The sequence below is a fragment of the Anas acuta genome, chromosome 4, assembly GCF_963932015.1.
Source record: "Anas acuta chromosome 4, bAnaAcu1.1, whole genome shotgun sequence".
Classification (NCBI taxonomy): Eukaryota; Metazoa; Chordata; class Aves; order Anseriformes; family Anatidae; genus Anas; species Anas acuta.
The window spans coordinates 7,858,306-7,909,821 of NC_088982.1; the positions used below are offsets into that span (position 1 = coordinate 7,858,306).

The following is a 51,516-nucleotide window of genomic DNA, read 5'->3' on the forward strand; positions in this document are numbered from 1 at the left end:
AAAGGGACTCTCCTCTCAGCTGCTGCAGGACCTGCTGACTGCACACATTCTGTCCTCTCTCCTGCCTGGCTCCTAGTTATCTCCTTCCCTCCTCAAAAGATTACAAGTTTGCTTTTGCGAAATTTCTGAGCCTTGCACTTGGGGACTGAAGGATGTTTCATGAATAGAAGCAGAGTGAGTGACGTTCCCTATAACAGATGATACTGGATATCAACAGGCAAAGAAAAAAAATGTAGGGAGACTGCCATAGACATAATCAAAGTATGGCTGCGATTTTCAAGGGGAAAAAGATAACCAGAGGTTTGTCTGTGCTGAGATTTTCTTTCTTTTTTGTCCAGGAGAATTTTTGATATCAGGAGCTGTAGATAGGACACGCGGTTGGAATGGGGCATCTATTCCAGATGTTAGAGGCTGGTCTTGCTTGTTACTCAGCCCTTACAAGAAAGCACCAAATTCCTTCAAACCCTGTTGACATTAATGGAAACCAAAGGAACTCAGCACCTTGTGGGGCTAGATCTTTAATGGCGGGTTTAGGAAAGGACATCGGTGTTGCAAAGTTACACATCCTGATTTTAAACACTTATGTGCTTTGCTTCAAGAGCGTTTTGTATGGAATAATTTGAGCCTGGGGTTGATCAAAGGCTTGGAGAGTCAAGGGGCAAGGTACATCACAGCTCAATTTATAGTGCTGTTGGGTGTTATAAAAGTGTTTTGTACTGTTGGGCTTGCTCTCCAGAGAAGCTGTGGGCTCCTGGCTCCTGTTGAAGATGACAACCACTGTCTAAAAGTCATGGTCTTTGCATTTTTTAAGAAATCTTTTCCCCCCTACTTTCTTTATTTTCCTGATGTTTCTATTTTAGAGAAAGACCTTGACTCAAAACCAACAAGATTTGACCCTATCTCTGTACAGGATCAATACAGGCTCCCACGATTGATATTGCAAAGAATGGGTCCACTTTTTGCACTGTGTGACGGAAGATGGGCTAAAAACTGTGGCAGGGCCACAAGGTTTCGAGGTAAGACACATCTCATTTCTTCTTTCTAGGGCTGTACTGCAGTTTTAGTGAAGGGAAATGTAAAAATATTGCTTGGAACCTGTTGCACAGGAATTCATAGCAATTTACAATACTAATTTATGGAAGAGATTATTATATGACCTGCTTTATAAAAGTTCACTATTAGTTCAACGTTTAATGCTCACAGACTTGGCAGAGTTTCATGCAAGCTGGATGCTGAACACCCAGTGAACTTCACTTGTGAACACAGTGTATGCAGGTTAGGGGGTCTTGTAGACAGAGGCCACCACCCAGTTGTGTGTCAGCTAATGAGCCCACTTGTCAGGAAGAATGAAAGGATCCTGTGCAAGGGTTTAGAAAGGCTAATAACAGTAAAAAAATGTATCCTCATAGTATCAGTTCTGTGCCTGAAACATAGAGAAAAAAGGAGAATCTGCCAAGCACAGGGAGGACAATGTTGTCACACTCTGAACCTGTGTCATTGCCCACTAAAGAGGACTGAAGTGCTTCCTCAGAGGTGCTTCTGATGGGTTGTGGGTAGAAAATTGTGGATGGTCAATTGATCATAACGCAAAGAAACTACCAGAAAGCTAAGGGGGAGGCTGACTTGGAAGGAAACACTTCCGTTGTTTTGTCTTCCCCTTTTGTTTGGCTGGATTTTATGGCACAATGATTGACTGCAGGCTCTTTTTTGCTAAGATGTTTATTTTGGAATGGCGCTATCACTGTCATGTCCCAGTTATTGTCTATAGCTTGTTTTGATCTTAAAGAAGCCCAGAACAAATTGAATATTTCATAGACCTATAGCTCATGCATGTAGCTGTGGTTGCAAGGGGAGAGCTCCAAACCATTGGCTTATTTTTAAAATAGACTGTTTGCACAAGCATCCCCCAAAATTGTGGACAAATTGTGCCTATTTCATATTTATAAGTATTAGCAAGCACAGAGTCTGCTCTGCATCTCTGCACTGAAGCCCGACCATGTCTCAAGAGGACTATTTTTTAATGAGGGTACGGACAATAGTGTTACACTCTGGGGAATGCACACTACTTCCTTAGGGCATGAAAGAAAGAGGGACACTTTTGCTGGTGGGTATTCAGAGCGCTAACTTAGGTTTTAATTTGAATTATCCTTCTGCTGTTTCCTTTAAATATAAAAGGGGACCAGTTTCTGAATTCAGATGTTCAAATTAGGCATATAAAGTTAAAAGGTGTGGCCACTCCCAACTCATTTCCTTGTCTCTTGCATTCAGTCTAGAGAGGAAAATCTTTGTAATGGATGCTTATGTAATAATAACGTTAATTTACAGGACTCTTTGGGAGGCTATTACTCAAACTTGCTCCGGAGAGTTCGCCACCCATGGGAACTGTCCTTTCTGCTGTAAAACATCACCCCTTGCCAAGTACCTTCCTGCATGTGACCCTGGCAATACCTTGGGCATGCTCTTCAGGTGGTGCACCCAAATGGAACCTGGAAATGCAAATGGAAACCCAAATGGAAGCCTGCATGGAACTTCACAGCTGAGAGCACACACTTTTCTATAGGGATTATTTCCTTTATTTTCTTAGGCCTGTTGATCAATAGGAAAAGAGACATCTCCTGGTAAACAGATACCCAGACAGAGTTGGAAATCACTGCAAAAGCATTGCATTTTTGAATGGATCAAAATGGTCTGTCTTCAGGGGTTCATTTATATGCTTATTTTAGACTCTTGTGGCCTTGAATTATGAAATGGAGGTGGGTTTTACTCTATTTCCTACATTTCTGGTTTGATTTTTTTTTTTTCCTGAGTTGCTGGCAATGATAACGACCTTGTTTATAACAAAACTGGAGTGGGGATAGAAAAGTGAGATTAGGTTGTTTGGCCACTTTGAGCATGGTTTCACTTATTTCAGAAGATAAGCAAACATTAACGATTGTTAACACTTACATGCGCCCAGACCTTATACATACACAGACACAAAAGCTATTAATAAATATATTTCTTAATGTTACTGAATTGTTCTTGTGGTAAAAATTTGGGTGGCTTCCAGCTTTTCATAACTAGGGCAGGCTGAGCTAATTGGGATGAAATGAAAACCATCCTCAAGCTTCCATGAAAAACGTTGAGATAAAAAGAAAGATCTGTTCAATATTTCCCCCCTCCTTATTTTTCATTTTCTCTTGCCTCTGCTCCTCTGGTCACTAGCCAAATCTTAAATATATACGCACATCCAGACTATTCAGTTATAATTAATGATAACAAACATTTTGGGAGGGATATTAAACCTAGAGTTGCAGGATTTATAGTACTCTTTCTAAACATTAGAAGCCAGACCTCTGTCCTTCTGTCTCTGCTGTGGCTTTAGGTCTACCTCTGAATCAGCTCTTTCAAGCACTCAGAGATGATTCAGAGGTAGAATGCTAAACTGCACGAATGCCAACCCAGTAAGTTCTTGTTTCTAAATGAAAATGAGGAAGAATTGAATAGCAATAATATTCCTCTAATTCAGGTCTTGATGCAGACTAAAGTCTGGAAGAGGCAGGTCTGCAGGTCCTGGTTCTGGTGTGTGTATAAAATTGATCATCATTGCTTGCCCAAGCTTGAGGAAGATCAGGCATCAGTGACAGCATATACAAGACAGAGCTGATAAGCAGATGGAGAGTAATGTTTTTTTCCCAACTACCGGTATCTGGGGTATTTGGGTTGCTAGAAGATCTATGGACAAGCTGTGCTCCACTTAAATCCTGTTTAGGCTTGAGCATCAGCTGAGATGTAGTAACTGTCAGGGTGTGTTCCCATGGCTAATGTGAGAGAATGCAACTTATCTTAGACTCCTTCCACTGTGGGCTGAGCTAAACTGCAATAATTCACATTTTCTGGGTGAGCATAGCCTACTTCAGCTACCACAGCTAAGCCGATCTGCTGCTAAATCAGAGGAACGTGCTTCAGTTTCTGTGCCTGCAGTAATACCAGCATCCTTTGGACCTAATCTTGTGATCCAACTGGAAACACTTGGTCCTGTCGAGCTCTGACAAGCACCATCATCTCCTCAGTGCCTGGCAGAATCAGAGCTTTCATAATCTTTGAAGAGCTCTGGTGGTTAGAAATGAAGCAGGTCTGCACATGCGCATGGCTACAAAGACCCAAATGGCTTTTACAGTAAATTATTCAATCTCTTTCCTTCCCCCAGAAGTTCAGCACCCCATGATTTATACCAGCCCAGAGGAATGCATCTATCTGGCTGAACTTCTGCAGATTACCCTATATCCTATCCAGACATTTTGGGCAAATGCAACATACCAACGAGTTGTATCTGCATCAGGCTGAGTAATACTTCCTCACAACACAACTTCCTTTGTTCAACCAAGATAAACAGTGGAAGAGCATCCTGTTGGGCCACTGGGATGAGAGGCTTCAGTTCTTATTTATTTTAAAAATATTTAGATTTAGTAAATACCTACAGCAAGTAGGAAGTGCATAGTTTACCCAAGCAGCCCATCACATGCCTGTGCTTGCCAGCAGTATGTTGTTCAGTCACTAGATGTCTCTGCGGGCCACCAACCTTGGGGTCTCTGGTAAGCAAAGACAAAGCTGGGACTTGGGCAGGACTGAAAGCCTCTCTGGGTGTGGGTCTGCCTGCCAGGCACAGTTGTTTGTGCTTAATAAATCATTTGGGAAGGTCTGTGTTCCTTCAATAGCGTTGGTCCCTGTTGTATAATCCCATCAGCCGTATGATTCAACAGGTAGCACTTACTATATGGGGCTTTATGTTTATAAAGCATGTAAAGAACAAGGAGAAATCCAGTTTCAGGTGTGTCTGAGAATTTGGGTAACAAGTATCGCAGGAGGAAAATCAGGCAGAGAGCACATGTAGAGACTGAGCCAGTTCCTTAGGGAGGCTGGAGAACAAAGAGGGCCACAACCCAGTCCTCTGTATGGGAACACCACCCAGCAATGCAATGAGAAGATGATTGCACCAGAAATCTCACAGCAAAACCCAGGCATTGAGATCTTCAAGTAAGTCCATGACATTTTGCTTCGTCAGCTGGGAAATGTTATACAGAGCAGAAAAACAAAATGCCAGCTCTCATTGCATGTCTGGGGACGTCTCTGAGGAAAGGTGAAGGATGTAAAGCATGAATTCATGCATGTCTTTCATTCTGAGAGAGTGTGAGGAAAGAAACCAGCATTTCACTTCCTCTGGGAAGAAGTAGAAAGAAAAAAATCATATAAGAGAAAAGTACAGTCTAGAAAATTGTAGGTGAAAATTCCTTTGAGCCGCAGCGGGAAGATGCAGGGTAGGCAGAGCTGTGATTCACTACAGTCACAATATTGCAACTTGCTGGTGCCACAGGATGTGTGTATGTGTATACACATGTTAAAATTATATCCCTCTTAACTCTTGTAAGCGAGTGTTTGCATTTCTAGATAGGCAGATAACTAGATGCTTGGTTGTTTGTGTCTATTTTTGGCTTTCCTGGGGTAATCAAGTGTATTGCAACAGCACAAAGGTTTAAAAGGCCTTTGATAGGAAAGTAAGGCGAGCACTCAGTAGCAGAAGAACAGATAGACAGCAAAACAAGATACAAGAATAGAAATTAGATATAATCCAGACTGGTAGCAAAGGGACTGTCCCATTTCCATCAGAGCAGTGTGTGGCCTTTGAAGAATGTAAAGAGAAAAAAAATCAGCTCCCAAGATTACCATGGAGTAATCAATGTCGTATTAATTATACTTGACACTTCAGAGCCAAACGAGGCGACTATTTAATTAAAAGCACAGCATCACCTTAATGAGAACAACCCACACTTGTCACATCACAGGAGGGTTTATAGCCTCCCTCCCCACCCTCTATTCTTTGAATCCAAGTTCAAATTCAAGGGAAAGTTTGCCTATAGATTATGTCCAGATGTGTCTGATGTTTTAACTCTTGTTTTCAGCAGTTCCCTCTGCAGGAAAGATTTGTGCTGTCCCTGAGCAGGCTCTGTTTTTCTGTGACAGAAAGCCTTAGACATTTCCAGGGGCTGTGAAGCAAGCCTTAGGCTGGAAAGCAGTGACAGTGTCACTTCCAAATCCTGCTGAAATGGACCATATCAAAAGGTCTCATCCAGACCATCAATTCATATTAATTGTCCTCTGTCCAATTACGGTTTGAAGCTCTTTGGCTCTACAACTGGAATTGACAAGACACTACTTTGAATAAGGTAAATCTCCCTGGATTTAGGCCATCTGGTCCAAGCTGAAGCCCTGCCAGGAGGGTCTGAATGGTATTCCAAACAGTATTTGGGGCACTGAAGAATCTCCATGGGCGTCCTAGTTATGAGGACGGGTGCCTTAGCTACGGCAACTCAACTTTTATGGGTCTCAGAAGTACTTCCAGAATCCATGGTGGTCCATGAACATGTGTAGGGGGACGTCAACCTCCATGATGCCACTGATATCACGGACATAGGACACAGAACATGGACATAGGACAACTCTGGAGTTATGTCTCTAATTACTCCTTCAGCATGTGTCCCACTAGTGCTAAGGAGGTCTCCTGTGTTCTTTTTTTTTTTTTTTTTTTTGATTTTTTTTTCTACCCATGTTTCCCAAGAAACTCTTCTACAGTCACAGGTTCAGAAACTACTATTTTTGATACCTACCATTCATCCAGGAGAACTTCAAAACCAGCAGAGATCATTTTCCCAATCTATTATGTGTGTTGTGTTGCCAGGAGCAGCGGTAAGAGAGAAATTTTGCAGCACACACCTATGAAGAGCCTGGAGCATGCATGGCTTTGGGTGACATCAATACATCAATGGGGTTTTATCCTCTGGTAAATCTGGTCCATGGGAACATAGTTTTCAGGACTGGAAGAGGTAAACTCCAGCTGACAGAGGCAACAGACATGTATAATCTGGTCATAAATATATCAAATCCATTTAATTATTTTTTCTCCAGTTGCCCCTGTTAGGATGTCTGGTTAGGGACTTCAACTTGTACCTTACATTAGCTCTTACATTAACTTCCAGTCAACAGTTCCTTCTTTGCTACCATTTTTGGGTTAAATATTTGAAGTGTTCACTCTTTCTCTACTAGCACGATGCTCTTTGCTTTGAGTTACAGCAGAGACATGGCTGAAGATGAGGGAAGGGTTTAGGAGCTGTGGCTTACTGGATAATATATGAGTGTTCCTTCTATTGGAAACATTTTCTCTTGATCTTAGTTTTACTTGTTGATTGCAGGTTGATGACCTCCAGCAGCCTTGGCTAATGCAACTGGCTGAGGGATGAATGTTAAGAGAACGAGTTTAAAATTACAAAATTGTCCACTTAGCTTGAATATTGATACTGTCTTTGATATTTTATAGGATTTTCCTTGCAAGATCTACAGAACTCAATGTCAGTGAGTCAGGGTCTTGGTCAAACTTGCGTAAATATAGTGTAGTTTGCTGGGTTCATTATTTTCCCCAGGAGTCTGGAAATGTCTGATTTTCTTCTAGTGGTCTGGACGAAATCTTGTCTGGCAACTCTGGTATTTTATCTTCCTTAAGTTTTTGACCTGAGAGTCATTTCACTGGTAGCACAGATTCTCTTTGGAATTGTTTTCTTTAAAAATTCAATTACAATTCCTCCTTTTGATGAAAGGAAGTGAATCATTAACAGGCAACTCTCCAAAGTTTCCTAGAGTTTGTCCCAAACCAGTAGTGCTGCCCTCTCTTTGGTGGACTGCATCTTAAGCAAATCCTAACATAATTACTAGACATCCTGGGATTTAGCATGTAGGACAATATATGTATATTTCTTATTATTGGCCATTCAAAAAAAATCAAAGGCATTAGTAACCACATGATGTATCCCAAAGACCTCATCAAGAGTAAATTACCAGATGTCTGAGAAGCCTTGCTGAGTGGACATTTTGAATTTGTGGGGAACCTGAAAAGTATCACAATAGGTGGCAAATATATTGGTGTTGCTCCAGTACTGTGAGGATCAAGCCAATACCACATGCATTTCGACAGAAGCCTTAAGCTCCTGTATCTTTGCTGTCATAACATCTCTCTCCTGAGATGGTGTTGTCCCTCTTACAGCTGGATAATTCCACAGCTGATCTCCAGAGGACGTTTTGCATTCCCCAGCAAAATGGAAACCACAGTCCTTGCATTACTGAGGGGGTCTAGGACAGTGACTTTAAGTTATGAGGGCTTATCCTATTGGTTGGGAATAAGCTTGGTAGGACAACCTACAACCATGGGATTCAAATATCTTTTGGAATTAATGTCCTTTAACACCAGCTGTATGTTGGCATTTACACAAACCTCAGCTTACTGCAAATATGGTCTTAGCTGTCATTTAAACACATAAGAAAGAGACATTGGATTTAGGGTACTGGAAAGGCTCATTTTGGGTCTGGGATATACAAGTTCTGGTATGGAACCAGTGGTTTCAATTTTCTCTTTGTAAAAGTAAGACATTCAGTGCAAAAATTCTTAATATAAAATAGTCAGTATAAGATTCGTAGACCAAAAGACTAAGTGCCAAGTTGAAGTTCAAGTGGTTGTTCAGGCCTCTTATCCTGGTGCAGGCTTGTCTCTGGATCCTTGGATGGAAATTGAATAATTTAATATATGACAGTGTAACTACATCCAGTTGTAATCCCTTTAATTTTAAAAGAAAGTATCATAACACCTTCAATGTTCAACTCTGTAGAAGAAAAGCTAAAGGAAAAAGTCATTTATAATCACAGCTGTTAGCTGGCTTTTCTTCTGAAGCACGACAGCTTCTATTTTTCCTGGTGTTAAAGGCAGTTTTCCCAGTAGGTCTTTGGGCTAAAAGACATATGCAAAACTGACAGAAGAAAGATCTCCTGTGTTCTCTAAAGTATTAACAAAACAGACTTAACAGACTTAGATTCTTTTTTTTTTTTTTTTAAGCTTCTAATAATTTTGTTGCATCTTTCCTGTGGCAAGGACACAGGGGAGAATATTTTAAGCAGTAACTGACTGGAAGTGCATGCACCTGTGCAAAGACAGCACATGGTTGCTTGTGCCAACTGGATGATTAAGCACACATCTGCCTCTGCAGTTATCTGTGTTGTACATGCAGATGCTTTTTTGGGAGGAGAAATGGAAGCTCCAGCCATGCAGGTGTGTGGTGCAAGTTTTATGACTGTTTTTGGAGATGTGCTCCTACTCTCAGCAATATGCAGCCCACATGGGAGTAGGACACTGTGAACAAACAAACCTGTAGTCCCCTTTGGAGGTATTTACAAACTGATGGAAGCTCCCCCCAGCCTTTGTTATGGGTCTCAAAGCTATATAACCTCACTCACATCACTATCTTGAGCATAGAAGTGGGTTAACTTCTGCTACGTGCCTCCCAAAGCTGCTTCACATCTGCATGTAAAGACAGGGAGATGTGGTCATAAGAACTGAGGGTCCTTGACAAATGCTGTCCAGCTGTCATCAAGCATGACTTACCTCTCCATCATTAATGCTACAGCTGACATCAATATCTTGCAGCTGGGGAAGGTAGGACAACTTCCTGAGGAGAGGTGAGAACTAGCTGGGAAGTTGTTCTTCCTAACGTCCTGCTTCCCATTGCTCTCCCAGTGAGAAGAGGGAGTGGGGTAAGAAGCAGTGCAGTCAGCTGTCATTTTGCTGAGGTGGCACAGGCAGATGTTATGTTTTTGTTTGAATCAGAAAAGGGGAAAAACTAAAAGATGCAATTCTTTTGTAGGTTTTCACCAATTAGTACAGGGTTCAATGATTTTCTGTGTTTGTTCTTGCTGTTTCATGCAGGCATACATCTCCATCTAAACCACTAAATGCACAGGTGTCTTCAGGAACACAGAGAACATGGTGGTTAGTAACACAGCAATGCTAACCATAGTGAAAAACCCCACCAGGGCAAAAACTGTGCCAAGAATCATATTTTGCAGCTATAATTATTAGAAAATATCTGTTTGCTGTGGTTTTATTTTACACAGTTGACTTTTGTTGTTGTTGTTGCAAGGTTCCCATGCCTAAAAATTTCCTAGATGAAATGTTTCTGCTTTTGGTTTGACAATTAAATTCTGCACATTTTCTTCTAATTTCTAAAAAGCCACACTGCTCAACTGAAGTGCATGTTTATTTGTGTCCACTAGAAGCCTGTAAATGGGTGCTCAGCAAGAGTTTTGGTGCAACCAAGGGAGAAGTAAAGTCATTAAGGCACTATCAAAGTTTTTCTTTCAAGTGAAGACACCATGATTGACATATCCTCACTATTTTATTGTAGGGATGCTTAAAACAGTGAACGAAATGTAAAAAATATTTGTGTTGATATATAAACCCTGATAGGTCAGAAGCAGGTAGCCATGAGCCTCAGAATCCTGCTTTAAAAAATATATATGTCTTAACTTTAATTGCTGTTCTGTGGCAGGACAACAATCTCATCATCATGCTGGAAAAAAACTCTTCCCATGGAGCAGATTTCCCAGGCAGCTTGAGCAGAACTCCTGACAGCATTGTCTTCTCTCCCCGCAAAGCCACTTGTAGTGCTACTCATTGCCTAATGCTTCTCTGTCATTAGAGTACTTTCAATGGAATGAAATTGTTAGCGTTTAATCCTAAAGGCTCCCCACAACTCTAACCTACTGTGTTTATCGTGTTTGGCTCCATTCCTCAGATACAAGGATCTTCTTAGCAGTCTTTTGGAGAGCAGATGGGAAAACTTAGGAAAGAATCTTCTGCTGTCCATGGCAAAGTCCTCCTCAGCACAGCATCTACACAGCAAAGGTAGTGATTTACTAATGTAGTAGCCTGACTGATAATCTACAGATACTTTCTGTTAGTGGTGGAGACTGTAGGAAGGAGAAAAGCCCCACTGCTGCAAATAATTGTTCAAGCAAAGACTCCTGGTGGAGATGTTTCTGATGCACATAAAGCATGGGAAACTGAGAGGAAGACATAGACAGTTTCTTAGCTGAAATGGAAAATTCCTTACACAGAAAATGTGTGAAAATTCTTAGGGATGCAGAGAAGGATTAACTTGGAATGCTACCTTCATCACTGTAAAATATCTGTGGTACTGGATTCCCAAGCTCTTTTCCCCTCTTCTCCCAGTAAAGTCAGCCTCCTGCTTTCTGAAGCGTGTCATTTTCTAGATTCAGAAAATATGTATGTACTGGCATATCCTTTTAATTAACCTAAATTTACATAATTTCATATTACCAACTACTGAGGCATTCAAAAAATCCCACAGTCTTATTTTCTGGAATTTTGGGCCTGTTTCTCATTTGTACTGGGGATGCTTGCTATCATCTGACAGTGTGAGGGCGTTGAAAAGGAGTGGGCAAGTAATTCATGCTTGTCATTCTGTGAAATACTACCTGGAAGGTGGGAAAAATCCCTCTCCTGAGGGGTTTCCTTTTACTATCCATGCTGTACCAGTTTCTAGAAGCCCAGGTCCTTTACGGGGTTTTGACTGTGGTATGAGTTGTGTAAATGAAGCACCATTGGAAATGAAGGGCTCAGAAGGCTTTGCCTTTCTCCCCTTGGTCTTTCTTATGCCAGAGTGGGGGATAAATTACTTTTGGCTTTTAGCAGCTACTCTGAATTTTTTCATTTCCCTCACCACTTACCTAAAGCAACTCACTGAGATAATTTTCCATGTCAGCAGCTAATCTGATCTATCAGAGATTGCATTACTAAACTTTCTATACAAATCTGCTCTCTCTTTTTCTCTCTCTCTCTCTTTTTTTTTTTTTTTTTCACAGTCCTCATAAAAATCTAACTTGCTGTTACCACTGTCTACATCCAAAAGATACAATTAGGTATTAGCCAACAGTATGCACCAGATGTCACTGACCTGTTTCTTTGTGCCTTTTTCTCTCTATCTGGGGACATAAGAAAGCTGTAGTCCTCCTTAACTTCTGGTTGCATAAAGGATTAAATCATTATATTTTGTTGCAAGAGGCTCCTCTCTGGGTCTGAGCACCCCAGGTCTAATCTTGCTTACCATTTGTGTGCTGAAAGAACTTGAATGATTTCAGAACAACTGCTCATGAGTTAAATTGGTCCAGCTGAATGGGGTGTCAGGCCCCTGTTGATTTATTTATTCGCTAAGTCACTAGTCATCTTAGTCCTTGATTCAGCCAAACTAAATACTTCCTGATCTGCATAACCAGAAAATAGCTACACAGTGAAAGGATTTTTGCTTTTAGGTATGTTTCCCGAATAAATTTATGGTCCCTCTTTGTCCCTCTGTATAGTGGACAGAAATGCATTGCTCTCCTCTTTAACCTAGACTTTTCAGATGAATTACCTATAATCTCATCCTATTGCTTTCTGTGCTTCAGTGCAGACATACCTCCAGACCACAAATCCTTCCTGATCTACCAGGGCTTCTCCACTGCTCGGTATTTCACATTCTTCTTTATCCATTGGGGAAATTGAACTTCCAATTAAATTAACATTATTATAAAGAGCAGTTTCTTTCTCTAGAATGTTTGCCTTAAAACTTAAAAAAACAACAACAACAACAACAAAAAAACAACAACACATTTTTAAAAATGTTTGTCTGAAAATTTATACTCTATTTTTATCTGACTGGAAAACATTCATTTCACTTAAATGTTTCCTCATAAATATCTCCTGCCTTCACACTTCAGTGACTTGTCATCTCCATATTTAATGTCAAAATGAAGCAAAACCTTTGTTATGAACATTCTTGAACTCTAATGTTTCAGCCAAAATCCAGATCACAGTTTTATAATTTGAGCTCAACTCCTGCAAACATACATAACACTCACTAGGGATCATTTAACTGTTTGTAGACACTTGTATTTGCTTTGAGCTAGGTTGTCAGTGGGGTTAATCTGGAGTAGTTCCATTGCACTATGTTGCTTCCATTAATGATCTACTTCTACCATTTCAAAAGAATTGTTCCCCCAAATGGAAACAAAAATCACCTGTACTTTACATTTTCCTGGGAAATTTATGATAGTGACCTAGTTCCACCATCCTTCTATTCCATGTTATTATTATTAATAATAACTGTTATATCCTTTCATAGCAGAGCGGTAGCAGAATTCACAGCCTCAAAGACCACCACTCAAAAGCATATTGAGAATGCTTTTTGGCATATTACTCCTACAGTTTAGGCCTGTTTGTTTATTTATTTATTTAATCCTGCTCCAATTTTTCATTTTTGACAGCAGGAAGCTGGAATTTCAAGCTGCTCTTGGCAGCTTCCCTTTAGCATACATTGCCTCCTTACATAGCTAGTGTGTGGTATCAAGGAAGCTCAGAGCTTCTGCTCACAGGTAAAGTACCATTTTTTCACCTATGCAAATCTTTGTGACTTCCACTGTTCTCATTTTAGATGATTCCACTGACACGAAATGTCACTAGTGCACAGGCTAGGCCAGCAGTTGTTTCAGCCCACTTTAGACCTGGCCTTGCTCAGTCCTGATTTGTTTTGGCGTTATGGCTGGCTCTGAGATGTTGAATGGTTAAAAAATAAAAAAGTTGCATTCACTTGTGTTTAATGAAGGAAGAAATTGCTAGAAAAATCTATCTTCTCTCCCCATCATGCTTCACTTCTTAGAAAGCTTATCTTGGATTTTTAACAGAGATTCAGGTGTGTGCTCCAGACCTGCCTCATTCCTGAGCTCTGAGATGTGCCTTGGGACACGAAACAATTGTTTGTTATTTCACTGGGAGGTTGCTTCCAGTTTCTCTAGCTGAAGCCACTCCTTCATCTCTGACTGTCTTTAAATATGCAAAAGGAGACAGACTCAGACAATTCCGCTCCCAAATTTCGGGTGGATGATTTCACTACTGCATTAGCAGTCACCCATTCTCCAGCTGACTAAACAATTACTGTTTCATCATGGTGAATGCTATTCTGTCCCCAAAGCCAGAAGTCCCATGGAGCTGTGATGGGAAGAGCCCGCATTATACTTAAATGAGCAACAAGCTGGAGCAAGGCTGAAGTATCCTTTAGCTTTATGTCTGTCCGTACAGGAGTTTCTAGAATAAGACTCTGAGTCCTGCTTAGCTCCTGATGGGGCTGGAAAGGAGTGACTTTACTGTTTTGGTCAGCAAACATTTCCTGGCTTCCCACTGAAAGCCCCAAGCAGGCATGTCCCCTCCCAGATGCTGGGAGAAGCTCTATCTCAGGAAATAATATGTAGAAAATGCTTGGGGCAGACATCGTTACTGCCCAGACAGAAAGCAGAACTGCTAGGGTGCATCATGCTGTTGGCTGCAGGATGGGAATTGCCTTTCTTGCTTCTCCATTGAGAAGTACCATGAGGTGCTAAATAAGCTCAGGTCATTGCTCCTTCAAAGGTGGTCCTACAGGCTGGGCTCACGCATTGATAGGGAAACTGAGGGGTAATGCAGTGCTGCAGCTGGTTCTGGGTGCCTAAGTCTATGCAGGCAAAGAGATCAAATAAAAAACTTCTTTTTCATTATTGTACAATAAAGAAAAAAAAGCAATATACTAGTATATCCATATCTATACCTGCATCTGTATCCATATCTGTATCTGTCTACACCTAAACCTACACCTGTATCTATATCTACGTCCATATCTACATTTTGCACTGAGACACACCCATACCACCCAAGGACTGGTCTCCTCATTGGGATTTCTGTCCTTCTCCTTGTTGCTCTGTGTGTGACCTTTGCCACTTTCTTTCAGGTCCAGGGAACAACCCACATCTTGTATCTCTTAGATGTGGGGCAGGAAGGGAAAAATTGGCTGCAGCCCCAGATGTTACTCATGGGTAACGATGTCAGGGCCAGGACTGCAGTCCACACCCTGGAGAGCATTTGTTCCACCTCTGCATGGTGACTTAACCAACATAAAAACTGCTCCCAGGCTTAACAAACATAAAAACTGCTGCCATCAAAAGCTTAATATTGACACATATAGGATTTGTGCTTCTTCTGCAAACTTACAGGAAAAAGTGCATTAAGCCATAGCATCTGTGTGTGAAATAGTTTAGCAGTCAGTGATTTAAACAAGTCGACGGTGTAGCGGTGGTGTGCGTATGTGATGTAAAATAATTTGTTCTGTGGGATGTGGGTGCAGAGACCAAAGGTTAGTGTCTGTTTTGGAAGGCAATTTTTTTGAACTGCAGGCAGCAAAACAGACGGGTTGTTGAAGTTTACAAAAGACTGTCATTGCTCTGCTATGTAATTTTTAAATAAACACATTTTAGTCGTTAAATACACACTCTTCAAGCCTCAGTAAGAAGAACATCAGAGTTGTTAGTCAATCTTTAATTCATCTGGTATGGGTTACGGCTGAGCTAAGGCATGTTACAAATAAGAGGAGATATTTTCCAAGGACAATCTATCTGTGATAACCTCTAACACAGCAGGAGGCCAAACTCTAGACTGTATCCCCTTTATTTATGCATTTTGGTTTTGGTCTTCTTGTTGCTATTATTTATTATATAACTCCAGAGAAGACTAGGGGATGAAATTGATCTCTTGAGGTTCCTTTGAGACTTCCATTTCCATGATTAAACGAGTCTATAAATTGTTGCAGAGGTCACCACACAAATGAATGCTTTATTAGGCACCAGTAAATGACTACAATAGCAAACCGAAGTTGTGTTTGTACAATATTTCATAAATTACAGACAACGAGGAGTATCTTTCATATGTGGGCACATTCATTCCTCCCCCATCCCCAGACCCCTGTGGGTTCTTGTTTCGTTTGGTTTGCAGTGTATGTGAATGGGTCCTGTTTCTCTGAAGGAATCTCTTTTTCAAACTGAGGTTGTTAATTTAGAAGTGGTTCGCTGGTAAGCTCATCTGGTGTGCCCAGCTTTAAACCCACCTATGCAGTCCACAAAGAATTGAGGGGGAGTCAAGAAGGAGGATAAGCATTGCCTAGATAGGGCATGTGGTGGAATATATTTCATCTCTCTGAATGTAATGACACTAATTTAATTAAAAATCCAGGCTGGCCGGTACAATTTACAGAACAACATGACTAATATTGTTATGCTTATGTAAGCAGAGAAATTAATTAAAACTTTGAAGCTTACTCGTTGGCATAATGAAAACTCATTTTATGCTGGTGAGAGATTAAGGAAACCTTCTCGGTGGGCTCTTTTGCAGAAAGGGACAGAAACCCTCCCTGCCCCATTCTCACAACCAGGGAGCATTTAATTAAACTCAGCGGAGAATGTAACAGTGGGAAAATGAAAGCAGCAAGAAATATTTTTGTTAATATATTAGTTCTGGAAAAAGAGCTTTGGAATAGCCAGAAGGAGCTTGACACGAACTCTGCTGGTGTGAGAGATAAAGGGGAGAGTCATTTGTTATGGGAGCTGCAGTGATGTGATGCCGAAAGAGGGGTGCAGCCAGGGGAGCACTGGTGTGGGGGGTGAGCTCCCTCATGGCAACGTTACAAGATTCTGCAGACAATGACTTAGATGGGATAACTCCTTGCTTGTTTTCAGGTAAGGGATGCCAAGGTCGGGTCCTCCTCCCTGGGGCTCCCAGCCTTCACTTCTTTCTGTTAGTTCCCATACCTGCTTTTTCTCACCTTTCTGAATAACATGAAGATACCACTGCGAACTACATAGTCATAGGAAATTTCTGTAGTAGTCACAATGATTTTAATTCAGTTAAAAATCTATCTAGCACTGCAAAATGTCCATGTATTTGGCCATATACATATATATATATATGTGTATATATATATGTACATGCAGATAAATGTGCACATAAATGTACACATAAATGTAGAGTGTAGCTGTTGATGTGGGTTCCTTCTTAGCATGTATCCAGATTTCCTCACTAAAGCAACTGGACTCACTGCAGAGTTGTCTGAACTAACACAAAAAAATCTGAGGATGTTCTGACTCATGACAAGGACGGGTGCAGGTCTTCCCAATTGCTTGGGCTAAGAAAGGAGTAAATGGTAAGGGATAACTGCACCACACAAAAGATCTGGAGCCTAAGCTCCTCTGTTGGATGAGAGTCTTCAGTTTTCCTAAGGAATAATGCCTGAGAGGTTTAAAGTCACTTGGGTGGAAGGAGAGGAACAAAATTCCAGATGTTAAATGGCTGAAGTTGCAAAATTTTCTAGTTTTGAATATTGCTCAGGACTTCCTTCCATCAGAAATTTCCCTTCCAACATAATGATACAAAAACTTAGTAAAAAGACAAGAAATAAAATTCTCTTCACTTTTAACCTGATCAGCAAGGTAAACATAAACACGTTGTATATTCAGAGACAATGTGGAATGAGTGCTCTTGGCAGGGAGAGGGAGCTCTTTGTACCTTATGTGGACATATGAATCTTCCCAGTCTGAATGTCTTGCTCGAAACCCACCTGCCAGAGCTTACACCTGAGCATCCCACATCTCACTGGAAGCAGAAAGGTCCATGCTGGCTGGTTCAATCAAGTTTGCTGAGGAAAGATCCAACACAGGTAAGTGGATTTCAGGATTTGCAAAGGGTAAATAAATAAAGTAAGTAAATAAATCCAGCATTTATTAAGAATCAGCTTTTTATTTCTGGGGACCATCATGTGAAGCCAATGCCCAAAGGTCTGATTTTAAGTGGATGTGGTTGGTATTGCCATTCTCTGCCATGGGAGTATGAGAGGTTGTCCCTTGGCTGCTGTGGGTGATGCTGTACATGTCTGGATTGACTTCTGTCTCTCCTTCTGGCCCTACTGCATGCCAGATGTGCTCTTCCCAACATCTGGATGATGGGAGCTACTGCTATTCACAAGAATTAGATATCCTCCATATCCAGGTGTCTTTACCAAGCTCTGTTTCAGCCTCAGGGCTCCCCAGCAGTGTGATTCCCCGCGATGACAGGCAAGATGAGCCTTTTTTATGAGGTTTTAGCACAATATGAACACACTGTAGCAGTTACTGTCAGGTCCATTTTCAAAATGGCAAATGTGGTTAATATTTTAGCTAGGGCTGAGAGTCTGTTTGCCTAGACAGGGCCACTCTTCCCTTGCTTGTATCTTTTGCTCATATATCTTCAGAAATTGCTACTCCAGAAGAGCTCTCATTTACTCTGTGTCTCTGTACAGTCTTGGGATGGCATTTCCCAGGTACAAGCTCTGAGGTTTCATCTATAGCAGCGAGTAAAATGAACAGGGGCTTGTTTCCCTGGCCTTCAGGCAAGTAACGTGGTGGAGATCATGACTTTGCAGCTAAATCAGTTTCCTTCCCAAAACAGCGTGGTTTTTGTCCGCATGTTGGTTGGACGCAGTCCTTGGCCTGTGCTCTCCCATACCAGGAGTGGTGCCAGCAAATGAATGAGGCATATTATCAAGGGACAGTGCACAAGGCTCACTCCGTGAGCTTGCATGGACACAGGTACTAAAATACCAGCCTGGAGATGCTAACAGTGAGTCTCACAGATTGCCTATGGAAGTGTCTGAACACTGCATGTGTATACGTGTGTATCTGTATTGTAGGGTGAAGAGTTCAGCTGGACCTCAGAAATATCCAGGGAGAGGACACTCCTGAAGGTCTTGGAAAGCAGAATTTCCTCAAAATAGAGGGAACTGTCTCTGTTTCAGGAGAGAGTCAATGGATCTGTCAGGGCAGCAGTGGGAAGGTGAGCACAGAGATTAGGGTGGCAGCACTATGTGAAACAAGAAGCTAACATCTCAGTGTGTCTTGGAGGTGTGGAAGGAAGAACTACGTTCTCCACCTACACAAATAGCCAGAGGCACAGTTAGCAGTTCCGCCTTGCACCCAAAAAAGGTTAACCACTAATTGTAAGTTACTGACTGTATGCATAGGGAAATGAGATGAAACTTTTACCTTCCCATAGGAGGTCCCTCCAAACCATCATCTTGTCATGTAATTTTTTCACCTGCTTCATGGGCTCTTCATTTTTTCATCTCCTACCATCAGTACCAAGCATGAAATATGTGGCTTTTAGGAGAGTCTCTGAACTCAAGAGCTCCTGTTATGGAAACAGGTACAGTATTTCTGGGTAACTGATAAACAGATAGGTATGTTATTGGAAGAGTCATTGTTAATATTTGACACGCCTCATGGTTGACAAGGGTTATAACAATTGTTTCCTTTAACTGGTTGCATGAAGTATTGTGTATTTCTACTACCGGGAAATTAAGACAATTAAAGAACGCAACCACCAGGCAAGAAATTTACAGTGACATCTGAATGACTGTTGTTTTCCTGTCCACCCAAAGAACAAAGTCCCCAGGCACAGCAGGTGATCAGCAATACTAATGAAGCAGCTGATGCACAGGGGAGTCCTTCCCTTGTGCACTCCACCAACCTGCCTGAAACGCCTTTAATCAAAATTTCCCTGCTGGACCACGTGGCAGTGCTGTGCTGATATTTTCTGGAGGGAGCACTAGAGAGGGTTGTGAGTGTATATGTTTTTCATTGGGAAACTCTTCTTCAACTAGCATGTTCATATTTTCCAAATTGTGGGATTTTAAGAAAATAAATCAATTTGGGGCTTGCCATTTGCCACAAAATGCTGCTTTATCATTTCAGAAATTCAAAAACAACCTTTTGTTGCATCTAAGGCTTTTTTGTTTGTTTTGCTTTCATGCTCCTCAGCTGAATTCTTGTTTTGGGACTTTTATTTATTTATTTAGTATTTTGATTGCTATTTCCATTCTGTAATAGAATCTAATTTGGATATCTTAACATGTGTAGCAGAATGAAAACATGTTTTCCCAGCCCACATGAGCTGTGAGTGCTTCTCTTACAGATGGGTCTCAACCAGCCCTGGAGCACTGAACTTGCAAACTGTCTCAGTGTAAGCCTAAACTCCCTCCATGGCTCCTAACTTTTGTGATGGACAAAGCCAAAACCTTGAATTTTTGTCCCTGAAACAATGTGAATATTTTTCATTGGAGTAACTGGAATCCTGATCATTGGCATAGAGTAAAAAGATGATCTCTATACAAAGCCAAAGCTTTATGATTTACACACCTTTGGAAGATGTCAATGGATGTGTAGAGATGAGAAAACTTTGGTTAGAATGATGGATAGCAAAATAAGCAAGCTAAACATTGTCTTTTTCTTTGATGTTTGTTTCAGTTTTGTTTTGTTTTTGTTTTGGAGCACCCAGGATAAAAGGAAGTTTTTCAGAGATTTTGGAGCTAGAAACCTAGAATCATATAATTGTTGAATATCTGCAGTTGGAAGAGACCCACAAGGACCATCAAGTCCAACTCCTGGCTCCTCACGGGGCTACATATTTCATAACACAGATCTTTCTAGATTTCATCTTTTGTTTAAGCCAGGTCTTCAGGAAAGCAGAAGTTCAACCTCAGAAACACTATAGGCTAATTCAGAAGTTAATTTACTTCTCAGCTTAATGCCAAGGTAGGGTAAAATGTAGGGCATTTTCTGCTCCTTCCTTTCTTGCTATTTATCAAAGGGTAACAGCTGAGAAGAACAATGCTGAGCAGCTCCTGCCTGTTGTGTAGCTGAGAGCTGTAATCAGGGGACGAGAGGTTACACCAGGTGCAGCCAAATATCTTGTGCCAGGGCAGGCTGGCCCCAGGGCACCCCATACAGCCATGAATAAAGAGCACGTGCTGTGCCACATCTCTATCAGCACCAAAACTTTCCAAGTGAAGATGGACATAAAGAAACCTCCCCAGCATCCAACTTTTGCTGCTCCCAACATTTGTTCTGGTGTGAGTGAGGACTTTGAGGTTAGCTGCATGTTTATTTGTTTTTGGTCCTGGGATGCTGTGTGATCTTTTTTAAGCCTGGAGATGCAAAACACAGCTTTGTCTTCAACGGTTTCTGCCAGTGGCAGTGACTGATGCCTTTTGCAAGGGCACCCTGGGGGCCAGGAGATGTGTGTAGCTGAGTGTTTGTCCGGGTATTGGTTAGCAGCATTTGTACCGAGCCGCCTTCTATTATTCCATATGTCAGGAAGAACATTTGCGCTTCCAGGCCACTAGATGATGATGGTACTGTAATTACAGCTGCATCTTAATTAACATTCCCACATGAATAAAACATTAGCATGATTATTCTTAGGATTTTATTCAGTGGGCTGTGGTCTTATCTTATTATAGCTACTTTCTTAACCAAACCAAACCACACACCCTAACAAACGAAGAAGAGAAGTAAGCACGGAGCACCCATGAAGTACAGTTCACCTTTTTCACATTTACAACTTGGAGTTGAGCAGGGGATTGGTTAAAAAATAATGATCACTGTGTGGACAAAATCAGTCCCATAACATGAAACCTATGAATTTTAACCCTTCACTACATGCCTCTGCTAGGTGTGTGATGGTTAAAACTGCAACTGAGGACTGCCAATTGCAAATATTGGACATGTAATTATAGCTTTTTCAAATGGAAAAACAGTTTTCACACGCGAATATTAGCACATTGCATTTACACAAAAAATTAGGGCCACAGGCATGATGTCTGTGTATGAACTTGGAGTCCCAAACAGTACAAAGCCAGGTTGAGGTCCTATTTGTGATGTGCTTGGGGTGGAGGGGTTGCCTTTCATCTGCGTTGCTGCCCTGCATTCCTTATGCCGTGGGCTGGACCAGCAACAGCCTACGGGAGCCTCAGGCTTGAAAAGATTTTTCAGGTGTGCATAAGCTGGAGCCAAAGGTGTGACTACAGCTCACAGAAATGTACCTGAGGTAGCTTCACGTGGCATGGCCCAAGTACTGATAGCAATGTGGCTACAGCAGCGTGCAGGTGGGCATGAGCTGCAGAAAACCACAGAAATGCACTAGTTCTCTTGCCTAAGTTCAGTGTTGTTGTGGATGTCTGGTTTTCAATCCCAGTTGGCTCTTGCTGTAATTTTATCTTTGCATTGGTGGAGGAAGAAAGGTATTTGTAGGTTTGTGAGTTAGTGGCTCTCATGCTAGGTGAACCTCCCATTGATGTGAAATCAAATTTGGTAAAAACAAGTACAAAACAAAGATGATGATTTCTGTCTTTATGAGAAATCCATTAATGGCATCATAATCTCCTTTGATGGTTTTTGGAATTTTAGATTTTCCAGTTTTTACTGGCCCTCTTTAACTTAATTTTTATCTATAGTAACTTTTGAATCCTCTTGCCAGTTTCATCCAAAACTGACAGAGCCATAAAGGTCTTGAAGACACCAAGTTTTAGAGTTTTCATTTAAAATGGTGTTTCAGTAGACAAGGAAGAGAGAAACCTCATCATCTTGCTGTCAGAGAAAACATCAGTAGCATGAATACAATTCTCCTATTGCACACCAGGGAATCTTCACCTGACAAAATGTGAGAGGAGAGGCTAGAGTTGCTTCAAAGGGCAGAGAAGCATTAATCAGAGCTCCTATCTTCTTAGATACAGAGGTCAGCTAATGACAAGACACCAAGCAACCACGTTCGGCTGCTCATGAACCTACACAGATAATTTAAGAAAGTCAGGTGAACTTCAGACTCAGCACATATATGCAGAGTGTTGGGAATAAGGGGCTTTTCCATTGTTCACAAAGCCTCAGGATGTGAAGGAGAGCACAGACACTGTCAGTATCTTTCACCATTGGTTTGAGAAATAATTGAACCCTATAGAGAGTCCACAGTGTAAAATCTGATCATAATGATAGGTTAGAAGTTAGTACCATAATTGCTGTGAATAGCCTGAACCCAAGTTTGAATCATTATAAGAATAATACATGTAATAGGTAGCTCCATGTTCTCATTTTGGCTAGTGATGGTCTTCCAGGGGACACATGGCTGTGGCCACACTTTGCTGAGTGGTTTGGCTTCTTGAACACTGACCACAGAGTTGATTTGGTGATTATGTGAGCAAAGTAGAGCCATAGCTTCTTTTTATAGCAATATCAAATTAGATCCACATACCAGCCTAGATGACATGAGTGGTAAAGCACAGCATCCCTACCAAATACTACAAAGTGGGTACCAGTGCATCTGTCTTAAAGGATTCAGCTGTTTCCATCATTAACCTTTTAACTTTGGCTTATTATAAGCAACTTCACATCACATACAATGAAAATTAGTCATCTAACATGCCTTTGAGCAACTGAGTCTTAGCCCTGAACCTTTTACTTTGTGCAAGAATTTCCAGTAGATATTCAGGACAAGGGATGACAAGAAAGTAAAGTGAAGTAGTGGCTGCAAGTAGAAGATAAGGTTCTTTGGGTTTTAGTATGGTTTCACAGCTTATATTTATGTCAGGCTCACACTTAAACGGGGGTTGTCAAAGGTCTTGTCTTTGCTGTTCCTTTAACCATATTTAGAATAATGTGACTTAAGAGTGTACCTTTTCTGCTGTGGAGATATAGCCTAACTAGATAAGGAAGAAGGTAAATAGAAGAAAAATGACAGCAAGTAATTTCTCATCTAGGCTTGAAGGAAGGGAACGTCTAGATTCTTTGTGGCACTGTTGGCTTCAGGGGTTTGAGGGTCACCCAACAAAGAAAATGTGTATTGCTTTAAGTTGTTCTTTCCTCTTCTTTCCAATTTTTAACATTTCCCCAAGCTTGAGTGTTGTCAAATCCTGTTTGCATTTATTCTGGGTGCCCAAGAAGGGGAAGTTCCACCTGTGGTTTACATGGGATTGAGTCACCTGAAGTCTGGGAAACTTGAAAGAATATGAGTTATGCTTTGACACAGTGAGGCGCTTACCTTGTAAGTCCCTTCCTCCTATTGTATCCTTCTGTCCATTTTGAGGCATCAAGAATTACAACAATGGAATTACTGACCTATCACAAATACCTGCTTGGGCTCACAGATTTTGCATGTAGCCAAAAGAAGCTGTACATGGTAGAAATGTTTAAGGAATATTCTCCCTCCTATATCTCAGCACAGAAAGCAGAAAACAAATTCCTTGTAGTCTAGAATGGCATACATATGCAACAGGAATGGTGTTCTCCTCCCTCTCAGACATCAGCAACAACCCACAAGGAATTATGGAGCCTCCTGACACAGAAAATTTCAAATGCCAAGTATATGAAGTAAACTAAAAAAGACTAAAATTTGACACATTAATGGTAGGCAACTCCATCAGGACCATTAAACACACTGCTGTGGGTGCAGCCTCAGGCCAGAAACACTTTTCTGCAAATTGCCATTCCCTAAGAAGGTACCAATGGGAAAGGTCTGCGCTGTTCCTATCTGTTTATTTCCAGTTTCTAAGCAGCTGCATCTGGATTCTGACAGCAAGCGAATGGACATTTGGTCAAGGATTGTATAGCTGCTCTCACATCTTTTCTTTCAGGCAGGTCTGAAATAAGCACATGAATTCAGGACTGAAATTTTAAGGCACATTTAAATACACCATAATGAAGGTTCCATAATTCTGTAATTCTTATTCTCTTCTCCTCAGCAATTGATCATTTCTCACCTATGTAATTGGGTGATGGGAAGTTTCATTCCTCATCAAGTCTACTGTTTATTTCAGATGACTTTCTTACACTCCTAGATGTTCAGTCCTACTGCAACCTAAGGTCAATATTTTTCATATCTAACCTGGAAACTGGACCAAGAATGAAACTATAACTGCATCTCCATCCTACTCTGGAACCAGGACCTGAACTCAAACTTCATGGAGGCCTTTATCTTTGTCATATCTTTGCTGCTGTCTGCCATCAACCTTTGGAATGTGATGCTGAACCTCTAAGCAAGGGTAGTTTTTAGCTAAACCACAGAAAAGGCAAATGAGTGTAAATTGAAAGTGCCTTGGCTTGCCTGTTGCCCATTTCCTGGTATCATGGCTTTAGGGCTTTCTCCACTAAGGTATGTGTCCAGCCAACAAGTAGATGAAGAGATGTTTGAGAGCACATGGGACAAGCTGAGCCTGAATCTCATCAGCTCATGGTCACCAGAAAGACTGGGGTCTGGGAAATACTTTCATTACAATGAAATCTGAATTTTCTTGGTTTCCTATTCCACTGGGGGAGAAATCGAACTCTTCAGAGACTAAAAATGCAAGTTATAGAAGTCTTCTGGGGAGGATGATAGCTTTGATCACTGAAACTTTCTTCCATAGTAATTTATCTTGTTTTTGTTTATTTACTTGTTTGATTTTAACAGTCACATTGGCTATAACAGGAGAAAGAACACCTTTGTGTTAGAAAAAAAAAACAAGCTGGATTAACCTCCTGAGAAACTGGCATGAGAATCTGTCTTTGCCCTCCCTTAAATTATATACTTGTTCTCCCCCACTGCTAAGATAAAATACAATGAAAAAGAGTCTTTTCAATTTTTCTTTCACCAGCGTGTTAAGATATTGTCAGGTCAGCCCTGGTGGTAGGGTAGCAGATGACTAATAGCTATGTTTTTTAATTAAACGCTATCAGAAGCGGATGATAGATTAGCATTCCCACCCCCTGCATTTCCCAGAACATTTCAAAATTACTTTTTGAAAAATGGACTTAAAAAAAAAAAAGCATGAAACAATGATGGGAATTCCTTGTCCTTCTTTCTGGACTAGAATAAAAGCTTTCTAGCTGTCAGAGAAGGAAAACTTCATTTGTTTATTTATTTATTACATTTCAACCCTGTGCAGGCCTGACTTGTACCTGGTTGGGATTTCTGCAGCAAAGCTGGATCTCGCCTTCATAGGTCTCTGTCTTACTGCAAGTATTTCTACTGCCACAGGAAAGTTTTTATCCTATAAATCCCTGCAGCAAACTATCCTATAAATTATCCTGTAAAAGATTTTATCATATAAATCCCTGCAGCAAGCTCTGGTGACTCTGCTGGTGTAAACGATTGTGGATCCCCCATCAGGTAAGTGGGAAGAAGCTGGCCCAGAGGTTTTATCCTGCTCTGCTTTGCAGGGCACGTTAATTCAAGATGCCCAATGATATTTAGTTAAGTTGCATGTTTTGTTCTGCTGCAGATGAACACTGAATACATCCTAGAGGAGAAGGCATAACAGGCACGATTCATGTCAATAACTCTTACATCTGCAGTGCTGAATCTTGACTAAAGAGCCCTAATTCTCTCTATGGGCATGGGAAGAAAAAGCTCATTCTGGACAGTCCCAGGGTTCATACCTGAGCCCAAGGACTTTTCCCACACCACAGCTGTAAAGTGGGAGAATTACACCAGAGTTATTTAATTTGGGCATAGTGATGAACATGGTGCTGTGGTCGCATAAGCAGCTGCTTACAGACAACTCTCTGTAAGCACACAGGTGGTGACCATGTATGAAAAGCAAACTCTGTTGCCTATTTTTTCTTTACCTCTCCAGCAGAAGCGCTACAAAAGAGTGCAGCTCCTCTTCCTCTTTCCTCATGACATTATTATGTAAATCACTGTATCACTAAGAATAAGCACTTTGCCTATGCCTGAGAAGAGATGTTATCTGGGTTTCTCACCTTACAATCCAAAAAAAAAAAAAAAAGAGAAAGCATTGTATCCACAAAAGAAGATGCTGGCTTTCATGATATTTAGAGTGTAACCCCTGAAAATAATAAAACATGGGACGCTGAGTGAGCCTCACATTTCTACTGCTGGGATTTACTGTAGTGAATGGGGAGATTTACTGGGAGTGAATGGGGTAAAGTCTGAAACCATGGAATGTAAAAGCTCTCTTTCATATCCAGAAGTAGCTCGTAATTCAGGGCTACAGTTCTGCACCTAGAAGAAATAAGGGTCCAGAGTCTGAGACTATGAAGCAAGAACTGAATCCAAATATCTCAGTGCAAGCTGAGTGGATCACCATTTTCTCTTGAAAGAACTCTGGCCTGTTTTGTTACGGCTATCAGTTAGAGCACTCAAGCCATGAAGACAGACACGAGGTCTAGATTCTCCATCAGTTTGAACAGAAAGCTAAGAATGCTATCACCAGAAAGTCCATTAAAGTGACTAAAGACTAAAGGGTTTAGTTTTAGGTCAAGCCCTAAAGGGTTAGTTTTGGGTTGCTTTTCTAAATATAGAAGCTTAGATTCTTCCTGAGCTAAACTTTAGGTCTCTGAGTGCTATTCTGGATATTATCCGGAATGAACAAGTGGTGGAGAATAGGGATGTAAATAAAATGGGCACATCATTAACTTTTTATCTTTTTTATTTCTATTATTCAAGATTTTAGCCTGCAGAAGTTGGTGTATTTGTAATGAAGGAGATGCAAGCAGTTTGTAAGGCACGCTATAAATCTTGGAAAAGATTGGAAAACTGGGCTGGTGCCTAGATAGATCATTATTTTTAAAAAAATATGTATTTATCTCTCTTTCTTTCAATGAAAAGTTGTGTCAGTGCTTAGAGACAGGAAAATGTTTTTTATCCTTTTCTCTGCTGAATATCTTATTTAAAAAAAAATAAATATTTTATTTTTCTGAGACTTCTCCATCCTCATGCGTGCCATATAACACACAATGTTTCAAAGCATCAGAGTCCTAGCTATCTATATGATGGTGCTAACTTCCTGGATGCCTTGTGCAGTTCAACAAATCCTGAACTGCAGCACACATGCCAATAAACTCCTGCTTACATGCAGTGGTGAGTGAAAATACGATCTAGGCTTTTTCCTCTGCCAGCTGTATAACTTCTGTCCAAGAAAATTCAAGTGAGGTGCAGTTCTCCTGGAGATGCCAATTCATTTCTAGGCCCATCTCAAGTGTATTGTTGCAAGAAAAAACAGAAGAAACTATAGGGTTTGGTATTTCTTTGATGTTTTTATTTATTTTTTTCCACTGGACCTGTTCTGAACTCATTTTGATCACACCAAAATACCACTTCAGGAGTGAAATAAAAGGAAAAGGCTGCTATGTTGCTGGAAAAGCATCTGCGTCAGAGTTTACCTGCTTTGCATGTAATGTGGTGACACAAACAGAGAGGCCTTGTATGCTGGTCACAGTGCCCTGTGGCCAGCAACAGAAACAGGGGTATTTCTAAATTAATAGACCATTTCTGTATTAATTTATCACTCAGGTACACACAGGGCTAACTATTTTCCAGAAGCTGGCTACTGCACCTCATATAGCTGACTGAGCTTAAAACGGTATGAAAGAAATACAGTTGCTTTCTTGATGTGATGTATTTGGCCTCATGAAAGGGCATTTTGTTGAGGTAGTGCATAGAAATCTTAGAAAGTGCCTACGGACACAGATACGATCCCTGGGGGAAGGCAGCAAACCTGAGCAGGGAAAGTGGCGTAAATCACAGGACTTAATGTGCAGCTTGTAAATCCTGTGCTTGTACGGAGCCCTGATGAGGCAGGACGATGTCTGAGGGCTTTTGCTTCGCGTAACGCAATGCATGGCATTTGCATCCGCACAGCAGCGAAACGAGCTGAGATTTGCATCTCATTTTGACTCCTCCACACTTTGGGTGGGTCAGACTCCGATCTTGACTACATCAGTATAAATATGAGAAAAGCCCTTGGTTTCACAAGAGCTACTCCAAAAATAACCCCCCTATTTGAGATGAGGGTCTGACCCCCTTCCAGTTCCAAATTATGCTCGTTTGACGTGAGATAATAATATCAACCTACAAATTTATAAGTCAAACATCTGTGCTTGCTACTCACAATAATTTGTATATATGCATATAAATGCTTATTTTATATTTGCATATTGTGTATTTGCATATTTGGAGGGCAGAATGAGAGATATTTGCACCAATAAGTTTTCATGTGCCTGGAGCCGTCTGAGAGGTCAGGTTGTTACTAGAGGACGGCTGGATGTTGCTTAGACAGCAAGAGTCTGGTGGCCACATAAATAGGCAGTGTATGACTTCCTGGGGATTTGGGCATGGGATCTGGGCCTTTCTAGATAGCAAAATTTGCAATACTTTGGGTTTCTGGTGCTGTCAGTGTTCCCTTCTAAATTTCTTAAATAAACCTTCCTGGATATCTTCTTTTTATCAAAGGTGTGACCAATGTCAAAGGAGCGGTAGGAAGAGCCCTTTGTCACTCTCTGTCCTGCCATCTGAGGAACATTTTCATGAATAACCTCCGTGTCCAAGGTAAGTTACCTGTGTGACCTGTTGTAAGGTGAGGGAGTTGCTATATGCTCCCTCTTCCTCTCCTTACATAGTGAAAAAAAACTTTTTTTTTTTCTCAGCTCCCAGCATTACCTATGGTGACTCGAAGTGAATTATGATTTATATCATATCTGCAGATGCCCCCACCATAGAGGGAGCCCAGCAGCTGTTAGGGCTGTGGGTTTAGGCTCTCCTGTGTGCTTTGTGTTCTCCACTCATGTGCAGTGGAGACGGGATGGGATGCTGCCCACCCCCCTGCGATCCCAGGGGATGTGGCCATAGCTCTGACAGACGAAGTGATCGAGGTCCGCAGGCTGGGTGCTTGTTTTTGTTTATGCTCATGTAAATTAGGAGACAGACCAAGGCCCCCCAGGCTTATTTCTGACCTACATCAGAGTGTGTCAATAGATTTTGACCCCAGGGACTGGACATTTTAAACGTATTCTAGCCGGCATCATGCAGGCTAAACAAGTAATCAAATATCCTGTCCTCTTCATTATTTCTTCCTGCTCAGGCATTGGTAGATTTATTAAATAATCCCTCTAAATTAAATCTCTCCCTTTTGTAAGCCCAACATGGATATCTATGCTTTCAGGACTTAACTGAAAGAGTGTCTCTGAAGCTAATTCATTTTCCTTATCCACTTTCACATGTTAACCATGGAAGGCAGTAAATGCTTTTTTCTTCTCCAGCACAATTAGCTGTAACATATGTTTGTTGCATAGTAATTTATTCTAATGCAGCAAGACAGTATTTCCCTAATGATGTATGCTTCTGAGAAAAGATGAAGCGTCTCTCCTTTAACAAGCATAGGCAGTTGGATGAGAAGCCACTGTTTCCTTTAATCTGTCTCAGGCAGACCCAACCAAGTCATAAAAATGGGTCCAATTCTCTGTGTTCTCAATAAGCATAGCAGTGATCTCTTCTTCTTCTAGCATCCAGCATTTAACTTGTACTTTATGTGAGAGGAAATGATAAGGGAAGTTAGCCTAGAAGAATTTTTGTCTATTTACTGTCTACTATAAAGTTGTTTTATCTTCTGCAGCAAGCTGTCAAGTAAAGTTTTGTGATTTGGACTTTAATTTAAAGAATTAGCCCTGTTTAAACAAAATGCTCTCCGAAGCATGTCTAGGTGCTGCACAGCTCTCCATATAGAAGAGAAAACTAGAGAAAACTACATAATAAATCTAGAAGTGTATGTTGTTCATTCCCACTTTTTTTTTTTTTTTTTTTTTTTCCAGTGTCTAAAAGACTTTTTCCTAATTTCCAGACTACTTTTTTAAAAAAGAATAAGTATTTGTGCCTCTAGGGATCTCACTTTACTCTGGTTGGTGGAGGAGCCTCAAAAAAGTAATTGGAGGACCTATACAATGAAAAAACATATTAGCTCTTACTCCACGTTAAGAAAGGAAGGATGCTCGTTATGCTGTCTGAATGCTAGAAGCCTGATCAAATTCCTGGAAGACTAGCAAATATCTGTATCATTAGAAAACCATTGCTTCTTAAACAGTGCCAGCATGCAGTGAGCAGCGACAACTCAGATGTCAGCATCTTCCAGTGATCTAACCGTTTACAGCTTCATGAAATCAAAGACACCAAAAACGATCAAAAAACAGCAGATTCCCAAAACAGTGACACAGCAGTGGAGCTGCAGATAGGGAAAGCCAACATCTGCCTTGTGCTGCTCTTTTGTACAGCGTAATGCCTCCATGTGAGCACATGGGGAGATGCCTGAGCAGGTGCTCCCACTTCTGCAGATCTCCCAGATCTCTCACTTTCTATTCTGCCTCTGTTGCCTCCAAGGCTAGGAGCAATGTCTTGGCTTAGGCTTAGTTTTTGGCCCACATTTTTGGCCCACTGTTGCAGATATAAACTTTTCATCTCTCTGTGATACACTGCCTTTTCATTTTTTTAGGAGAAATGCTGCTCCAACACAATAAAACAGAATCTGTAAAATAGATTTGCTTTCATTTCTTTTATTTCTTTTCTTTTATTTCCTTATTTCTTTATTTTTTTCCACTTTTCTCCATTATGGTGTTCCTCCTGGGAATTATTTAGGGATACAGAGGTATCTCTCTTTCATGAGTTCTTAAAACTTTAAATGCTTGTTGTTTGGGAAAAAGAAGCATTTTTCTGATCTAATGATGGTCCAGAATCAGCCTGTATTCAGCTTGATGGCATTTTAAAGGATTGGGAGTCCTAGCATGGCTTGTTGTAAAAGGCTTTTTTGGCAATGACTTGTACAAAACTCAGCAGTTCCAACAGTGTGGAGGGGCAAGGCTGGGCACATCAGTGCCCCCAGCCCAAGGTGAGGCCAGACAGAGCAATGCATTGCACAGACAAGGCCTACAGCACCTCAGCCTGTGTAGAATGAGTTGCTATAAAGTTGGAAAAAATCACTGAAGTGCAAAGAAATATAATGCAAAGGATGAATCCCCTGGTGGAGAGCTCACGGGTGGTCACCAGACAGTGCCTAAAGGGAAGATGTAGTGTGTCGGATCTGGTGGCACCAACTGGTGGCCCCTGTTCCACACAGCCTTTCCAAACCTCTGGTGGGGCCTGGGTCCCTCCTGGAGTTTTGAGTAGCTGAGTTTCGGAGTATCAGGCTTCATTTATTCTGGGGATTTTCTTCTCTTTCCCCCCCCCCTGCTTGCAGAGGTGCTAAGTATTAAAATAACAGTGAGGAAGGGGAGAAATCACATCTTGGCATTTCTCAGTGAAAGCCTGCCAGACATTTAATAAACTGTTTTATGTTGAAAACATTTGAAGAATGACTCTGCAAACAGTGATAATACTTAATCGTTAAGCTTTCAAACAGCCTGGCCTGACAGCCTTAACCTTTGCACTGTGCAAGTGAAAACATAAGGCACAAGCGAAACCCCTTCCTGTAGTAACTCCACTGGGCTGCGTAGCGGATTACACCAGGTATGAATTCACCCCCTGGCATTTGGTTCGTTTCTAGCACCAAGTCATCGTGGCTTAGATTAAACCCCAGTGCCCTGATATAAGGCTCCCAATAGAGTTAATTACTCAGCTCTTTATAATAATCCATCGCCCAGTCAACCCACAAAACATTTCATCACAGTAGCAGCCTGAATGTTCAGTTAGGGGGCCAATTAATCAAGTTGGCATTTAAAAAATATAAGACTGCATTTTATAATAGCATAAAACATCAAGGTATTAATTTTAGTTGCATTTGGCATGCACAGCCGCGTATACACAGTATCTCTCTACCGTTTGATTTATTACATTTAAGACTGAATGGCTTTGGAAATCAATTTTATTAGACTTCATTATTTTCAAACATAAAATAAAGTGAAAGCATTAGTTAATAATAGCTTTTAAATTCTAGATAAAGATGCCCAAAGGGAAAATATATAAACCCTGGTGCATTGTATATTGTACATTTTTGCACGAAGCAGCTTGGTGATTTGGAGAAAGAAATGGTGCAAATTAAAGAGTGTATAAGGGGATGGAGTTTGTAGGTATTACCACTCATCCAGCATGCCCAGGAATGAATGGAAATCATTTCATTGTCCCCGATGTGCTTTGGATCAGAAAACATAAATGCGTGGCATCTGTCTCATTTAACTACAACAATAACAACAGAAAGAGAAAATGAATGAGGAGTTGTCCTTTAAGAGACAAGAGAAAATCCCTTCTTTATTTGCAGATGTTTCCCCATCCAGAGCTATACTGGGGGGAGGAAGGGGTAGATTAGAAATTAATGAAAGAGAGAGAGAGATCTGCGCCGCAGCACTGAGAAACTGGCCCACAAGTCATTCCCAGCAGCCTGTAACGCGATCTCTCCCGACTATCGGCACCTGTGTGATGGAGAGGCCAAGAGCAGAGGTTTGTTGGAGGTTTGTAGCAGCTAGGTGGGCAGCAATTCCCATCGAGGCAGTCGATGTGCAGGTTGGTTGAGCAATCAGCACAGGTCACCATGTGGGGATCAGTGCATGGCCTTCATTGGCAAGGTCTTGCTAGACAGTGAGCATGGCCTAGGGGTTTAAAAACTTTAAACATACACACACAAGTGTGTGTGTATGTGTATATGTGCATTTATATATACATTTTCCTATCCAAACATGACTACTTAGAATGAAATGAATGTTATCTACGGCTATTCTGTGCCTCCAAAGTAGACAAATGTGTATATAACATATTTTTGTTAACAACTTACAGGTGTAAGTACACTTAATTTTGTCTTCTGCTGCTGACATTACCACTGGGAGGACATGGCTCAGGAGCGAAGTCAGAGGGAACACAGGACAGCTAGACACAGTTTGATGCTGACAGAGGTGCTGCAGCAGGTGGCGGGTAGATATATATATATGGCCATGGAAAGATGAAAAGTCAAAGGCTGATTATAGCTTTACTGGTGAAGTTCATGTTACCCAGATTAACCTGTCCTGGCAAGAAATCCGTGTATGAATCCAGATCTTGAAAAGCAGAAATGGACCGTGCTGTTATATACCTACTATTTGGTTAGTTGTTGTTGTTGTTGTTGTTTGTTTGTTTTTAAATTAGAATTTGAAGAGAGAAGAGGTTCACCTGCTTGAGGGTGAGTCCTCAACAAACTCTGGCTAATGAGCTCAGCAGGAGAGTCTGAATTTATGGCTGAGATCAATCACTGTGTTATCATATCAATCTAATCCTGTCAGCATTACTAATGCTTTGCACCAAGGAACCGAGCAAGACCAGTGGTGTTGGCAAACCAAGACCTGCCTGAAACCTGAACTCATTTTTTTTCCCCATGGCTTGCAGTGGGCAGCTTCCCTGTGTGCTGCTGATACGGTGTGGTTTTACCCTGGGAGGGTTCCCTGTCTGCTTCCTATATTTCCAGTAAGCCTCCTTCCTTTTGCTGCAGTTTCAAATTCTCAAAATGCAGATTTATATATATATATATATATATTTTTTTTTTTTTCCAGGGGTTTCTCCGTCTTCTCTCTCTCTCTCTTTTTTTTTTTTTTTTTGGAGACGGCCTAATCTCAGGACCTCATCTGAACTCTCTTGTGCTAAGACATTAATCTGCATTGCATAACGTTTCAGAGCAAACAGCGCTGGAGTGAAAGCAAGCTCTCCCCGTCTGTATTTTACTCACTTTGCTCCTCTCGGCAAACACAGATGACATTTTTTGTGCACAATAGGCCAACACAAGAAATAGAGGGGCTCATTCTGGGAGAGTTTTTGTGTTTGCAAAGTCCTGCCACTATTTTATAAAATGAAGACAAGTCCAGCTGGGCCTCAAATGCCAAACAACATACCAAACAGCTTATTAGTTAAGGGGCAGCATCAGCCCCTTTGGGCTGAGGTTAGAGGACAGTGGAAAATTGATTTAGGAGAAATGTGAACAAATAAATTATCTACCTAGGATTTATTAAGTGTATGTTTTGTTTTCTTTAATCTTGTTGTTTTATTTTCATCCCAAGGTTCTTCCCAGGGTTTGCAGCTGCTACCTGCTCTGCTGACTGGTGCTTGCTTGAGATCCAACATTAGTTATCCAATATTATAACTAATTGGATATTCATGAGGGTTGTACTACTGGGAGTTGCCTCAACATGGCCACTCCAGGTGCTGATCTGGGTGGCAGCTCCCTTAGCCTCAGGCAGGGACTTTTTCCCAGTTAAGCTGTCTCTTCTCCAGGAAAAAAAGTCTTTTGGTGTCACAGAGCTGAGAAAGGGCCTTGTTGGCACCAGGAGCAGCCGAGGGCTGCGAGGAGACACAGAGTTGGCTGGGAAGGGAAGGGAAAGGGCAAGGCTGACGTCTGTGAGACAGCGACTCCTTCTCCAATTAGCATCCCTCCAGCCAGGGCTGCAGCAGCTCAGCTCTCTCCTATCTCAGTTTTATCCTTTTTGTCTTTTCCTGCCTTCTTGTGAGATGGTCACAAAGGAGGGTCTTGGCATCCTTGATTCGGCAGCTTTCAGCATTGCATGTAGGGCTGAGCTTGTCCTGTTGAGCACAGGACATTGGAGCTAGTCTGGGCTTGCTGAGAGTGGCTCTAGGATGTAGACTCCTCACTCATTATTTAGTCTTGACTTGCCTTCAGCACTTGCTTTGAAAGTGTTATCATCCTCTGCTTCTTACTTTCAAAAGCTCGCATGAACAATTCCCTACACAAACTGGCATCATCTGGAAATTGCAAGTGGGAAAAAGGACCTCATTGAAAAAAATCTCATTGTCTTGTGACATGGACAAATGCGCTACAAGGATCTGAAGCCACACAACATTTCCTACCCCAGCGTATTTTAAAAATACCTTTTTGAAAGGCAGAATTAGAGTAAAAGGAGAATACATCTCCACTGGCACCACTAAAGATGGCCAGGACATGCCTCTCAGAGCACAAGTTAACCATACCCAGATCAGCTCTATTTCAGTGCTCCTGTAGCCAGAAATCAGGAGGAAGAATCATATTCACAGCTGCTTTAGCGATCATGTTTTCAGTGTGTGCCTCTGCTTATATTGCCTGAAGAACAGCTGTGGGTAATGGTCCCTGGTCCTGAGGCCAGGTTGGATAGACCCTAGTGTCCCCAGAACCAAGGCTAGCTTGGTCCACAAGCCAAGGAACATGCAAACTATGAGGCCTTGATCAGTTGTCCAGGGCTTCAGGTTGTCCCACCACTCTGTGTTATTCAGTACTGCACATACATCTCATGATCAAGATGTATTCATGTAGGAAACCCATGGCAGAGTTAGGACATGAACCCATCTCTCTGGAGCCCTAAGAGACTGCACCGTTTCCTTCATGTGGTTTTATTTCTGGCTTTTCTGTAGAACTGAGATATATTTCTGCATTCCTGCGATGGAACTGTGATTGTCCTGCTGTTGGGAGGAGCTACCCAAATGTAGTAGTGACCCGGTACCTCCAGACCACTTGGGATAGTTTCAGCAGTGCACCCCTGGGAAGGGTGACGTGGAGGTCAGGCTGCCCTGGGCCACATTTGGCCACTGCCTAGGTTGCCTCTGGTCACAGCTGACCCTTGATAATGCTGTTGGCAGCACTGTCCAGGGAGGGCATGGCCCAGAGAAAGCTTATCTAAGTCCAGGTCCTGGTCACATGTGGCTGGGCACGAATGGAGGAGAGGAATTGCAGGTGGTTTTGCATGATCTTCTCTCAAAAGATCCATTTGCCATTGCTAGGACACTGGTTCCCTTAGAGAAAAAAATCCCTGCCCTCTTTGAGAGCTCCCCAAAAGAGCTGAAATCCCTCCCTCCTGCACGCTGCAGAAGTCCGAGCCCGTGAGACGAGCTGTAATCAGGCTCTAGCTGCAAAGCACAGCCCCAGCCTTGAATTCTCTTGGAGTCTGGTGGATTCAGTGCTGGGAATTTCCTTCCACTCACGCCAGGGGTAAAAGGATTATCTGCGAAGCCCTGATCCCACTCTGTGCTCCTCCCAAAGCTCAGGGCAGCCTGGGCTCCCGGGCTGAGGTTCAGGCCTCTGAAAGTGGTTAAATGGGAACGTCCATCACTCGGGGCGAATAAAAGCGAGCGTGGCTCTTTTAAAAGAGAGCGATGACTTGATCAAAATGCTGCTTTGTCATATCTGTTTCATAAAAATTTGCCCCCTCCGGGCCAATCCGGCTTGATGTCAATGGTGAACGCCAACCACAGCCTTGTCTCGGTGAGTGCCGCACAAAGCCTTAATTTCACAGCCTTCAAACAACAGTGAAAAATCACCAGGAACTCTCTCCCCGGCTCTGGGATCTCCCTAGCAACCTCAGGCCAAGCATACTGTAATTCAATTTACGCCTTGAACTCCCTCAGGAGCCTCTTCTTTAAAATCTGTCACAGTCAACGTGCCTTGGGAAACTATTACGAGCGCCTGAACCTTTGACCAGCCGGAGGGAGCGAGCGTCGGTATAAATCTCCGCGAGCACGTTTGGCCTGTTTCTTTTTTTTTTTTTTTTTTTTTTTTATGTTTGCTGTGCGGTGCGTTTAACATTCAGCCCGTGGCCTCCCATCTCCTTTTCTGCTTGGGAAAGGCACCCCGCATCTGTCACGCCGTCCGGACGGAGGCGCGGGGGAAATGCCTCCGCTCAGCCAGAAGAATGGCTTTGTGCGGAGATGCACGGACACGGCCCCGGGCGCGTCGGGAGACGGGGTGTCATGGGAAAGATAAGCAGGAGTGACCTGGCAGGTTTGGGAATGTCTCAATCCGGGGCTCGGAGTGGGCTCACAAAAGAGTGAAAGCTTAGCAGGGGAACACAAGCGATAATGAACTGCTCGCTGTGTTTAAATAGCCGTCCCCCGAATAGGGCTGCAGCGAACATTGTCAAGTTGCCTCAGTCAAAGTGAGGTTTGGAAGCCTGTAATTTTCAGGGCTATTTGCTCAGGAGCCCTGTGTGAGCATCTTGAAAAAATTACCGCTTTCGCTGACAAATGCCATTTTTAAATTAGCCATATGACACAATGTCTTATAAATAGGATCCTGCTCTGCGTTAGCTCCATGTCTCAAGTGTGGTCAGAAAGAGAAGGGACAGCCTCTCAATGAGAAATGCTTGACGGGAAACAGGTTGGTGTTGTAAATCCGGGGGTAGATTTAGGCTAGGGTCAATCAGGGAAGGAGAAGGAGGAGGAGGATTAGGAGGAAGATCTGCCCCCGTGGAGGTGCCAGAAGAACTCTCACTCATATAGGCTTTGATGGGATGGGCAGGTGCTTTGCACCTCTGATTTGGCTGCTGAAGATTTGCGAGTAATTGCTATCTGGCTGTATTCCAGCCCAATCTGAGCATTTTATCCCTCTCTCCATCACACTGGGTTGGCCAGGAATTTGTGATGGGATTTTCCAGCAGGATCAAAAATAGACATCCCGTTTATACCCTGTCGTCTTGCTGAGCTGCGGAAAGGCATCCTAAGTAAAGTGGTGTGGTGTGATAACACACCTAAGTGCTGGCAATTACCAACAGCTCATGTGAATTGAAATTGCTGCTTCCAGAGCTGAAGGAGGGGACCACGCTCAGCTCATGCAGTCCCTGCTCATGGACTGGGGAGAGTTTGATGCTCGGCGCAGGCACAGATCTGATCTTGGCACTCTTTCCTCACATTCCTTAATATGACCATATTTATATTTTCAGGCCTGCTGTTTGCTTTGATCTCAGGGAAGCTCTGTAATGCAGGTTGGGGACGGTATTTGGCCGGGCGGTATCTCCATCTACTGTCAGAGAACAACAGCCTGCAGCTTTTTCCAACACTTGGAGAAGTGCTGAGATAAGGACAGCATAAAATCAGTAAGGGTCTGAATTCTCATCTGCAGCTGAGTAGAGACTTGGCATCGTTTTATGCTGGAAGAACCTGCTCTGACTTTAGTGAGGCTTATGGGGATTTGGCATTGCAAAATAAGTGGCTGCTGAAAGGCAGACAAGGCCCTTAAGAAATGACAGGGTAACATGCGAAGCCATGGGGCTGGAAACTGCAGCGCTGCGATTTAGTGCAGCAAAGCTGGAGCAAATGCCAGCTCAGGGCAAATGCAAATCTGTTGTGAGTTTTGCTTTCCCCCCCTGGCATTTCTTGCTTTTGTAGATCTGTGCAGAGCCGCTTTGCTCTGTGCTGTGTCCCTGCGTATGGTGACTGGTACGGCGTGGTGCTGGCACGGGGAGTGTGGAGGTGCAGCAACACCATGTCACTATTCATCCATCACAAGCACACAGACATCGCTGGAGTACCCCCGGGTTCCCATGGGGCAGGGCTGTCCTTCACCGGGCTGTCTCTAGTTTAAATAATTCCTCCCTGCTCAAAACTGAGCTGTAGGAAAAGTACGCATATTACTAATTAACCAGAGATCATTGTTTTACCCCAAACAATGATATCAAAACTCATCAGTTTCAATGGAACAGGACTATTTAGAGAGAGATTGATTAGTGTCACATTAGCAATGTTCCCTTAACTGTTTGTGCCCTGAACAGCAGCCTAATCATTATACAGGACACGGGGACAGATTTCATTCCCAAAGTGGGTTACACCATCAGCGTTAAAGCTGGGCTCCCATTTTTTAAGATAAACTGTGCACAAGCAGCAGACAGAGTTGGGTAACTTCATGAGCTGCCCGGGGCTGCCAGCACTGCTCTCAGCAGAGATTTCAGCAGCCAGACGGGGCACGGGGGATGCCTGGTGCTTCAGACCCAAACCCGAACATTTGCAAAGCCAGGGAAGCAGATCATAATAGCTGCTTTGCACCAGGGACACTTTGTTGGCTCTACATCAAGAGAAAAAAAAATTAAATATCATTTATCTTTCTCTGGGGAGTTTATGGGCCAAGTTTTGAGGGAATTATCTTTTTTGCATCGCCTGTTCGCTTGACTGTATAAATACAATACCTGCTTGAGAAAGGAACAACAGTGCTCCTTTCAGCCTTGCAGGATTTCAATTCACAGTAAGTTTATCTGACATCTCTCATGATTAGCTGTGAACTTATCTCAAGCAAGAGAGAGGGGTGGGGAGAGAGCAAGAGCGAAGAAGATAAGTACCAAACAAAAGATTTTTGTCTATCTCTGTTTGCTGCCTTAAACAAGCCCAGTCTGTCAGGTACTGAAATACAAAGCAGCATGTAAATTTTGGAGCAGGGAGCAAGAAGAAAGCATGATATAGGAACCCATTCTGGACACCAAATACATCTTAAATATTATTTGTGTCCCTTAACAAATTGTAGGGCTAATTTCATGTAGTCAGCGGGAAAAATTATGTGAGCAGGTAAGACCTTGCTTTGAGGTGCAGTGGAAGATTCTCAGTGATTTGGGTAGGTGTGGGTCAGAGCAGGACTGGGGCAATTTGCAGCTGAGTCCTGCAGCTTGCTGCAAGGTGGAGCTGTCCCTCTAAGGGCTGCAGGAATCTGGAGGTGACCAGCTTTAGAGCCTAATCCACCTCCCAGTGGAGGTAATGAGAAAGGTCCAGGTTACCTGAGTGGTTTGAGGAGTCAAGTGGGCATTTTTTCCATTTGTAAAGCCAGGGATTACCATTGTTTCCACCACTTACAAATCAGAGGACATCAAATGAGATGATCACAGAGACATCCTACAGCACACCAAACTGAGTACCTTTTCCCACCACCCATAGCCTCGTAGTAGAATTCACCTCCACAGGGTGTTATGTCAAAAATTTAAATTTATTCAAATATGTTTAGACAAAGCTGTGAAAGAGCTTCAAGAGCAAGTAAACACAAAGATGCAAATCCATCCCCAACGAATTCCCTGAGCTAGGCCCTGATATTTGGGCACATATTGTAGGAAGCACCGTGCTCATCTGATTGAGGCTTCTGTTGGCATCTGCTGCTGGTCACCTCTGAAGGAGGACACCAGCTGAGCTGCACACTGGTTCTATCTCTATTAATAAATCAAAAATGGAAGCAGAACATCTTTTACCAAAATTGCTTATAATTTTTCAGTAGAAAAGAAGAATAGCTTTATTTTCAGTGAAGTGAAGCAGTGCAGTGTACACTACTGGCTCGATGCCTGCAAGATAGCTGTTTCCAGGATGCTCCACACTGTGGTGCCTTACATTATTCAGGGCCTTCTCCCACTGTAGACAAGAAGTTATTCCAGAAGAGCCCTGAAGGAATAGTTGTTCCAGAGATAACTGTCCCTGAGTAACTCCATATGTAGATGTTACTTCTGGTTACCAGCATCTTCTGCGGGACTAATCTAAAATGTCTCTCTGTTCTCAAATATGAGTTTTCACCCATGTGTAATTCAATCATTATTGCTCTCTGAATTCACCTTGCCTTTAACATGAGAGGCCTATAAGTATAAAGGGGCCCAAGGACAGAAGTTCATGTGGTAACAGCTGGCACATGTTGATTGCTCATCATTTCACAATATTAATTACGTTTTGTTCACAAATGGCTTGTGCTGGAGTCGCTGAATGTACTTTGAGAAATCACGGTGGAGTAAGCAGTCTTACTTCCATTGCACAATCAGGGAAAAGTGAGGAACAAACACAGTAAGGCACAATTTTCCAAAATGATTATTAAGATGAGATATTCCATTTTGGGCAAAACTGAAGTGCAGAACAAGAAGAGTTGGACTTTGAGATAAAGGTGAGCATCTCCACTTGGAAAGCAAGAACTTCTAAAGGGTCTAAGAATGGAGGCAACAAAGCTTTCTTGTCCCTCCTGATTATGTTGGCTGATACAACTCGTCATGCAGATATTATTAGCATCATTAATGTAGTTACAGACAAATATAGATCTGGGGATTCTCATTGCTCTACAAACTCAGCAAACATATGTCAAAGAGTGGTCCTTTGCCCTAAAACCTTGTTCTCCAGACAGCAACACATAATCACAGGGTTGAAAGTGGGTCAAAGAAAAATAACAGTTGTGCAGTTGGGAGATGCTCAGGAAGAAGAGAGCGGCACGCTACCTGCTCAGCTGCAGTTTGGCTGCAGTTTCTTGCCAGCTGTATAGAAGAGGAGAGAGCTGGCAGGAATCACGGGGCAGGCTTTGCAGTGCTTTGGTGGGAACCTTTCCCGTTTCCCCATGTGGCAGGAAAAAACGGTCTGAAAAGTGATTGTTGGAAAGAGCAGAGCAGGCGAGTGGGGCTGGCCTCATCTCCCCCACCTGCCTAGCAACTTCGGGGAAGATTTGGGAAGCAACACAAAACCATTTTCTTTCTCCCTCAGCCTTCTCCCCCTCTCGCAGGCCATAACCTGAATTGAATTCTGTCTCCTTCCCACTGTCTTTCTTCTGTTGCAACTCCAGTGGCGTATCCTGGCACTTTCCGAAGTGAAGTCAGATTTTGGCAGCATCCCTTCAGCTGTGATGAAAGTTACAACAGGGAGGATAAGTGGAATTTGATAACAAAAAGCCTCTCGAGGCCTTTTCATCTTTGAACCACTGGCAGTCCCAATAAAGTCCTGTTTCTGCCTCAACATCAACATTCACAGTTCTGCAGGAAAAAAAAAAAGAAAATGGAAGATAAAATAAATAGGAATTACCACAGCAGATCCCCTAAAAGATTTTCCTTTTACTAGATTCCAACAAATTGCTTAAAACACATCTTAAACTGCCTGTATTCTCAGGAATGTAAATACACCGAAGGACAGATTATACAGTCACAGCTTTCGGGGCCGGCATGTCAGAAGTACCAAAGACGGGGTTGTAATCCTCCCCCTTGTTCTTCCTGGCAAAATATTCTTATGTGGTCAGAGTGACCTACTGTGCAGTCATGTCAGCTCCTAAGTGGTTTAAGATAAGTGTCCCTTGATCACAAGGGAAAATGTGTGGAAATTTTCCAAGACATAAGTGTTTGGAAAAGCTATTGACGGTTTGCAATGAAGAAAATACATTCTCAATCCCCACTTATTGCTGAATTTCTGTGCTCAAATGTAAATATAATTTAAGTATAAAGCAATGCTTCTTTTTTCAAGCACCAACCTAAACAACTGCTAGAAAAGAGAAAAAAAAATCAGACTGAACTCTAATGACCTTTGTGTATGTGTATTTGACAATATAGCATCTGTAGCCAAGGTTTAAAAATGGTTCAGTCTTGCATCAGAGGGTAGACTGGACCATATTTCTAAACTGTGCTGCAGTATTAGACATACTCATTTATCTTGTGTTTCTGCAGTTAGATTTCACAGAAATAAAGAGGACGTACTTGCCAAAGCACATGTTTCAGAGTAAATAACAATGAAAAAATGTCGTGTTTTGTTTGCCAAAGTGCAGTATTTTGTGTTAATGCACAGAGGACTCCCATGGTGGGAATGTCCAAACTGGGAGAACATCCTGGCTCAGCAAGAGTGGTGGTGGGGCTGCTAAGAGGAGCTCAGAAGGTCCAACACCAACCTGGAGAGGAGGCACTGGGCTGGCAGCAGGCTTCATTTTGCTTCTTGGATGGGGTCCCTTTGCCTCTGCCAACCCCTACCATCACAGTCTGCAAGAACTGAGGTAGAACTGAGATCATTGGGACAACCTTCCTTGGAAAAATAGCTAGAAGTGCAACTTGGTATTTTCTATTTTGGTATTACTACATATCCTTCTTCAAGAACACTGTGTTGGCTACCTGGAGAAGATCAGAAGATTGTCAGTGTTGAGTTTCCCTCTCTTTCCCTGCATGTCTCCAGCTATACGTAGAGGAGAAAACTCTGGGTGAGCTCATTTCTCTACATGGTCATTACCATGGTGTTCTCTTATTGATGGCCAAAGCATTTGCCATCAGTTGCTAGTCTCTGAACACTGGGAGAAGAGAATTAGCCAGCCTGTGCTGCACACCCTGCTAAGCACTCTTGACTCTGGTTTTGTCAGCCTGAGACAAACTTCTGAGCAATAACTGTGAAAATGCTTACTCAGAAACCTCTGGAAACTCATTGTCCATCAGGCTTTTGAGTCTGGGGAGCTTCAGGAATATGTCCGCAGAGTTTGCAGAACCATGCTGTCTCCTCTATGGTCTATTCACCCTCTCACATCTCAGAAGAGGAGTGAAGAAAACTTTGCCAAGTTACCTGAGCCATTTTTCCACTGAAGATTTAGATATCTCATCATTATTCCAGAGGCAACTAAAATCCAGTATCTGTTAATAAAAACTTATTGTATATGAATCCCATTTGGGCTGGAATATATAAAGCTGCCCTGCTGCAATAGACTGTGTTGACATGATTAAAAAAATAATAATACAAGATTCCAAGTGGAAGGACAATTTTCCACTCGATTTTGTTTTCATTGTTGTGGTGATAGTGGTAGTGGTGATAGCAATAGTGATAGTGCTCTCCCCCTTCTACTGGTGTACTTTGCTGGCACTGCCCAGCTGGAGGGCTTCAGTGGCCACCAGACTTTGCCTTGTAGTTTTCCCGGACTTCAAGTTTCTTTGCGAAAGTCTTTGATATGAGTAATACATCCGCAATACAGTGACATCAGCCCAGGTTGGAAAGGGAAAAATGCTCTCAGGCCTTCCTTGTTTATAAGACAGGCGATAAGCCAGATTTCACCCTGGCTTACATCAAATTCAGGGCTAGATGACGTAATGTAGGTCAGGATTCAGCTGTGCAAAACCTGGGAGAGGACAGAAAAGACGATACTGACTTCCAAATGCCTTAATAAGGGCATCTTTTTTTAAAGGGAGAGTTAGTCTAAAGTAACTACTCTTATGCTAACAGTTATGACTAGGCAACTCTAAGTGTTTAAATCAAGTGGGATTTTCTATTCAAGGCACTGTGAAAGACCACGTTTTTTAACTGCTTAATCTGGTAGCCCAGGCCTGCTTGGGAGTGTCATTTGTTAGGGAGAGCAAGATTTAAAGTGGAGAAACGTATGTAAATGGCTTTAGTCATAAAAAATAGCCCAGATAGTTCATGAGCATCTTAACGTAAAAGTATAAATTACTAAACCCACAGCTATGTTTTAGGGAAATAAATATATTAGAAGCTTTAATTCAGCAAGGCCTGCAAAGCTTCATGCTTTCTGTAATTATCTGAAATACTTCAGAGTAGACTCTATGCTCACAGCACACACACACGCACACTCATACATGCAGATACATGGAAACTCACCAGTAATGGGTGTTTTGAACTGCTGTAACATCCCCAAACCCTACAGAGCCCTTAGCAGAAGGGAATTGGAAATGTTTCACCTGCATTACTCTTGCTGGGTTGCAACTGCATATTCTTGCATTATAATGCCAGCTCCAATCTGATGAGAGTTTAATTCACCTCCTCTCTTGATTCAAGAGGTTGGGCTCTCTCAGAGACTGCTGAGACTTGAAGGGCTGGGGAGAGCCTTGGTGAGGGTTCCCAAAGTCAGTGCTTTGCCCAAAAGGTGCATTTGCCTCGTGCCTTTGCTCTGCAGCTGTCCAACAGAGGATAAAATAAGGGAAAATAAGGGAAAGACACCAGTTGGTCTACAGCTTGCACTTCATTTTCACCTGCTATAGACGTATCTGTGTGGGCAAAGATTTATTTCCATTAATGTTAAATATGCCCAGCCCACCTCTGATCTGTTGCACTAATGCCTGTCCACAAGAGAAGCATTGATGCAGGGGGCTCATTTCACCGCCTTGCTCCAGCATAATATTGGTGGGTCTGAGAAGAGATTTGCCCTGACACCTTTTGTCTGCAGCTCATGGACACCATTGTCTGTGGTGCATAATCTGATTTAGCCTAATCCAGTCCTAATGGGAAGGAACTCCCACCTAGGAGATGGGGGAATAGAGATACTGTGAGATTTCCACTAGGTCATGGTGGTCTGTTTTGTTTTCAGTTTTTGTTACTTTTTAGTAGCAAAATAAATAAATAAATAACTCATGCCTGAGCTCTTGATAGATAGTATTGATAGTAAAGAAATCCCTAAATGTACCTTTTGTCTCCTTCCTCTGCAAATAGGTTTCACCTAAGACGTCTCCTTTTAAAGTACAAAAGGCAACATTCAGTTCTGTTTACTATACCATGCTGATTTCGAGAAAAATATCAATAAAGAAACGCTCACAAATGAAACCCCTGGATAACATTAAATATATTTATCATCAGACTACTGTTGTAGTACTAAGTACATAAGTGAACATGTATTACATTAAAATTATTTCCAGAAGCAAAAGTGAATCTTCTCTCTGTGGAAACAAACAGCATTTTTAGACATTCTTTTTTTTTTTTTATGTGCCCAAATGCTAATCATTTATTCTCCATTTTTATTATTTCTTTTTCCTCCTGTTAATCATCCAGGCTTCATTAGTTGTCACAACGTCTGTGTTTCTGTCAGAGACAGTTGCACACAGATTGCAGCCCTCTGAGGATGGTCCCAGATGAGGCTGAGACGGCAGACTGAAGGAAATGAGTAAAATATCACTTTTTCTTCTGAGAGAGCCTTCCCTGGCAGGGAGCATGAGAGGAAGCTCAGCTTCTTGCCTGCATCTCAGATTCATTGCTGTCTGCTCCCATCACTGGGGCTTTGATCTAGCGAAAGCCTTAAGTGTGCTCTTACCTTCGGATTCATGATGAAGTGCCACGAACTTTGCAGGGTCTCGAGCACCCACTCAAAAACAGGCACGTGCCAGAGTGCTCAGCTGAACAGGAATCCAAGGCCCAGATCCAGCCTGACGCACTTGGGAACCAAAATTAGTTCTCCCTATATAGTCAAAGAAAGGAAGAAAGTACTTCTCCAAAACCTTCAGGGATAATCCAGCCTGTCACCTGAATTAGACGTATTGGAGAGGAGCCCAATTTTTTTACACTTGCTCCCGTTCTGCAGATTGTTGGCTGGCTGTACAGTGCTGAGAATAAATACCAAAAAATACTCACCCAGAGGCACGGTGGCCTTCAGAGAGGGTGCATGGGGTAGGGCTGACCTGCCACCCTGGGCAGGATGGTGGCAACCTGCAGAAGGTGGTCCCCTTTACCACTGCTGTACCCATTCCCACCCATTTATCCCACATCCCACAGCAAGGCAGCTGTGGATGGAGAAGAGGGAGGGCTAGGAGAACAGGTCATGAATTTATCCCTGAGGTTGCTGAACCTCCTGCTCACCCTTTGGAGGGGAGAGGAGCATGGCCCATGGGCCTGGCGGTCCCAAAAAGTGAAAAAGTGGGTGTGGAAGGAGGCACAGTGCCAGGATGACCCTGGGATATGAGTGTGCTCCTGGGGGGGTCAGTGATCCCCAACAGCTCCCCTTGCCCCCAGCTCGTCTTGGTTCAGAGCAGAAGAGGAGGCAGGCACAGGGTGCCCGCACATCTCCCCAGCAGCCCCTCTGGCTCCCGATGTCCTTTCACTTGGCACTTAGCAGAAAGTGATAACAACAACAAAACAAACTTTCAGCAGCTCCAATTAAATGAAAAAAGAGCCCAGTGTTTTCTCACTCAGAAGCACCGAGAGCTGAGATGTCAGCCGGCTATCAGCGATACCTGGAAAACACTGTGCTCAGTGCCAGAGAACGTGATGTGTTTTTTTTTTTTTTTTATGTTTTATTTAAATGGCAGCACTCTGAAAGAACTAGTTGTTAGGTGCATTGTACACCATGGGAATGAGGTGTGGGGTCGTGTTGGTCCTGGCATTCTGTATTTCTTTTCACTTATCCCAGCAATCTCTAAGGGGGGGAAGGAGGCAGTGGGTGCTCAGGGTCAGCTGGAGGGGCTCTGCCTGCTGTTCCCATCACACCTGCGTGGCTGAAGGGATGAGGAACTTCTGTTACACACACCAGTGTTTCACGGGGTGATTAAATCAAATGCTTTGTGCTGGCACAATAGATACAGTTAGAAAGATGTGCAAAGATTAGCGCATCACGCAACAGGAGAAACCTTAGAGCAGAGTAAGATGTAACCAGTAAAGGATGGCATTGTCTCCTGTGTCCCCACAGAGTGCACGTTTGGGGTCAGATAAGGCATCCTGAACTTTTAGAAGAAAGAGCTGAGTTTAACATTGCTTGGGATAAATATCAGCTATTCTACTAAATTCATTCTTTTGCTGTAAAACCTGTTCCCTGGCAGAAAACCTGGGATAGTGCATCTGCTTACAGGGCAGCAGACTCCAAATATTGATTGTTCCTCTCCTCTCCTCTCCTCTCCTCTCCTCTCCTCTCCTCTCCTCTCCTCTCCTCTCCTCTCCTCTCCTCTCCTCTCCTCTCCTCTCCTCTCCTCTCCTCTCCTCTCCTCTCCTCTCCTCTCCTCTCCTCTCCTCTCCTCTCCTCTCCTCTCCTCTCCTCTCCTCTCCTCTCCTCTCCTCTCCTCTCCTCTCCTCTCCTCTCCTCTCCTCTCCTCTCCTCTCCTCTCCTCTCCTCTCCTCTCCTCTCCTCTCCTCTCCTCTCCTCTCCTCTCCTCTCCTCTCCTCTCCTCTCCTCTCCTCTCCTCTCCTCTCCTCTCCTCTCCTCTCCTCTCCTCTCCTCTCCTCTCCTCTCCTCTCCTCTCCTCTCCTCTCCTCTCCTCTCCTCTCCTCTCCTCTCCTCTCCTCTCCTCTCCTCTCCTCTCCTCTCCTCTCCTCTCCTCTCCAAGCAAAGCAGTGATTGATGATTAGATACAACTTTCAGCTTTTAAGCACCCTTATAAGGCACTGCCATTATTTCTGATTTCTGCTTTTTTCCCTAGGTGGGCTGCGAGCTCTCATCTGTACCAAGGTCACCGCTGTGCACATTCGCCACTTACAGGGCTAAGGATCCCACAGAAACCTCTGGGCAGCTGCAGGTAAGAGGTGGTGGCATTATCTACCCCCAGTTATATGTTTCAGGGCAGTATGAGCTGAGTTAAACCTCCTTGGAGCTCTGCACTCAAATGAGTCCTTCTGGTGAGCAATGCACGTGAGCAAGTGCCGAGTTAAGCCTTAAATAATTAGAAAAATTCCAAACAAATCCCTCCTCTGGGTTTCTCAGTCACATCCTGCCTTTCCGAGGCTCGACACGTAGAGTGCAAGTCCTGGGAGACAGCACTGTCTCCGTTAGAGCATCCTGGCCAGCACGGAGCAGGCTGCCAGCATTTAACTAAACGCAAAGCATCCATAACCGTAACAGCTCCCATGGTGCAGCCCACGCAGATATCGATTTATTCATAGCGTGCCCTGTTCTCTGCAACCAGCAGGCTAACGCACAGCTATATTTAACAGCCCTGTACTACGGGCTGCAGTCTCAGACACGAGCACTTATGGTCCCAAAGAACAGGATACATTATTTTAGGAGGAATTGCTACTCTCACATAGAGTTAAGCTTCCCTTCATCAACCTGATGCTCTTGACAATGAACTTGCACCGTTCAAAGCTTAGAAGAGCATCTCTTCATCGTAAGGTGCTTCTACAAGGGTGACGTTGCGACACAAAGCTGCTGCTTGAAGTTAATTTTGAAAATAATTTGTTTTAAGCCCTGATGGCCTTACCCAGGAATAATCCCTCTTCTTTGTCCTAATATGAGTTTCTTCAGAAGTTGCCTCTTCAGAAATTCTTCAGAACTGCTTTCAGTTCAGTTTCAGAACAAAAATGAAAGCAGCATTGTTTTCTTAGTATCTTCTGCAGGAAAGTTTAATCTTCTCTCAATAAAGGGTAATTTATTTTCAGCAGAATACTGTGTGTTTGTTTTTTTTTTTTTTTATTTTATATTTTTATTATTTTATTTTATTTTTTTAAAGTCATAAATGCTAACATTCTACTGTGCAGGAATTGCTATGTAAGTGCCTTATAGTCACATTTGCCTCAATCAACCAGACTTGCTCAGATTCTCTTTCCTGTGATACACCGCAGTCTTCTGTCATGATGTGAGAAAACAGTTATGTTGTGGGAGATAAAACTTGGCCAAGCTCATAAAAGAGAAGAGGGGCAAAAAGGAAAGGATCTGAAAGTCCCACCATTTGCTGTGGAAAACAAGCTGGATCTAAAGATTTTTCTTTCAAAGTAAATATTTCAATTAAAGGAGTACTTGGCATCTCCCTCAAAAAGAAGAACTTTTGGAAATAAATTAGTTCAGAAAATAAAAAAAAAGAAAAAAAAGAAAGAAGAAAAAAACCTCTCCCCCCCCCCCCCCAAATACCTAACAGCTAATTTTCCACTGGAAAACATTTTTTGGTGGAAAGTTCTGATGATCTCCATGCTTGTGTGCTTGAACCTACACATGTGCTGAAGTGGCTTTGCTGATCAGGACCTCAAAATTTTGTATGATGTAGAATTCATATGTTTGATTCCAGCCAAACCATACCATATAAAAGCTGGCTTATTAGTAGCAATATTGAAGCAACTGGCTAACAAGGCATCTTGGATACTGCACACATACGGATGCTCTTTATAGAATAAATTCTCTGTGCTCTGATGTGGCAAATGAGGTCATTTGAGTGCACTAACTCCAGTCTTCCTCTCCCTGTTCTGCTTGAAAGAGATTTGAATGTGAAAAGGTTTTGGCACTCGGGGCTCCATGGTTTGGAACGGTTTTCAAAATTGGAGGCTTAAAGGTCACTTTTCTCTGAAGAATTAAGGGACACAACCCCAATACTAGCCTTCAAAGAAACTATTTAAAAAAAGGTGTTTTTTAAAAACACACTGAGTCGGCTAGGGATGAAGTTATTCCCAATAAACATGCGAGACCTCTGCATTGAGAGTATATTGTTTTATCCCTGCAGCATGACCCCGTCTGTCAGATAAGGAGAAGCAGTAAACCAGGGAGGATGTGGTCTCTGTCTTGCAAGTTGGAAAACAAACTGAAGCACAGAAGGGTTGTTTTTTCTCCCCTAAAATTAAAACCAGCATTCCTGTTAGCTTTCTAAACTCCATCCAAACTCAGCTGATACTCCGACAGAGAAAAACAAGATTTCAAAAGCTATTCCACATTTGCCAGTGGTGACAGCTGGCAGGGAGGTGCTGGTGAAGGCACAGGACAGTAAGATTGCCTCGTACCACCTTTACATTCTCCTTTTACACCTATACATTCTCCCTCATCTACCACCTGTCAGCTCTAAGGCTCAGCTCTGTGTCCCTGGCTCTGTGACTTGTTGAGGCTAATCCTGTAACAGTGACATGTATGGCCTGAACTGAGGATTATACAAGATAACACAAGTGTTAAAGATTACCAGTTTCTTTTACACAAATTGTAAATGCTGCAGTTTTCCTATTTCGACTCTACTGAAAATTATAGCTGATAATTTTCCTTTTACCGTAATGTCGACTTTTAAATTTTATTTCCTGAGCCTGGAGTCATATCTCAGACAAGTTTCGGGGACTATCAAATTGATTGACAGACTCTCACCCACATTCAGGAAGAGGTACAGTAGACAGCTTGCTGCTCTTTGAGGACTGAGTTGGTGGTAGAGTGAGGAAATTGCTTCTGAACCCCCCAAACCGCCTTTTCCATCATGCACTAGGCTGCACCCCCGTTGGGTGGGCTGACAGCAAATCTCCATGTTCAAGCCTACTGCACATTGAGCTGGTTTTAAATTTCCTGCTCTCTAAACCATGCTGCAAAACGAATCAAAACACTTTCATTAGAGGGATGAAAATAAATCCCAGTGAAGCTGGATTTTATCTTACGGATCTATCAGAGACTAGAAGACCGGGTTATGTGGGGTTCAAGGACGTGGCCATCAGTCGCAGGAGCCACATGTGAAGCTGTGGAGGATCCATGCTGCATGCCCAGAGACCAGACTCAGCAACCAGAGCCACCAGCTAGGAGAGTGAAAACTGGCACGCTATCACGCCATTCAGTTTTTGGGAAAAATTCATTCCCATCAATGGAAATGGGTCTGGCAGCATAATAAAAACAGCTTTGAATTTTGCTGAATTTCCAGAACTAAAGAAACATCTTGGTGGCATTTCTATTTGTGATTGCCATCTACATGCAAATTTAAGCCTTGCAGCACACTTTTGAGTAGGGGGGTGGGTTCTTTCAGGCATGCCTTCACATCAGGATGAGCGCAAGCTCTAGCTTGGGAGCTGCTCCAAACCTTTTCTTTGTCCCCACTGAGAAATCATCCTGGTTAGCTGGTGCTCCCAGCTGGGACAAGCTGCCCCAGCAGGATGCATTGCCTGGAGCATTTCTTTTGCTTTCACTTAGAAATCTGCCACCGCTCTGGGGAAGATTTGGATTACATTACTCAGCTGATAATAACTCTCCCATCCCTTCCTGCCACCTCCACCCATCCCCAGGGGAACAGTCCCAGTGTGCTGGGACAGCCCCACAAGGCACAGAGCAGTGTGGGGCACACGTTGCAGCAAGAAGGCAGCTCAGC

The 51,516-nt window shown here is 42.5% G+C and overlaps 2 long non-coding RNA genes across 2 annotated transcripts; both read left to right on the forward strand.

Annotated features, from left to right (window-relative positions):
- The first annotated feature begins 4,738 nt into the window (after positions 1–4,738).
- LOC137855188 (uncharacterized) lies at positions 4,739–19,029 on the forward strand. Its single transcript, XR_011095573.1, has 4 exons — positions 4,739–5,016; positions 17,303–17,426; positions 18,435–18,577; positions 18,797–19,029. It is a non-coding gene; the product is annotated as an uncharacterized lncRNA (long non-coding RNA).
- Positions 19,030–20,374: 1,345 nt separating this feature from the next.
- Positions 20,375–33,463, forward strand: LOC137855189 (uncharacterized). The gene is made up of 3 exons (XR_011095574.1): positions 20,375–20,669; positions 28,802–28,897; positions 33,101–33,463. It is a non-coding gene; the product is annotated as an uncharacterized lncRNA (long non-coding RNA).
- The last annotated feature ends 18,053 nt before the right edge of the window (positions 33,464–51,516 follow it).